General features: G+C 42.4%; 4 protein-coding genes across 7 annotated transcripts in view; 3 read left to right on the forward strand and 1 right to left on the reverse strand.

Moving 5' to 3' along the window:
* The first annotated feature begins 1964 nt into the window (after positions 1–1964).
* On the forward strand, positions 1965–11395 carry LOC108940931 (alpha-2-macroglobulin-like protein 1). The gene is made up of 35 exons (XM_018763333.2): positions 1965–2050; positions 2574–2748; positions 2884–3040; positions 3288–3340; positions 3424–3444; positions 3526–3691; positions 3786–3870; positions 4016–4130; positions 4210–4318; positions 4476–4585; positions 4668–4838; positions 4923–5153; positions 5267–5324; positions 5403–5548; positions 5637–5786; positions 6227–6394; positions 6476–6575; positions 6805–6919; positions 7072–7297; positions 7420–7546; positions 7631–7752; positions 7851–7902; positions 8210–8293; positions 8514–8687; positions 8871–8946; positions 9025–9181; positions 9281–9349; positions 9437–9599; positions 9687–9877; positions 10015–10230; positions 10350–10459; positions 10580–10670; positions 10755–10823; positions 11071–11176; positions 11283–11395. Exons 1-35 carry the CDS (start codon positions 1992–1994, stop codon positions 11321–11323), a joined length of 4263 nt encoding a protein of 1420 aa, XP_018618849.1. The 5' UTR covers positions 1965–1991; the 3' UTR covers positions 11324–11395.
* Positions 11396–12856: 1461 nt separating this feature from the next.
* arhgef11 (Rho guanine nucleotide exchange factor (GEF) 11) lies at positions 12857–31739 on the reverse strand. Of its 4 annotated transcripts, XM_018763765.1 has the most exons (41): positions 31160–31737; positions 28482–28573; positions 28185–28289; positions 27773–27822; positions 27628–27685; positions 26449–26648; positions 26269–26340; positions 25962–26069; positions 25755–25803; positions 25142–25179; positions 24942–25034; positions 24764–24829; positions 24561–24665; positions 24096–24194; positions 23482–23524; positions 22926–23022; positions 22721–22843; positions 22454–22477; positions 21864–21993; positions 21689–21782; positions 21304–21333; positions 21003–21132; positions 20352–20558; positions 19886–19933; positions 19649–19797; positions 19307–19447; positions 18990–19066; positions 18788–18913; positions 18266–18383; positions 17854–18032; positions 17679–17754; positions 17390–17572; positions 17209–17290; positions 16896–16976; positions 16684–16742; positions 16423–16593; positions 16106–16330; positions 15435–15533; positions 14634–14944; positions 14168–14300; positions 12857–14074 (listed from the first exon to the last, which is right to left on the reverse strand). In XM_018763765.1, exons 1-41 carry the CDS (start codon positions 31192–31194, stop codon positions 14031–14033), a joined length of 4350 nt encoding a protein of 1449 aa, XP_018619281.1. In that variant the 5' UTR covers positions 31195–31737; the 3' UTR covers positions 12857–14030. The 4 variants fall into 4 exon arrangements, with proteins under 4 accessions (XP_018619281.1, XP_018619282.1, XP_018619283.1 ...); XM_018763766.1 differs by lacking the exon at positions 21304–21333 and having other exon boundaries at positions 31160–31738; XM_018763767.1 differs by lacking the exon at positions 15435–15533.
* Positions 31740–43397: 11658 nt separating this feature from the next.
* LOC108941023 (uncharacterized) lies at positions 43398–63788 on the forward strand. The gene is made up of 6 exons (XM_018763455.2): positions 43398–43421; positions 44791–44854; positions 48083–49087; positions 53655–54581; positions 60981–61774; positions 63780–63788. Exons 2-6 carry the CDS (start codon positions 44848–44850, stop codon positions 63786–63788), a joined length of 2742 nt encoding a protein of 913 aa, XP_018618971.2. The 5' UTR covers positions 43398–43421; positions 44791–44847.
* Positions 63789–70885: 7097 nt separating this feature from the next.
* Positions 70886–71110, forward strand: part of LOC108941282 (leukotriene B4 receptor 1-like) — a 4785-nt gene continuing 4560 nt past the window's right edge. Inside the window, exon 1 of the mRNA XM_018764003.2 lies at positions 70886–71110. This exon is cut by the window's right edge and continues 210 nt beyond it. The gene's annotated coding sequence lies outside the window, so the exon portion shown is untranslated.

Genomic DNA, 71110 nt, shown 5'->3' on the forward strand with positions numbered 1-71110 from the left:
GTAAACATCTAGGAAACTCATATTTTGTTTTGAATATGATTAGTGCAAACAGCTAATGTTACTTGCACTGCGGATTTATTGAAAAACATTAAGTTGTTCACAAGCTTTAAAAAAAAAAAGTACATTTAGCTGACACATTTCTCCAAGGCAACTTGTAAATATTTACCCATTTATGCAGCAAGGTAATTTTACTGGAGTAATGTAGAGTATCTTCCTCAAGGGTACTACAGCAGAACATGAGATTTGAAACTATGACCTTTTGGGGCCAACGCATGCACACTATCTGAACCACTTGTCCCATACGGGGTCGCGGAGCCTACCCAGCAACTCAGGGCATAAGGCTGGAGGGGGAGGGGACACACCCAGGATGGGACACCAGTCCATCGCAAGGCACCCCAAGGGGGACTTGAACCCCAGACCCACCAGAGAGCAAGACTCGGTCCAACCCACTGCGCCACCGCACCCCCTGGTATCAAAATTAATTAATTAATTTTTGCCGTTATTATTCCATTCTTACATGGCTTTGACTGCCTTTCTTCAGACACATCATGCGGAGAGGACAGTCAATGGGAAAGAATGTCATGCCGGACAAAGTGGAAGGTCAGTGTAGAAGAGGAAGGCCAGCAGCTACACGGTGGATCAGCACAATCACCACAGCCATGGATGCCCCACTTTCAAGTCTTAGCTAGTTGGTGGAAGACCGGATGCTTTTCAGGACAACTATCCAAAGAGTTGCCGTGGACCAACATCAACTCGATGGCACCTAACAACAACATTCCGTTCTTACCCCACTGCTACCCTCACTGTATAACATACCCCCCAACAGGCAACACGTCCTCTAAATGAGCACTTCTGGTGTTGTACCATCACCGCATGATCATTAAAAGACCAATCAGGGCCGAATTTCAACTCTAACAATTTGACAGAGCCGGTTCCTCATCCCCCTAACCATCCCACCGGGAACAATCTGTCCTGACGGCACTCGAGCTCTGAGTTCACAAGGTACACGATGAAAAGTTGCAGAGTACAGATTGACGCCAAAGAGTAAAACATTCTGAAGTGTGCATTTATTTACCAGACACTTTCCTCCGAAGCAACTTCCAATAAACTCCATGCAGTGTTATCAGCCCACACTCCTTATTCACCAAGGTGACTTACACTGCTAGATACACTACTTACACTGGGTCACTCATCCATACATCAGTGGAACACACACACACACACTCTCTGTCACTCACACAATATGGGGGAACCTGAACAGCACCTCTTTAGACTGTGGGAGGAAACCAGAGCACCCGGAAGAAACCCACACAGACACAGGGAGAACATGCAAACTCCACACAGACTGAGTGGAGATCAAATCCATGCCCTCTCACACCACCGAGGCACTGTGAAACAGCAGTGTTACTCACTGTGCCACCATCCTACCCCTAATTCAAGGAGAATAAACAGAATGTCTCATCAATTAATTTCTACCCTCAACTTCTTCAATGGTTTCATATCAAAGAGAAGGAATCATCAAACTGCACTACAAATGCACAAAGAGAGAGATGTGTGTTGCAAGTCTAAAAGGGTGTATACAAAGAGTGTAAACATGGGGTAAAACAATTCCTGCTTTTGTCCTTCAAGTAGCTCAATAGCAGACACCTGAACGTTGGTTAATGAGCTCATGGTTAACAACATGGTTTTAGTGTGCCATGCAGAGCTCATTTTGTTCATTTAAAGTCTTTCTAAAGGGTTTATGGAATACTTTCTATTTGCTGTTAACGAAGGAAGTTCCGCATTTTGCATTGTGTAATTTTAAGTTTATCGTGGGAGGTGTTTTATTTGTTTCTTTAATTAATTTGGCCAGTCAAACAAGAAAGGCTGATGACACAGGTTTCTGTCCCACCCCCCTAGTGGGTAAACCATGTATAAATAGTTGAGAGGGGAAGTTGGAAGGTTAACTTGCTGCAGTCATGGCTTTGGTGAAGTGGTGGTATTTGCCTCTAATGTGGCAGTTTGTGATCCCTGTCCTCTTGTTTGCTGTGTGCCATGCTGCTGGAAAACCGTAAGCAGAAACGTTTCAGGGCATCTTTTGTGTTAATTCAGCTGTAAACCAGCTTGTTTAGTTCTGTGCCTTTTATTTTTAAAAAGGTCAAATATAAGGTTGAAACCTTATTCTGAGTCTTGTCTCACCTATAGCTGCTGTATTTCTTTAATACATGACCTAGTGACCTATATTAGGTCACACTAACCCTTTTTTGCAAGTAATTGTTGTGCAAAACTCACTTGTCATTTTAAATGACTACTAAATCCATTTTTAGGTTAGTGGCTATTGTGACCTGTATACTGTAGTAGTAATGATGCAAGTTGCATATGTTGTCCTTGGTCACACCATGGACCAGGAGGAATGCTATCACACTTTGGATGTGACAAAGTTGGCTTTGCTTTATTTATTTTATTTATTTATTTATTTGAATATTGACTTTAATAATGGTCTAGATTTGAGACATCTATAATGCTGTAATTACACAACACACCTGGCTTTCCTCATATGACTAAGCCTAGAGGGCTATAACTACTTTCTCCAGGGCCTTCCTAGTGATGTTCCCAGCAGTGATACCATCTGGGTCTCAAGCAAGATTATGTGCCCACATCCTTTACCCAAATGAAACTCTGCGCCTGCGTGTCTTCTTGGACAGCGAGTCCAAGACCTTGCTGACAAAAACAACAAAGAAGGCTTTGTTCAACTGCTTTGTGTTTCAGGTCTGTTCTGTATCAAATGATGTTCTCATGGCTTTTCCTCTATGCCCTTCTGCTTGGTTAGTGTGCTGAGGGCTTGGAGCATCATGCACAAACCACCTATAGATGTTTTGTGTGATGCAAACGTTTGCTTTCCAGGCCCCCAATGTCAAACAGGCATCGGTACAGACCATTAAAGTGAGAGTACAAGGGGCAGCATTGCTCCTGGAGGAGCAGCGTAAGGTCATGTTTGAACCTGTTCTTCCTCTGACGTTCATCCAGACCGACAAACCAGTCTACAAGCCTGGACAAACAGGTGTCATTCTTCTCTTCATATTTCCTAATGGAGTGTGTGTCTGGTTTTAGACAATGGCCTCAACTTCATGTCAGTAGTTGAAGGACCCTTGATTCATGAACATTGACCAAGCATTGCTACATCCAGTTGCTCTGATGTAGCTCAGTTATGCCAATTCCTTAAATTGGCTACATCTTTTGCTGGCTCTTTAAGGAGAGAAGAGTAACATGTTGAAGCTGTGCAGTAGCATGATTTCTTTATCTTGCAGTGAACTTCAGAATTGTCACCATGAATACAAACTTGGTCCCTGTCAATCAGCTGGTAAGGTCTTGTTTAGAGTTCATGTGCACTAGTTTCATGCTTGAAGTTGTTTTGGCACTGACTTCAGTCTTTGTCTCTTCCAGTATGAAATTGTGTATCTGGAGGTAAGGCTAAAACTAGCGCATCACTGAATTTTAGTCGGTCTCCACTGAAATGATGCCAAAGGTATGGTCTCTCTCAAACAGGATGTTAATAATAACCGGCTTAACCAATGGACAAACATCACCTCCACGAACATGCTCTTGCAACTCTCCTATCCACTGACTACCGAATCTCCGGTGGGAGCTTATCGCATCGTTCTACCTGTAGGCATGCGCAACACTGAACAGACCTTTGCGGTCAAGGAATATGGTGCGTCATCAAACCCTTCAAAATCTTCCCTAGTCAATTCCTTGTGACTGTTGGAACCCTTTTTCAACTTAATCTGTCAACTTCGACCCTTCAGTCTTGCCCAGGTTTGACGTAAAGGTGAACGTACCATCAGAAGTAAATGCTGTGGAGCCTGAAGTTAAACTGGAAGCCTGTGCAAAGTTAGTTCCTAATGGTGCTTTTGGTACCATGAATTGTAACGGCTTACTGTTTTCATATCTATATTGAATGGAAATGAAAGCCATTACAGAACTAAGATTCTAGTTCTCACTATAGACTAGTGAGTTAAGGCTTGTGGTCTTCCAGGTACACGTATGGTCAGCCTGTGCCAGGCAAGGCTGAGCTGGAACTGTGTCGGAATCCATACCCATGGATGAAACGCATCAATTACCATACACGGTGCCTTACGGAATCTGTGCAGGTGAGGAACGGGCATACCCGAGACAGACTAACTGAAATGTTCTGCTGAGAACTAATTTTATATTTTCTCCTTCCTACAGCTGAACAAAAGCGGCTGTTGCTCTTATGCCTTTAATGTGACATACTTCCTTGGTGAGGGACTTGAGGATATCCTCAATTTCAATGCTAAAATAGAAGAGCAGGGAACAGGTAAGCTAGCTGTAGTGTCCCAGCTTTATTTTTAAGCTCTCAACTTGGTCTCAGTCCAGCAACTTCTGTAACTGTAGAAGCTGCTGTTAAGAGCACAACTGTCACATATGCAACTAGGGTAACTTTACCAAGAGCATTTACACAACCTCTCTTCCAGGCATTACACTGTCAGAATCTGCCAATATGAACATCAATTACTCTGCTGGAAGTGTGTGGTTTGTTGATACCCCAGATTCCTATCAGCCTGGCTCCATTATTAAGGGGAAAGTAAGTTTGAGTGCATGGGTTTGTTATACTATGTGAAGACTTTGGAAAACTGTATAGCCTAAAGACAGGGTTTTCCTTTCAGATCAAATTTGTGGATTACAAGAGCTCTCCTGTAGCTGCTCAGAAAATCTACCTATATGAAGGGTTTTGGGAGCCTCTTAAGCTCCTTAAAAATCTTACCACTGACCAGTATGGTATAGCTAACTTTTCAGTCAACTTCACTGGTCAATCAAGCTCTAAAATCCAACTAAGGGTGAGTGGTGGGGACTGGAGTGGTTGGGGCAGGGGAGGCTCCCCCCCGTCAATGTTCTAATATTGAAACATCCATTGTCTTTAGGCAAGCTACTATCCTCCATATGAGATCTTCCACAACCAGCCTCAGGCTGCCATCTACCAAGATGGGATGCACACACTCTCACCATTCCAGCCTCAGACAGCCCCCTTCAGCTATCTGACCATACAGAGCAAAGAACTACCTCTTCCATGTTCTAAAGTGGTACAAATTGGTGTCTGGTACATGCTGGTTGAAGAGAAGTCTCCAAGTAACCGTCCAAAGCTTTTCTATGTGGTCAGTTCCTCTGCCCCACATTATTGGTGGGGGTGGTCCTAACACTTGTCATTGCTGTGCCTTTCTCTTGGTGTTTGACAGTGAATGTTTTTACATAAAACTTTCTCTTGCAGATCCTATCAAGAGGAGCCATAGTGTCTCATGGATCCATGCAAATGGCTCAGCCGAACAGTGAGTATGAAATGCTCAGCATTTGCATGGTGCTGTGGGAGATGGTACTGAAATCTAACCTTCCGCTAACTATTCCAGTGACTCGAGGAAATCTCACCATATCACTAAAAGTGACTCCAAATATGGCTCCAGTAGTTCAAGTCTTGGTGTATATTGTACTGCCTAGTAGGAATGTGATCAGTGCAAGCATGGCCTTTCCTACTGAGAAATGTTTCCAACACAAGGTAAATGGACTTCTCAACCTCTGATGCTAAATCAAGCTTAACTAGCTGTGGAAAATGAGGAACTAGTGCATAAAACTTCTTTGCACAGGTTGCACTGAACTTCTTGCCACACACTGCTGTTCCTGGAGAAAAGGGCAAAATGAATCTCCAGGCTAAACCTGGGGCATTGTGTGCCCTGACTGTTGTGGACAGGAGTGTACTGCTGCTTGATCCAGGGAAGCGTCTCAATGCGGACAAGGTTGGAGGGTTTTTGTTTAGGCCAGCGGGCTACCATTCGCTAGTCTTTCCCTGCTTGCCCCCCCCATACACCATAGGGCACCATTCTGTCAACCATTGTCTGAAGACATCCCAGGTTTAAAGCCTACTCCTTTAGAATTGTTATGCCCTAAACTCATTTCTCAAGTACTTCAGTTAGCCATACAGGTTTTTTTTTAATGGAGATGGCTGGAAACATAGTAACTCCAACCTTTGAATGGAAAGGTCGCAGATTCAATCCCCCTCTAGCTGAAGTACCCTCGAGCAAGGTACTTGCCATAAATTGCTCCAGTAAACCTCCCAGTTGCATCAATGAGAACATTTAACATTAAGCTGCTTTGGGGGGGGAGGAACTGGTTAACTTCTAATGCAGAAGTATTTGAAAGGTGTATTTCTGTCCTAACAACTTGTATTTCTTATCAGCTCTTCAGTTTGTTACCCATTCAAAAAAGTACATCCATACCATACATGGTGCAGGACCCTGAAGTCTGCCTGAAAGTAAGAGTAAAGCGCTTCATAAAACCACCAGTGGAAAATGATGCTCTTTCTGCATTTCAGGCAAGTTGCATTGAGGAGGACTTCAGCAAGCCAGTATAGTTCTGACTGAATGTTACTTGTTTCTAAACAACTTAAATTGAAGTTAATATGTAGATGGCAACTTTCTCCCCTTAGCATGTAGGCCTGAAAGTTGCTACCAATTTAATGGTAGCGGCACCATCCTGCCTCCTCTTCATGGGGAAGAACTACCGTTCATCATATAACGTGCCACTGGGTAAGAAACCTGACACTGGCATTAAATTGATGAATGGCTGAAGATCTCAGGGTTAAATAGAACTATCAGGTAGCAAGTCTGTACCTCAATCCCTATGTAGGGCTTGTACCTATACAAGGTACTCAATTCCACTAAACAGTCAAACTTAGCAGGAAACTGGCAAACTTCTGTAAAATGCTTCCACTGCTTGGTTTGTTGGTATTAAATCTAGGATTTGGAATGTTTCCAGACTTTGTTCGATATAGTGCCAGAGCTCCATCTCCTGCTGAGGCTGAAGATCTGCCTATGCCGACAGTGCGCACATACTTCCCTGAGACATGGATCTGGGACCTTGTGCAAGTGGGGTATGTAGCTAAAGGGCTTAACTAGCCTGTCATGATCAGAACATAACTGCATGGAGTGGGGTGGCAAAAAATGCTCAGTGGTCATTCTTGCACTTGACTGCCTTTGCAATATGTGACTTCTGGAGAAGTTCTCAAAGCAGACTATCTTGCAGGCAATTTGGATCTGTGCAGCTTCCTGTCACTGTGCCGGATACAATCACCACCTGGGAAGCAGATGCCTTCTGCTTGGCTAGTACTGGTCTAAGCCTGGCTCCTCCAACAGAGCTCAGGGTCTTCAAGCCATTCTTCTTGGACATCATCTTGCCATACTCAATCATCCGTGGGGAACAGTTTAAACTAACTGCAACGGTATTCAACTATCTTGCAGAGTGCATCATGGTATGGAAATTCTGCTAATGCAATTCTTTAGTTGAGGAGCTACAACACAGGATATGGGGTGCATGCATTTTGAAGGGTGGGTCATCCAGGTTTGCCATGTTGACCTTATCCTGTTTAATTAGGTCAAGATGACTGCAGCACCATCGTCAGCCTATAAACTGATACCCTGCACTGACTGCCAGTACTCCTCTTGCCTTTGTGCCAGTGAGACCAAGACCTTTCAGTGGAGTTTAGTGGCTTCTGCCCTTGGTAAGGCTTTCTAGTTGCATGCCAAAGCTGAGTCTCCTAAAATGTGGACAAATGGCTGCTCACTAGCCTCCCTGGTGTCTTCAGGGGCTGTGAATGTATCGGTAAGTGCTGAGGCTGTGCGGTCCCAGCAGCTCTGTGACAAGAAGTCGGTGACTGTGCCAGAAAGGGGCCGCATTGATTCGGTGTCTCGTGTCCTGTTGGTGAAGGTGAGGAAGTTCTGACCAAAAAGAAAAATGCAGATACCATATTTGTATAGTACTTACCAATGTTCATCCCTTATCCATGAACCCTTTCATGACTGTAGGCTGAAGGAGTAGAGAAGACTGACAGCTACAGTTGGCTGCTGTGTCCTAATGGTAAGCTGAAAGGACTTCCTAACCCCTACACTTTTCTTTTTCTGAACTTATAGCCTGGGGGGGGGGGGGGGGGGGGGGGGGGGGAGCCTTCAAAACTTCTGATCTTGGTTCTTAGTCCTAATCAAGGTTGCACTATTGATGCATCAACTTAATTCAGGTGTAAAGAGCAGCACTAGGGTCAATTCCAACTGTTGGCAAAAGCTTAGTGGTGCTGGCTTTCTAAATTTTGTAAGCTTTTAGACAGCAAGAGCCAGCCATGTCTGCCCTGATGTGATGGCATGATTATATCAACACTTTCCTTTTGTAGGGGGAAAAGCTGAAGAGCAAGTGGACTTGCAGCTCCCTGCAACTGTGGTGAAGGGTTCAACACGTGCTTCTGTTGTCGTCCTAGGTAACGCTTCAAATCTTTCCTACTAGAACACTGTCCTATCTAGTTTAGTTATCAAAGTCCTATGGGCCTTCATGTAAGTGACAGGAGGCCAAGTTGCTGTAATACTACCTGCCCTTGTATATTGTGGTTCTGAACACCTACAAATGGGGAAATGCACTACTTCCTTATGACCCTCTTGTAAGGGTAAGTACTAATCCAACCTATACCCTAATCAACACAGGGGATATAATGGGCCAGGCCATCAGGAACTTGGATAACTTTTTAGCCATGCCATATGGCTGTGGGGAACAGAACTTGGCTGTCCTGGCCTCTGATGTGTACATCATGCAGTACCTACAGTCTATTCAACAGCTAGACCCTGTCTTGGAAAAAGCAACATTCTACCTCCAGAGTGGTGAGTAGTTTCCCTAACTTGGAATGGGTTCCGTGACATGAAAATCCCTTTAAGGCAAGGTTTTGATACTGCTAGCCTAGCTTCCCCACAACAAATATAGGAGGAAAAGCTGACATTCAAACCAAAGTGCAAATGAAGGTACCTCTGTGGCTCATATTTGTTGCCCTACAATGACATGGCTAGGCTACCAGAGGCAGCTGAACTACAGGAACAGCAATGGCTCTTTCTCTACCTTCCCTGGTGAAGAAGGCAATAACTGGTGAGTCACTTTCTTAGACAAAGTGAAACTGTGTGGAAACTACATCCAGTAGTGTAACTGGACTGACTCTCTCTCCAGGTTGACTGCCTTTGTCATAAAGACCTTCACAAAGGCCCAAACATTCATCTACATTGACCCCAAGATAATCAAAGAAGCACAGTCTTGGCTATTGACAACTCAAAAGGAAGATGGTTGCTTCAGAACTTCAGGCAAGCTCTATCACAGTAGCATGAAGGCAAGTATGGTCAAGTGCTCCAGAATAAGCAATGCCTTTTGCTGTGGCTCTCATGGTACTTCCTAGGCTGTACCTTACAATAACTCTTCCACCTTCCAGGGTGGAGTAGAAGGTGATGTAACTCTTACAGCCTACATTGCTGCAGCTCTAATGGAAAGCAACATTTCGGTGAGTACTCCTTGCTATAGTATTATGTCTCATGATGTGAGACAAGTGAACATGTTCTTCCATATTAACAATGATCTGTTCTCCAAGAACCCTGCATTGAATCTCAGCTTGGCCTGCCTGAGGTCAGATATCAGTTATCTGACAAGCACCTACACATCAGCCCTGCTGGCGTACACATTCACCCTAGCTGGAGATGAGCAAAAACGGACCCAGCTGATGGCACATCTGTACAGCCTTGCATCAACTGAAGGTAAAGCATTCTTCTCCCTCCCCCCCCCCCCCCCCCCCCCCCCCCCTTCCAGGAATGTTCTCACTTTCCTGCCTCTATATGCTCCAGGTGATTTGCTATACTGGTCTCAGTCAGCCTCTGAAGCCAAAGGATCCATAACAGTGGAAACTACCTCCTATGTGCTGCTGGCTGTGCTCTCCACCTCTCTGCTGTCATCTGCTAATTTGGGCCATGCGGCAAAGATTGTCCACTGGCTGGTGAAGCAGCAGAATGCCTATGGAGGATTTGCTTCCACACAGGTAGACTATTACAGCTTTCTTCCAGTGTAGAAGATCATTTAAAAATGAGTACTATACACATTGAACAATAGCTATGTACAGTTTGATTTCAAAATGCATCAGTTTCCAACTTTACCACTAATGCTGTGCTTGTGCAGGATACGGTTGTGGCACTGCAGGCACTTGCTCTCTATTCCACCATGGTGAAAAATCCAGAAGGCTCCAGTACTGTAACTGTACAGTCAGCCAGTGGTCAACTGCAAGTCTTCACTGTGAATCTGGGGAACCAACTCCTCTACCAGGAGAGGCTGCTGCAAGATGTCAAAGGGCACTACAGCATTGTGGTCCAGGGCACTAGATGTGTCTCTGTACAGGTATGTTCAAGAACATGTCCCTGTTTCCTCATGTTAGGATCTGGGTTAACCAGTAGACCAGACCAGAAATACTACTTGGTGACCACAAAAAGCCATTTTTCTGTTCTGCTTCTGACCAGATAACAGTCCATTACAACATCCCCACTCCCACAATGGAGTCCTCACTTCATATAATTACAAATGTGAGCAGTGACTGCAGAGGTGCTCTGACTCTGAACATCAAGGTCCAGTAAGTCTAATTCCCTATTAGAAATGGGGATGAAGTTGCTTGGTTCACATGTTGCAAAGCATGGGTCATGAGAAGGCTGACCTTGGTCCAAACGAGTCACTTGACCCCCTTCCCTTCTAGATATAATGGCTCACAGGAAATGACCAATATGGTGCTTCTAGACATCAAGCTTCTGTCAGGGTTTGGCCTTGATCCATCATCTCTGAAACAGGTTGGTAATGGCATAGTCATTAGTACTTGACTGGTCTTTTCCACATGAAATGTTCCTAACTTGCCACATGATTTAACCCAACAGTTGAAAGGTTCTGCTATGGTAGAACAAGTTGTTGAACAAGATGACCACATTTTGGTGTATCTGAGAGAGGTGAGTTGGTACCATATGATACCTGTTAACTAATCCTGTACAGGAGAGATCAGACTGACTCAGTTTAGTGTACTGCAAGCCTTGGATTCAGCATAGTCATGCACTGAGCTTAGGGTTTTGGGGTAATGTAAGTGGTCTGGACCCTCTGATCAGATGGTTTTTGAGCTTTAAATTGACAACTTCTCTTGTGGATAGATGAGTTCTAAATACTGTTTACCATAATGTCTTAAACTACTTTCCCTTCTAGCTGCAAAGAAACCTTCCTCTGTTCTACATGCTGAACCTTGTCCAGCAGCTCAAGCTAAGTGGCCTTAAACCAGCTGTGATCAAGATGTATGACTACTACCAGCCTGGTAAGGGCTCTTCACCTGCCTGAGCCATATGGCTGTCTACCTAGCTTAAGAAGATAGGAATGCAAGTACTTAATGTTTCATGTAACAGTGTCTCCCTCCCTTTCAGCATATGAAGCCTTGGCTGAGTATACATCTCCATGTAAATGAACAAATGTGGCCCTGTGCAACATCCTGTACAGTAAATGATGCTGAACTTTAGCAATAAACTTGCTAAATTCACTGGACTCTTGTGTCACACTGATCAATTGTGTTTTCCTTGATCATGGCTTTTAGTTTTTGTGAATTTCAGTGTTGTAGGTTATTCTCTTCAGGTGTTTAGAATAGCAGCCTCCTGTGCTAAAGGATCTGAGTGGTTTCACAATCTTAACCACTGCTGGCTCAGGGGAGAGCCAACAACAATGCTTCAGATATTCTCTGAAGCAATGTACATGGCAGAAAATGCAACTGGTGCATTACCTCAGACATAGCTGCAGATGTGATTCTTAAGCAGTTTGTCACCACCTGCACAGACTTATTTACCAGAGTATTGCTGATTCCTAATTCTCATCCTTATAGGGTTTTTATATAAATGTCCCATTGTGGGAGTGGCTCTCTAAAGATTGCTTAGAGCATGAACACTTGCCTTCCATGTCCTTGGATCATGGACAATCTTAAGCAGAAATTAAGACAAATTTCAATTGGGGAGCAAGACTCTGCAGTTGAGGTTTTTTGTGTGGGGACCACCCTGGGGCTGACTGACCAAGTCTGCTAGCTAATTAGGAGCAATTTTATTGAGAAACTTGTAGATGACATCAATTCAGGTTAAAGTGATGTAATGGATTCTTCAGGCTCATTTTAGTCAACTTTAAACAAATCTAGCTAGTATATAAACTAGAAGATCAAAATAACATTCACAACTTCATTTCTGTTCTGTATTGGTGCAGAAGCCATACTAGAGGATATGGATGTGAGTATACTACTGCATACAACCTTCCAAACTCCTACCAGTGACCCTTTCAGAGCTGCATTGTACCTAATATCGTGTATGATGCAGTGTAATGCTGCATGCAGACCCTACCTGCACTGGTTTAACAGCACTGAGGTAAGTCCCACTAGAGTGGAAGTAGCCACACCAACTCTACCAATATGCTGTTCCCTGTTAACACTGTCTGCAGCACAAAGTAGGAGAACTGAACCAGGTAAAATGTGTTGGTTGTCCTGAGGTAAGCTTGGATGGAAGATTTTTAACATCAATGCAATAGACTCTACCTGTAAAGTACAACTCTCATTTAACAGGTTGCCCCCACCTGCATGATACAAGGTTCTTCAGGTTTACTGAAATCAAGCAGGAAGGTGATCAGGAATTGCCTATTGAGTTTTATGCAGCTATGCATGTGATGAACACTTAGTGCAAACTAGGATCACATCTGCAACTGTTTCTCCAAATGTGGAATAGCCACCCTCCAGAGTCTTTGGCTGTGATCAGACTTGTTAAAGCTTTCAGAGAAGAAACTAGGACTCATATACTGGGCACATAATAGAAAAGCAGTTAGTGTTGACCATTGCTTGGTAAAATTATACTCAATTGCTATATAAGTACAAGACATCTCTAGTGTCTGCCATGTTTTCTATAATTTGTTGCTGTGAAGACAGGTACTTGTCCAATGTCCAGAAAAAGAGCTGCAGCAAAGTCGAGCCAGTTTCAACCTTTTAATGTCACGAAACACAAACCGGAAACATTAGTCCAACTTTCTTCCGTGCAGCTAGTACTGTTTTAAAACTGGTGAGAAATATAGTTTACAAATCTTTATCTACAAAAATAAAAGAAACTAATGTTTTACATAAGAATGTATAAAACAAGGAAGGCTCTATAATACACAACTCAAGTAGTTTTACAGAAACCAGTTGAGACATAAGTACAGCAGTCTGTGTTGGGGGGGTCCAAGGGACAACCTAATCAAGACAAGGGGACAGGAAATTACTTTCCCCAGTTCCTAACAGAAGCAATTAAAAGAACATGAGATGTTTTACATATATACCACACTTGTGTGGAACTGCTAGCAGGGAGAGACATTTAGTGCCCTAGTTTCACCACAGTGCCAAACAGATGGTATAGAACCTGGAGATGCAGCTATTTAAAGAACCTTTCTATCTCACCGTTTGTTGTATTTACAGCACAAGTACTCTGCTAGCTTTACGTAGAGACCAGAAGTCATCATCTGGTACTTTAGGGGAAATTGTGGTGAAACACAAATACTACACTAGGGCATGCTGACAGTATGGTACTGCTGGACCCTGTGCCCCAAAAGACCCCAGGAAGTCCCTCAGCAGCAGTGGAGCGGATGGGAGTAGGACTACCAAGGGCATTCGCATAACTGCCTGTCACTGTTCCATCATTATGTTGATATTAATATAATCATCCTCCATTCCTTTTTGGCCTCAAGCTTGCAGACAAATCTCCACACTTGGTTATCTGGAGGCGCGTCTTTGCTCAAGTTCCCGGGAAGCAATGGCTTGCGACAGGACTGGATCCAGAGTGGAGCCTGCAGCGTTTCCACATTTAAGCTTCACACGTATGAGGTACGTTTAAGGATGAGTAAAAGCACTGCGGCTCCTCTTCTAATGCATCCCTTTTTCACTCCCGCTCACTTTTCTCCTTTGCATCACCTTCCTCGTGTCCGTCATGATCCCTTTTTAATTCAAATTTCTTATCCAAGACTGTTCTCTTTACAGTTTGCCATCTTACATGAAGGAAGAGGATGCAACCTCCAGCGATCCAGTTTACAGATGGTGCCTAACTGTCCTTACTGGAGGAAAAAAAAGGGTTTTCGGAGATCCACCTCCACTGAGTGCATCAAGTCTCTTCCGGCGAGTCTCAAAACCCAGTGGAGTGGATCACGGTGTGAGTCGGTTCCCCTCCTGAAGGAGACACACACACACACAAAGGTAAATTGTGCAAGTTGGGAGTTCCCTCTCGCACCGTTATGACCCCTACACTTTGAGCTTGCTCACCATCTTCTGCTACTTGTTCGAGTGAGGGATTCCTGGCAACAGTGGGCGGAGTCTGCAAGTTGTCACCCAAAATCTCATTGCCAGGTAGCTCGGTCAGTGTTTTCAGGAGCTCAGTGTGAGCCGTTTCTATTTTCTTTAGGGAACAGAAAAGTAGTTAATTTAATGTGAGCCTCCTACCATCCCATATCAGCTGGGAAGCAATTATTTTAAAGGGATGCTAGGTATAACTGCATTTTCTGTGTGCCGGACCAGTACGTTCTACACAACACCCAAAGTGTTGATGTAAGCCATTCCCTGCATTATTCATCTTTATTGCTAATATACACAACCCGCTCAAGACTTATCTAGGAGAACATGTAATATAATTGAATACTTCCATCTAAATAACTGAGCGTGAAAATACCTCTCTCAAAAAGGTTTTTTTTTTTTGAATCTGTGGCTGAAAACATAGAAAAGAGGGGTTTACCCGCAGCTTCTGCAGTTTGGCCATCAACTCCTCAATGACATGAAGAATCTCCTCCATATTCATAACAACATGGTTCTGAATATCTGCTTGTGAATGATGCAAAGTGCCCTCATGGCTCAAGTCCTCAGGCTGCTGTTGACCAATCAGCCTCAGACAGGGTGTGTCACGACCCACTTCCTGCTGTATGCTGGACAATGGCATCATTTCTGGTGGCTGTTGGCCAAGGCCAGACGTCCCATTTATTGTCTCGATCAGGCCTTCAGTGCTTGTTTCACCCGAGTCCTGGGGCAACACCAGGTAGAATGTGTTTCCTGAAATACACATTAACAAAACACAGCCATAACTCAAATGTTTTGACGTTTGTTTGAGCTGAAAGTCAAAGGCATGAAGTGGAAACATGGTGGAGAATGGCTCTGGTTGGCTAGTTATTTCTGCCTCCTCAAGTTAACACAATATTCATTATTTTAACTAAAAGTCGTTGCATCTTTACTCTCGCTTCATGTGTTAACTAAAAACTGATTAATTAAGGACATGGTGAAATTAAAATCATGCCATGAGAACCAAGCATGAAAACTACTGCCATGTGTTTGATGGCAGCTTCCACCAATCATACCTTCTCTATTAAGGGTTTAATCCTGTAATGTCATAGAAACTAAAGTTGACTGATTCTGAAAGTGAAATAATGAAAGATACACAACCAAAGTGCAGTAAAGGACAAGAAGTTGTAAAAATTCAGATGTTTTTTGAAAAATCTGTCAATATTTAGTAATCAGCTTTGGTTTACCAACAGAAGCCTGTTACCATGAACACTGGCTCCGCCTCTCGGCTTGGCTGATTGGCTGAAGAGAAGGGAGACATCAGAGATGTCATCAGGGAAAGAAGCAGAGCCCGCCCCCTCAGCTGTGCACAGAATAGAGAAAGGAAGTGTGACAGATGTATAAAGTGTGCATATTACAACAGGCATGCCAGCAGACAGAGAGCATGCAACCGAAAGCAAGAGACAGACAAGGGAAGGGTGACAACAGCAGATACAGCTGGGATCCCCTTCAACAATGCTGTGAAGACCAGTCAGAGATGATGCAGGAATAATCCATTACCCTCCTTCCATCAGCAAGACACAATGGACCCTGGCAGCTGGGGGCTTAGGGTATGTAGGATTCTAAGCCACCTTGGATAAAGGTGTCAGCTAAATACTTCATAATCATCATTTTACACTGCTTTGGAGAAAAGCATATGCTAAATGAATAAATGTAAATGTATGTGCTTATGAAAGTTTCATGTACAGATTCCACACTAACAGAACAAATCATGCCAGAAAAAAAACACAAAGCCAAACGCTGTTGATGCTTCTGCCTTAAGGACATTTCAAACTGTGCTGTTTAACCAGAAGCAGCAGATATCTGAGATGTTCCTATACTTCTGGGCCATGCAGACTCAGGACCTTCACATGCAACTAGCATTGAAACACTCACCTCTCCGCACCACCTGGACACCACGCTCCATCTCTAAACATGGCATCTCTCCTTCCTCATGTTCCCACTGCTTGAGACCTGCATCCTGCTCCAGAGCCTCTGAGTTAATGCCATCTATAAAAGGGCTCCTTTCATTGGCCGTTTCATTGGTGGGTGTGTCATCAGAGTCCTGGCTCCAGCAGTCTTCCTCCAAGCTCCGGAAGATAAGCTGCTTGAGCCTCTCCACTGGGAGGAAACGGACAGTTAAGCTCTCCTGTCAATGACACAGCAATGATTAGCATGACTGATTAGAGTGTGTTTTTTTTTATGGGTCATACCATCCTGCAAGGCAGCCTCTGCCACTCCAAGCTCTTGTTGCTGGCAATCCTGTCCATGAGTATCCAGGAAGATATTGGACTGCTCATGGCCACCTCCCAGACCAACCAGCCCGTCATCAATGCTAGAGCTCTCTCTCTCCATGACCATAGATTCCTCTGTCATTGAGTTTTCTGAAGGGCACAAAGTTACAGAAATGTGAAGATCAGTATCAGTTTTCTACAAGATGTATTATTACACATGTGCTCAGTTACTCCCATCACCTGACTGGTAGACATGACTGTCACTTGAGATGGTAGATTCCATGTCCAGACTGGTAGACCTCAAAGAGGAAGAACACATGTAGCATTTCAATGATCTACATGGAATTAATTTAAAGCAGTTTATTGCCCTTTAACCTTTAAAACATCCCATACCAACTGAAGACTTAATTCCATTCACAAGTTGAATTATATAAAAAAACAGTAAGACTCACGAGACCGGTGTCATGCTATTATTTGCTGGAACTGCTGACCCTGTGGCCAATGAGATGGTCTTCTCCAGTAGGTCCTTCCACCTGTGAACCAGAAGAACTCAGTGCAGTTTCCATCTGCAAAGCTACTTTGCAAAAGCACTTCAATTTGAGTGAATCAGAAATTCATCCATTCATCCATGCAACTTTTACAGAAGGCATTCAAGACAGCTTATCTGTGCAAGAACAACACTGTACTTTGCAAACCAAAAAGGGATTTTCACATGGTAACCAGAGGGCTTGAAGGGCACAAACACAGAAAGAAAGAGGTACTGACGTGTTCTTCTCTGAGGATGTCCCTGCCACCAGCTCATAGATCTCTCTCTCAGAAGTACTAATAACATACAGGGCCTTGTTGTCTGCAAAGACAGAGGTGAACCTGTCAGTTACTCACTAACCAGTCCCAAGTTTTGTGTCTTGCAATTCCCTCTTGCAAAGAATTTCCCCATCTACCTCACCTGTGGCTACCGGGCGAACGAGAAGAGAGTCTAGTCGAATCACTGGGCAGAGAGAAGGCTTGGTGTCACCAATGCCACTAACAGCTCCCCCTAGTGAACGTGAGGGGCAGCGCAGCACCAGTCGCTCATCGGGCCCCTTCTGAAGAAGAACCAGCAGATCAGACAGCAATAGTGCCTGAACCTCTGAGAGAAGATGACAAAGAGCCAGTTGAAATCAACAGAAACAATTAAAAAAAAAAAAAAAAGCCAATACTCAGTTCCAGTACAATAATGTCCAACTGGGTATTACCTATGGCCTTGTCCTTGCTTATTCTCCAAGTGAGGACTCCTTCATGGATCATTTTCTTTGTGCTTAGGTCCAAATTCTAGACATCAGAGAGGTATATTAAGTGACAAGTTCCAGGCAGGAGCTGGTGAAACAAATCACCTACAGAGTGCAATGAGGGAGACAGACTGGTGGCTACCTTGAATTGTGCTGCCACAGTACTGCTCTGCCTCTCAAGAGGTGTGGCATCAAGCCTTCGCTGATACTGACTGAGACGATGTTGGTGCTCCGTCTCCCTGACAATCTCATTCACTGCCTGAAGGATCCCACGGCAACACACCAGTGCTTGTTGAAGAGAAGGTAACTCAGGGGAGAGGGCTGTGGGTGCAAGAAGGAGAGAGAGAGAGAGAAAAAAATATTGTCTAGTATCAAACTACTTCATTAATATTGCTTTACCTAATCAAACAAGTTAATCTAACTCTAGATGATGGAAAGCATGGCATACAACTCCACAATTCATTTAACATCAATCCATCAATTCTACTACTTGAATTTTATTTTGTATAAATCTATGTTTGCATGCACCGCTGTGTGTGTTGTGTAATACTCACGATCTGTGTGTTTTATGATCTTCTCTAGCAACAGAGGGTACTTGGTGAGCCTCTGCATTTCAGACACCAAAAGGTCCTTTAGCTGCAACCTCCGGCAATAGGGGCTCGCCTCACACTCCTACACAGAAATAAGAGTCTGAACTTCTGCACTGCAAACACATTTACAATTAGACATTCAGAGGCTTTCTCCAAAAAAATTTAAGAGTAACAGTTTTAGATGCAGACAAGCAATTCTTAAAGCACAGTCAATTTGTCCAGTACCAGTTTTGCTGGAGCACATTAGGTGCCCAAAGGAATTCAGCAGTTCTGAGAGCCAGAAAGAGCTAATTTCACCACATCAGAGCCTGAACAGAGAACCTATAGATTGTCAGTTTTGAACCAGGTGAATACAGGACCCACCAACCAGCCAGAGTGCAATATACAATTACAAACAAGCAAAAACATGCATCCGGAAGGTAAATTGGTACCTCTTACACTGTATAAGAGCTTACACACCCATGTCAAGGTCAAAAGTCCACATACCTGTATTATGTGTGAAAATCGTTGGTCTCTACGCTGTTTACTCTTGATAAGATCAAGGGCTTGAGATTGCTTGCAGCAAAGCTGAGACACCTGCTCCTGAAACTCAGCGCCAGCAGCACCCTCAAACTAAAAAGACAAAAAGGGACTTAGAAGAGCCTTGGAGATAAGCCACTTAAGTTGATGAAATGGACAGAAAACTCACCCTGGCCAGCATGACATCACCAATCCCCTGAACGATGGGTGACTCACGAAGTTTCTTCATAGACTCATAAAGACCAGCTGCATTGAAAGAGTAATACACTGTTAACGCATCACTGGCAACAACACATTCTTTAATGAACATTAACGAAAGGCAGGTCCTGGCTAGGAAGTACAGCAAAGAGCCTAATGGTCCGTATACAACAGTCCAACTGGTTACAAGGCACAAAGACAACAAGTGAAAACACTACACAGATATATAAGTTCCCACACACACAAAACCTGTTATACCTGAGGGATGCTGAGATCAAAGGTACTGACCATGCAGCCTGTAGACCTGGAGCAGGTTGGGGAAGATGCAGTCCAACTCATCTGAACTCAGCACCGACCTCATCTTCTGAAAGAACACTTGGTCTAGAACCCTGAGTGTGCGAAGGTGGGATATTTCTGTGGTGAAGAGCTCTGGAGGAAACAAAACACAAAAGACAGGAGGTGAAAGACCAGCCACTGTTGAAACCATGCAAACCCACCTGTTCTGTCATGTACTGCATGACTATTCCTAATAAAGCACAAAGATTTTATGAAGAACGTTTTGACAACAGACTATGATGGGTCGACCGATGGATTTAAGTGGCTAAGGCACATATTTAATTTGCTGGTTACCATAGATGACAGCTTGCCGGTCCACCTCCCGGGGTCCTATTGCTGCCAGTATCTCCGGCCCTACCATCTCCTGCCAGTTGTGGACTTCGCTGATATCCTCCTCCAGGGCAGGAGCATCTGGCAGCAGTGCTACTGGTGACTCTATACTCCTGAGGATGAAAATTGTGCCATGTTCACAACCACATGCTTCATAACATCATTACAATTCCATGGCGAGATTCAGAGAAAGAAACTCACTTTCGCCTGCTTCGTGGGGTGTAGGGTGGTGTTGGGTTCTCCAGTGACCTGAGGACATAAAAAGAAAGGCTCTGTTGCTTTTCTCTCTTTAGGCGTGTGAGCTACCAAGAAAGTGTTCTACCTCTGAGAATTGCTGCAGAAGAGCTCGGAAGACAGAAAATTGGCTCAATTCCCTGATCAAACTTTTTCATCGAATGCCTTGCAACAGATAGCTGCCAGCATGTGTACTCAAACTTTTGACTAGTGGGCATTTTTCCTTAAAAAATACAAGGAAAGCATCTCAGGACAAGTACATAGTCATTGAAGTCATTGTTTTCAGAGGACATCAAACCTCCGACCAATTTACTGATCAACCATTTTCCAGTCAGCAGTTTTTTTTTTTTTTTTTTTCTTTTGCAACCTTTAAAAAGGCCAGGGGAAATTAATGTTTACTCCACTGGTAAAGTTAATGGTTGGGGGGGCATACCTTGCAGAGCTGCTGGAAGCTGAGGAGGAGGTGCTGTGGTGCAGGAGATGCAGCCCTGTCCCTTCACGCTCCTCTCCGCAGTCGTCCATGTCCACGTCACTACGGGAACGAGGCACGGACTCTCCGGCAGCACCTGCTCCCCTTCTGCGGCCCTCACCTTGTGCCTTCAGAGACTCGCTGCGAGCCAAGCGCACAGACACCGTGGGGCTGCCAAAAGTGTTATGACAAAGAATGATTTTTTTGAAAACACTTTGTAGATTTCTTGTTCTTTTCATTTTTTGATATAGCTTTTTCACCAACATTAATTTTATGCTCTCTGTTTTCACAGTACAAGGCAACTTACATTCATATTAATTTATTTTTCTCAACTTATTTTCCCCAAAACAACTTGCTGTCAAGCAACTTACAACTAACCCACTTATACAGCTTGGTAATTTTTACTTTTTTTGATCTCAGAGCAAGTACCTTGACAAAGGTTCCTACAGCAGAAGGTGGCATTCAAACCTGGGTCATTCAAGTTAAAGATAACATCTATAACCAATTTGCTGACTGGCAAGCTAATAAAAGCATTGAGTTTGAAATTCATGTACAGCACCACATGAGCTCAGCATAGCACTCCCACATACCAAAAGACGAGACTATAATTTTTACCTGTCCTGGTCCAGGATGTCATCTCCAAGGCTACTGGTGGAAAGCCGCTGAAGATCACCATCGGCCCCTGATGAGTCAGGCTGGTGATTCTCAAACTGCTGGATGATGTTCCTCACATTTCCGGACCGCACTACAGCATGGGGTGAGAATACAGGCAGGCAGGGAAAGTCAAGAAAATAGACACACATTTTGCTTGGCTAAGAGTAAAACAATCCCTACTGCAAACCAAAGAAAGCAAAACAAGAGACAAAATGTAAATAAAATGAGGGCTAACAGGGGTTAACTGAAGAAATGAAAATACCTTCGGTGGGAGACAACGGGACATGGAACGCTGAAATAAGGGGGGAAAAAAATTATGACTGGTAAAAATTGCCATAGTGACACAAAGTGAAAACACACAGATGACTAAATATTGAGAACAAAATTCAAACAGGACACACCAAAAAGGAAACAGTTACAACAAAAACAGCCATTCAAAAGCACCTTTGTGACATCAAGCTCTTTAAATGTGCAATAAACAGGAAGTGTGTGTTTATACATGCTGTAAACTGGCAGGTGAAGGGAGACAGTACTTTTCATAGGTCACATAGCTACACAGGCCACATACACAGAGGTAAGTGTATTTGCATGTGTTTATGCTGTTATACTCTGGGGAGATATACACAGATGTGTGTGCGCACACATACTAGACTGGGAGGTGCTCCTGGGTTTGCCAATATATTTCAGGATAGGGTTCCTCTTCTTGTCCTCTATGTCCTTCTCTTTCTTATTACTACTGAGCTGAGGAGGGAAAGGAAACTAAACATCACTGTTTACTTTGCAAAACCTTTCAATCTTAGTGAGAAAGAAGATACTTCCTACCTTCTTGGTCTTTGGGAAGAATGGGAGCCACTTGTCCTTTTCTGAGGACAGTCCAGGGGGGAGGCGTGAGTCACGCAATTTGACGCCTGTGTGTCTCAGGTACAGCAACACAGCAGAGGCCAGAGCAGAGCTGGGGAAAATATAGGACACACACTCACACCCCTACCCATCACCCTTTTAATACATCACCACCTAGCAATACTATACACCTCCAGCTGTCTCTAACATTCCTCATTGCTGTCACTATGAAAGGTCAAACTGCTATTTGTACTTTTTCAGTTTGCATATTTTTTCCTTCTTTTTTAAAAAAACCTAAACGGGAAACATACCAATCAAAAACCTAAGTCATACACTCAATAGCATAAATCCATTCTATGTGATTTACTTTCATACATTTCACAGATGCTTTTCTAAATCTGGGAGATAGAGATTAAATATTTATTCCAAAGGTTGTTTTATTAGGGCAACCACATTTCACGTGATACAGAAATGTTTAGTCTGTATTAATTCTTCATAATCTGGTTCCATACAAGAATAACTAACATGCATACATGAAGTACAAAAAAAAAAAAAATATATATTTTCCTTACCTCCGTTCTTCCTCATGTTTTGAGCTGAAGAGACATGGGAAAAATAACTTCAGAAACATAAACACACGGCAGGTCCCATTCTTGTCATGTGACTTAGGCAAGAACTGCATCCTTCTCAGTACTGGGGCTATTGTGTATGTATGACCTTTGAGCCACAAATTACAACAGTCCACCAAATATGGCTGTTTTATACTGCAAACGCAAACCCACGTCAACCTGAACATCTGACTAAACAGTGAAACAATTTCTGTGCCCCTCAAAACTTACAGTATTTCCCATAGTGCAGACACCTGTCTGTCCACCACCTGTCTCTCTTTTGCTGGGTCTCCATCCAGCTGTTGCAGATCTCCCTCCCCAAAAAGAGAGCCCAGCCCCATTGTCTGCTTGCTCCTGGGGAAAAAAACATGTCGTTAGTGAACATGTGTGAGCAAACACAGCTCCCACTGTCACACGCACACACAAAGGCCAGTACCTGTAGTCCTGTATTTGGTCTTGGATGTCTGGCAGTACCAGCTGCTGTAGCTCCGACAGTGGCCCCCTGATGTCCTCTTGGGCCTGTATACGGCTGTCTATACAGAAAATAGTAACACAGGCGAGATCAGCAATGAGGGGATAGGGAGAAACAACACAGGACAACAGCAAAAGTATCATACAACTACAAAAGACTGACAAAAACAACTATGAAAACCCCAGACACAGTCTTCACCGAATATGACAAAGTTATCTATTAAGAGTACAAAGACATCTTACCATAGAGACAAACTTTAAAAAGAAAAACAACCTCCTGTGCACATGCACACACATTTACTCATGACTGTGAGATTTCTGGAAAACCAGAAACATGACACTTGATTTAAAAAAAAAAAAAAGAAAAAAGGGGGGGGGGGGGGAATCATTCTGGCACAGCTACCCTTGAATCAATAAAAAGTTGTCTATCCATCTATCTGTCAGAGGATTCTGTAGAATTGTAACTGAAGATCTAACAAGACCCTAGAACACCAAACTGAAAAAAGAAAATAAGAACTTACCAATATCAGACAAGAACTCCTCTCGTACCCGAATTTTAAGAGGCTAAATAAAGATACAGTAAAGGTATCAATAGAAGCAAACCACATTAGTAATTTTTCTACTGTATTTTATTCACTTTATTTTCAAAAATTTTAGTGACTGTGACCTGCATTTCAACACCCATCCATCAGCTGAAAGTAAATTGAACACGAGACTGGATGAATTCAGCTTGCTTCCACAGTGTTTACTGCTTATTGCTTGTCTTCTTGAGCGCTGGTCAAAAAGATGACCAACTGTGCACCTTTATGGGACAAATCCACCTGATGACTAGCACTGAATGAAAGTTTGTGGACAAGCTTTTTTACATTTTAAATTAGGTTTACTTTTGACATAGCACGAAACAAAGTCTTACAGTGTATGTATTATAGATGTACCTGAGACTTACAGAAACTACCTAGGAAATCAAGATGTATCTTTATTACTACGCTGATATTAACTGTAGAAAATTTAAAAGTGGATATATTCTGAGAAATGTTGCACATGGAATGTGTTAATCCCATGTGATGGTAGTTCAATGAAAATGCACCAGTGGGAGCATGTGTGTGCGGATGAGATGCAAGTCGGCGGAACACACAGCGTCAGGGTCGAGAAAGTGGCTGCAGATCTGATGGACAAGAGCACGGGCATCCTTGGGACTTGAGCCCAGGTAGGCTTCTACTGACAGGTAGAAGAGCTACAGGGTAGACAAACATTTTATTGCTATAGTAACAACTATTAATTCCACTGGTTAAGCAAAGATGCAGAGTTGGAAGCTATCTGTACAAACTAATATTTTTTTTACCAATCATTTCTAATTACTAATAAAAGTAGTGTTTATACTCAGGGTACTGCAATATAGGAATGTATAACAAATTGAGCAAAAACTTCATTCAGGTATTTCAGAATATCAGTGAAATTTACCATTTGCCCCTTTTTAGCGTTTATGGTTAAAAAAGACTAACTAGTGGTGTTCACACAGAGTGAACATTTGGGAAATACAACAGGACTAATCATTTAGGTGACCTTGGAGCTTGAGGACAAAGAAAATCTACTCAATCACCAATGGACTGGGGTCCAGCAGCTGGCTGAACACGTATCTCATGAAGACAGTCATGTGAGCAGGTCGGGTCTTCAGCAGCTCGATGTCCTGGAACGGTCCGTTGCTCTGGAGCAGTATGAGTGTGTCAACTACCAAAATACTTTTACACAAACACCGGGAGAAAATGTCCACTCGGGCTGAGATTAATAAAGGATGCCACTCACCTCATTTATAGAGTACACTTCCTCTTCATCTTCTTCCTCTGGGCCAATAATCTGTGCATTGACACCCTGGTGAAAGGGGGGAGGGGCATAAATCTTAAAATGACACTGCACAAACTCCAGAATACAGTGCCCAAACATTGTCTGTCTCAAACTCCATGACACTTCCTAAAACCCTCACCATTTCAGAGGACGACTGTATATCAGAGCTACTTCTCCAGTAAGAAGGGGCCCGTAAGGAGATGGAAGGGGAGGAGTGGGGGCTTTCATAGGCCTAAGGGAGGACAAATTTAAGGTTATGTCAACTATTGAGATAAGACACATGCAAGAAACATGTAAAACAAAGGCTCATACAGACTGAAAAAAAGGAAAGGTCCCCACCTCATAATCCCCTTCAGTGGAGTCCATGGAGAGGCTGCCTGTGGGGACAGACGCACACAGTCAAAAGCGGCCATTCACCCTTACTTCGGTAGTATGAATATTTAACTAATATTGATGTTTGAGGGGACCTTGTTTGGCCTGTAGCAGTAAAGCAGTATATCCAAAGAACCAGTAACATGCCAACCCTGTCAACATCTAACCAGCAACTGGACAATTCCTTACCTGTACCCAATATGTAACTGCTCACTTCTGCTGGGTCTCAAAATGGTTAAATCCTTGTCTTTTCCACACTTCATGTACATTTGCAATTAATTTAAGTGAAGCTTCTTCTCCAAAGTAACTTAGCATGACTTACCTGTTTATACTGCTGACTAATTTTTACTGCAGAAACTCAGAATAAGTACCTTACTCTAGGACAATACAACAGCAGGTGGGATTCAGACTCTGTCTTCTGAATAAAAGGAGACGGCTTGAACTATTAAGATACCTGCTGTTCATGTGCACTTACAAACAGTTGGTAGAATAATCTAGTACTGATTTCCATAAAGACACCAGACATCAAAAATAACTTTCATATTAAGGTTGGAGTAGAAGGACGTGATATTGTATTCACCTTCTCCAGCTCTTAGGTAGTTGGCCCCAGACTCAGCTCGACTTCCATCCTAAAACAGTGGGAAAGGGGGAAAGAAACGCACTTAAACGCTGATGTAATATATAAATAAATAAAAAAAACAAAAAAAAAAAAGGCGAAATTTCTACAGACCACTACAAAGTTTTTTCCACTTTGTTTTGCTGCCTGCTGGCTCCCAGTGCAACTCACCAGGTCTTGCTGAACTTTCACCCTGACTTGGTGAGCACGTCTCTTTGCACTTTCAATCCGCTCCTCCAACGAAGGTGATGGATTTCTTGACATCTCCTCCAGCAGGTCCTGTTCATCAGAGACAGCAAAGGACTGGTTAACAAGCTGTCAATATGCCCCAGTAGCTCTATGCTTTCTGCTGCCTGAGGTTCTGAAGGCCTAGGTCCAGCTCTACATTAATAAGCCACGTTAGTGGCAGTTGTTATATTACCCTGTCCAGGTGTAATAAATGGTTTTTTTTTTTTTTTTTTAAAAATGTTGAGATTACCTGAAGATCAGCCTCTTCCTGTTGCAGCATCTTCCTGAGAATCTGAGAGGCATGTTTCTGCACCTGTGCATGCTAGCAAGGAAGACAGATGGAGAGTTCTGGGTCAGCAGTGACACTGTGTTTTTGTGCATGTTGGGGGGGCCACATGTGCAACTGTCTGCAGTTGTGTGTGTACTTTACCTGTAGAGGTTTGGGTCCAGTGATTCTTTGGGAAGGAGAGTTGGCAGAAGTTGGGGGGAGTGGTGGTGGTGGAGGAGGTGGTGCCTCACCTCCAGGGGCTGCCCTGTGATTGGGGGAAATGTCTGTGGGAAGAGGTTGCAAGGGGACAGCTGCTGCAGAAGGAGGTGGGCCTTGTAATGTCAAGGCAACATATGTTCCAGCTGTTTTGGGAAAAGAACAGGAGAGGCCACAATATTTTTTTTTGCCTACATTGACTGTGCTGCTGTTTATACATCTTTCTTACTGGATTCCAATAGCACTGAGCCCTTAATGCTTGTCTCACTGTTGAGTAATTCACTTGCTAGATAGCTGCTCCAGCCCACACAACTTAAAGTTAAGTCCAAATCTGAGTAGTGACATTTAAGAAATCTTAGTTTTCTGACAAACATTTCCAGAAAATTCCCAAACTCACATTCTTGTGATGTAATTACTATAATCACTTGTAACCCCTCTGCTGATAAAGTACATTTGCAAAAAATGAACAGTGGATCAAATCACATCAAAGGAATTTGTAATATTGCCTTTCAAGACTCAGTGTTTCATCACTTTCATTAAACTGAGCGGCCTTCATGTTAAATGCATCTTAAAGTTCTGAGCTTGTTTTAGCACCCTTTTCCCCCACTTTAGGACTCATTATTTCAGATGACAAGAAGTCATGAGTTTCTTGAAACATGCTTGCAAGCTGGCACATCAACAGCCAAGATGTGGAGGAGATGCCATGGCACATATGGATATGTTATCAAATGTTCTATGTTTGAGTGAATTTTGTTTTTGTAAGGCATTTAGGTGTGAATTGACAGCCGATAGGAATTTTAGAGCTGAAATTCTATTCACTCAAATCCAGATTCTGAGAAAAGAAGCCTTTGTTATGTGAGGGAATGGCTAATAAAATTTTCAAGTGTACCTTCCTCAATATCAGACTTAAGTACCACGAACCAATGATACGTGAAACGTGGCTACTCTTAAAATCTGTATGTAATCACTTTACGCAGAAAGGCAAACAGGAACTGAACCAGTTCCCACTGTAACGGAAACCCCCACCACGAAATGCAATATTGGTACAGACTGATTTTTGTACCTAGGAAAAAACAGACAAAATTCAGAGGCAGCAGCTCATCTTCACTATGAAGTACTACTCACATTTGATGAGCTTCACCACTTCCTGGTGGGACATGGAGGACACCAGCGACCCATTGACCTGGCAGAAAGAGACAAAAAACACAGAATTAGACCTTGAATAGAATGAAACAAAGTTCCATATTACAGAGTGTACATCTCAGCTAACCTTAATGATCCTGTCTCCTTCTTGCACTCCTGCCTTCACAGCTGCACCACCTGCAGAAGGAGAGGTATTGTTTAAAAAATAAAAAAAAAAAAAAAGGAAGATGACAATCACATCGTGTGTACTAGTTCGATCCTTTCTCTGTACGCTGTAAAGCCAAACCTCAGCTAGTCGCTCCGGCAGAATATTCCCTCTTCGGAAATATTACAAAGCTATCCTAATCCTTATTTGGGTTAATACATATAACCTCATCTTTCACATACACCTTGGTTTAGAGGACTAACTTTGTCTAAGTTAGACACTATTAAACGAAAAACCTTACATGAACCAAAGGCCTTTAGCATACAAGTGTCCGAATGCATTAAACATAAGGATGAGTGAACTGGAATCACAAAGGCAGGAATACGTTTCTGACCTGGCCGTACATTCTGTACCAGTTTGATCCTCTCTCCGCATACAGTGAAGCCAAACCCCAGCTGGTCCCTCTGTACAACTACACAGCGCTGGACCAAACCCTGGCCTACAGACAAAGGAGATGCAGAGAGATGTCTCAGTCATCATAGCAGCACCACCTTACAGCTGTAGCAGGAAGACAAGTGGTTCAGACAAAAATCAACCTTACTACTCAACACAGCAGTGAGAGGAGCTGCCTTACACACTGCCATGAGCGAGGCACATTTTAACCTACTGATGGTTTTTAAACCCACAGTACCTGTGTTTTCAGTGTGAGAGTCAGACAGTGAATCCTTCTGTTGGCTCCCAAAAGCCTTGCGTTCAGAGTCCCCCATTGTTAAGCTGTTCAACCTGGAGAGTCGAGAGACAGGAACAAACGCAAAGGAAATTATACGTGAGCTTTGGAAAGAGAAAATGGCACAAGAGAAGTTTGCACTAGAGGACAAAGGTGTGCAGTCAGCCTGTCTTTCTCACTAGCCACGATGGTCCTTTCTTTCTTTTCAAACACAGTACACATGTACCTTAAAAGAAAAAAATGTTCACATGACAAGATCTGTTAAAAAATAAAAAATAAAAAAAAACTCACCATGCAGCAAAGGGACTATGGTGAAGCAACAAGACGAGAAAAAAAGGAGAAGACACCAAGAAATACAGGTAAACCTTCAGAAATAAAGATGGGGGAAATTAACTGAACATGAAGAATTTCTTTGTGGGTTTCAAAAAAGACAAATACAGACATATCCTGTAACACATCCTGGACTGGCCCTGGTACACTGTTAGGTATGTCACCACACACAATCTCTGAAGTTCACAGTTTTGAGGAGCTACAGGCCCACATTCACTTCACCGCGTGATGGTTTCTACTTGATAATAGCTCAAATTCAAGCGAAAAAGAGCCAATATCCCACTAGGTGCAGGTTTTCTGTATGCAGTGGATTTATATCCTACAAAATGCACGATGAGCAGGTTTAATGGGTTTGTATCATGGTCATAGGATGCAAATGTGTCAAAGTTTCGTTTTGAGGCACATTCAAAATTAACAATCTGAACAGCGAGCTATACAGAAAAAACTGTTGTGACAGCGATGAAGCAACTATTTGCCCCTCTCAAACTTTACTTATAAGTAAATAAATTCACAACAGGTCCTTGATCTGGGCAACCTCCTGGGCTCTTTTTTTTCCCCCTTTCAGGTCACCAGGTCATACTTTGAATGAATCCACTCAAAGCTAAATCCATACTAAGTTACTACTGCATAAAATCTATAGATTTCCTTTCAAAAGACAATCGGAGCACTTTCCGGTGTCCCCCCCCTACCTGGGAAGATGGGTCTGTTTCTTAACTGCTGGCCTGCTTTCACGACAAACAAAGGAAATGGACGCAGACAGAGGAGAAACAAGATAGGAAGGAAAAGAGACATATCAACACAGACAACCATTGACAAAACGCATGTACAACACTGCATTTACACAGGTTGCCCACCATGCACAAGCCTCAATAACACTATTTATAAGTGCCCTTCAACTGTGTATCCAAAAGAAACCTGCTGGGGGATCAAGTGCATTCACAGCTCTCTGCAGAACCACCATGAAACTAAATACAACTGGACCAATCGCAACAGATGACAGCTGCTGTTTCAGAAGACTACAAGCTGTACAGTAAGCCATTTCCCATCTATTAAATGGAAAAATGAACTTGGACATGCTTGTTCACCAGGAACAATCAAATTTATACACAACACACAGTAACAGTTAACGTTAGATAAAAAGAAAATTTTACTGTAAAATTTGATTTTGGGATACAAATCCAAAAAAAATACTGAACAGGTACAAGAATAGATGGGACGATAAGATTCAATGACCTTTTACTGATGTAAAAAACCTATGGTCATCCAAGGCAGATGAATGCATGTGTGTGTGATGTCCATACAGATCTTAAAACAGCACCATTCAGCAATGGTCAACATTCCATCTTCCCCATCACATACACCACTGACAACCTGAAAGTGAAACTTAAAGATCATAAGGGAACTCCAGAAGTGGAAGAAACAGCATTTGAGCCATGTTAACAAGCCATTCTACTTGAGCTTCTAGTCACTGGTTCCCTAAAGATGAGGCTGTAACAAATCTGAACACCAACAGACCTGTGTATATGTGGGTTCTTGGTGTACCTCAGCAATTAAGGGCTTGATCAAATTGTTCCTCTTTTTTTTAACTAATTCAGAATCAATTTCCGGTTATCGTTTTGCTAGCTGGTAATGGAGACCTGGGAAAAATGTACATGCATTGGCTCAGCAGGATAAGATTTGAGGAACTCTGCTACAGCCAGTCATGTGAATAGGGAAGCAAAGGCTGACAGGCAGACAGGCACTGAGCAGAACATAAATATTTTAGGAATTTCTGAAAATCTTTGACGGTTTGTTCGCTCGTTCTTCAACTTACGCCAGCAGACAGTGCAAGAACATGTCAACAAAGCTTTCTCCAGATTCATCTTCAATCACAATTTTGCCATGTCTGACCAACAGTGTAAATGTTCAAGACCTCCCCATGCCTGCCTCCACTGATCAACAAATGACAGAAAAACAACCGAGTTCTGGTTTGGTCTTGTGGAAGTTTTCATACACTCTGCAAAGTTGCAGAAAATGACTCATAGAAACAGTTGGGTTCATTTAACCTGTGACAGCAATGGCAGGCAGTCCATTGTTTACAGATGTTGCTTTCTCAGCAGTACATATGTACACATGCAGCATGCTTGAAGTTTATATCATTGAGTACACTTCACCCTCACGGACTAACTGCACACTCAGTTTACAGACAACAGGTGAACCTTGCCTGTGGTGTTTTGAGGTGAAGCCACTTGCATAAGACGCAATAAAAGAATCAAGTGTCAAGAGCAAAGATTTGAGGTGCCATTGTACCACCCTGGGTTGTCAGAACTTACCTTTCCAAGGGAGAGGTCTGGGGACGGATACTCATGGTCCACTGCAGCACCTCTTAGGGATTCTAATCCACCGGCTGAGCGAAGTCATCAAAACTCCACACATGCGAACAGCAAGGTCATTTTCCTCTCCTTTAGTTTGCCAGATTCCCCTTCAGGCGCTTCTTCTCTTGGGATGCTTCTCGCGAGATGATTCCACGTTTATACAATGGGCAGCAATTGCGTGTGCTCGAACAAAACAGGCGGCAGAACGGTTCAGGCAGAAAATAAATGAAAATTTTAACGCCTCGATTAAAACCAGTACCGTTTCGCTCTAATCGATCATTCACAGAATGACAACTTAACTGAAACGAAGAGTAAACTTCCAGTTAAAGCCCAGGTCTCAAGGCCAGAGATAACTTCTCAGTTTGTGGAAATTTCACTTGCAAACAAGTTCCCACAGTGTTGTCTTGCATATTCGACCTCTGATTTTGGACATTTAGCAGTTCCTGTTCGACATGCTCTTTCTGAAAGCAAAGACACCAAACACAACCAACCAAAAAAAAAAAAAAAAAATTCAACTATATATTTTACTTAAATTCGCTTCGCTGGGGTGGAGGAACAAAAAAAAAAAAATAAATAAATAAAAAAATATTTTGCTGCAAATAATGTCTCAGTGGAAGCAAATACAGAAGTGGTTTCCAGCTGCAGAAACAGAAAAGGCGCTGAACTGGTTTTAAAAGACAAAATGTTCACTTTGTGTGTCTGTCCTCCACCTGTGTTTCCAGTAGTACAGAGGAGTACGGGGGTCACTTTTTTTCCCTCTTCACCTTTTTATTCTGAGATTAACACAGAAATTCACATTTTATTGCCCGCACACGCCCGCGTTGTACGAGTTTGTGACAGTGTGTGAAGGGGTGCTACAGATACGAATTACAGGTGAAATTATAATTATTGTTGTCACCGAGCTACGAGGACAAGGCAATATCCCTCGACAAGAAGAAAGACGGACTTCTACTAGGCTGATTTCTCCCTGGAATCCCTTTTATCGGTTCTTTTTCATTATATATAATTAAAGCTGCTGCATATATTTTGACTCCCGCTTCAGCAAAGCGGTCTTGTAGTGCAAATCTATGCGCAAACCGCCCCGAGTGAGACTCTCAGTCAGTGTGAAGCGTTCAAACGAGCAGGTGTAAAAGGATTTCAACGCGAAAGAACCTCCTCGTCAGCATGGCTAATAACGCCGACATTATAAAATGACGTACACATTATATATAATGCACGTCCACCAGGCTCCAGTTTTAATTTAAGAAAAAGCCACCGTTTAGCCGCACAAACCCTGACAGCGACCTGAGGCGAAACCGCGACGCGACCGCACAAAAAACGAGCGGCACCGACCGAGTAGCAGGTCAGGAACACGCCTTTGCCTTTTCCGTGCGGATTTACCGCACAAAATCTCGCAGTAAAACACCGTGACGCGGTTTAAGGGCGGCGACGAGGACAACGCCGCTGGCTACATGGTGGTGCAACCGCTCCGTTTTCCCAGGCCGAAGCCAGCAGCGGCCTTCCCGGCCCCCGGCACGCCGCGCCAGGCCCCCTCCTCCTCCTCGCGGGCTCCAAGCGCCACCGCGGCCCGGGGCTGGAAAGCGCGAGCGGCGCGGAGCTCCTCGCGCGGCGCCACACACACACACCTCGCTCCTCTTCGACTATTCCCACCGTCCGCGGATGCGTGCACACTCGGGGACAGCCGTGTCCTGCATGCTACGCACACGCGTGGCCCTTCGCGGCTCGCCGTGGATGAGCCGAAGCGCCGACACACTCAGACGTGATCCATTCCGACGGGACGTGCGCGTCGCTCCGGTTAATCATTAAAGTGCACGCGCGCATTCCGCGTCCGCGGCGCTCAGACGCGCTTTCCTCTTTTTTTTTCGTTTGTTTTTTTTTTTTTTTTTTTTGTCCTTTGCGCGTAGCCGTGTAATCGCGGTTTCCTGCCGCACAGCTCCCTCTTGTTTGTCTGCCTGTAAATAAATAAATAAAATGCTGCTATCACTGCGGGATTTCCTGCTCCTGGTCTGGCGAGTGTGTGCGCGTGCACACTCACAAACACAAAAGAGGATCGCTGCGAACCAGTCGGACCGGCCCTGCTGTGTGTGTCTGTATCTGTGCGTCTCTCACACGCCTTCACCAGGCCGGATTCCAGTACTGCCGCACAGCCTTCGAGGAAACACACTCAGCACACGTGAACATGTATACCATACTAGCCACATGATACCATAACCACATGTAAAAGTGGTTAGCAGGTAGTGCGCCGGTTAGACCTGTCTCCTGAGTGTGAACATCTGTACGTTTGTAAATCGCTACAAATGCTATTCTGTATAAATGGCTAGATAAGTGTTAAGTTCATCATCACGGCTGTAAATCACCTTGGGTGAAGGTGTCGAGATCCTTCAGCTTCCAGCGGCTCTGTCCACCTGTTGGGAGCTTTCCATCAAACCGGACAGCTCTCTTGGTCCAAAAGCTGACACATCTGTTTGAAGTTTTACATTACATTTATTTATTTCGCAGATGCTTTTCTCCAAAGCCACTTCCAATGAACTCTGTAGTGTTATCAGCCCACACACCTTATTCACCAGGGTAACTTACACTGCTAGATACACTACTTACAATGGGTCACTCATCCATTCATCATTGGAACACACACACTCCCTCTCTCTGTCACTCACACACTATGGGTGAACTGCAACAGGGTGTCTTTGGAGTGTGGGAGGAAACCAGAGCACCCAGAGGAAACCCACACAGACACGGGGAGAACATGCTAACTCCACACAGACTGAGTTGGGATCAAACCCACGTCCTCTCGCACCACCCAGGTGCTATGAGACAGCAGCACTACTTGCTGTGCCACCATGCTGCTCCAGTGAGCTCCCACTCTCCCTCAGAGCTGCTGAATCCCTTTCAACATTTATTAATTTTGCTGACTCTTTTTCCCCAAAGCAACTGTATGTTGATTTCAGGTAAATAAACAATAAGTAAAATCTGTTCTGTGTTATGAAGGGGGTGTGGTGGTGCAGTGGGTTAGACCGGGTCCTGCTCTCCAGTGGGTCTGGGGTTCGAGTCCCGCTTGGGGTGCCTTGCGACGGACTGGTGTCCCGTCCTGGGTGTGTCCCCTCCCCCTCCGGCCTTACGCCCTGAGTTGCCGGGTAGGCTCCGGTTCCCTGCGACCCCGTATGGGACAAGCGGTTCTGAGAATGTGTGTGTGTTCTGTGTTATTTGTCACATGCAGTTAGATGTATCTGTTATGACTTGGTGAGAATTAGATGAGGTTTAATTAAATTATAATATATAAAAATACAACAAAAGCATCTGCTTTCTTATATCCATCACTATTAACAAAACGTATTAATAATGCTAATGATAACATAGGCAGGCAACTTCTGCAGGGCCTCTGTTTTTGTCAGAATATTTCCAAATGAATTTATATTTTAACAGCAGACAACACTGTTGCCTGTGATGAACTGGACCTCAGGGTTACTACATATAATCTGCCTGCATACCTTTCTCTGAGCCTTTTAACAAATAAATTTTAAAATACAAATAAGATTCACTTTGATTCAAATGATGAAATAAGCTTTTTTAGGGCTAGATGCAGCAAATAATTTTATTAGACAACCTGTAGGGTGTATAAAGAAATTAATAAAACTATGTTATTATAGTGTCCTGCATTACTCGGAGGTGTCCGTGGGGACGGTAACTACATGGTAAATAGTTGTTCATTTGCATTTGACGGCTCGGGTCATGTAAATACAGTGGGGTGCAAACATTGCAAATAAAATCTTACTGCTCTGAAGCATTTCAGTTTACTTATAACCTTTATAAGCTTATAAGCTTTTCAATAGTTAGAACACATTTTCCTCGCTCTGAACCAAATGTAGATAGTATAGAACCTAAAAGTTAGTACGGTATAACCTAACAGTTACTTTTACTACACAGTCACCTACACTCGGGTTCTACCTGTCTTTAGGTCTGGAGCTTCTCAACTGACTGGCCTTTTTCATTTGTTATGTATTTATTCATTGTTACTTTGTGTTGTGTTTTCTTATTGTGGGACAGTCAGTGTAGCGGTTACAGATAATGTCTCGTAATTTAAATATCTGTTCAAATCCCAGTTCTCACTGCTGTATTTCGTTATTCTCGTCCTCTCTAGTGTAAATACCCTGCTGTACGGTAAACAGTTGTAAATCAATTCGGGTAAAGGTGTCATATAAACTTTCAGTGAAACTTTCAATGGAAAGACATGAGTTTGAATCCCTGCTCCTGCTGTCGTTCCCTTGATCGAGGTACTTTCCGTAAACGGGTACAGTAAATTTTCCCTGCTGTATACATAGGGAAATAATTGCAAATACAGTTTTCCCTAAAACTGTAAGTCACCTTGGACAAAAGGGGCAGTTAAATAATGAGTGACTATAATAACACCTAGCAGACTGATCTTTTGTATTTATCTGATTATTGTAACTATCTGATTTTATTTGTACAGTAGATTTAATTTATTCATAAAGATTAGTTAAAACTGCATATTGTAAATATTGACATTGCTGGGTCATAGCATCAAAAAGCTTCACTTGAATCACAGTAACTTCAGTATTTCAGTAGTTCTTTGATTTGATACATTTTTTACTTTCACCTGAGGACATTTTTGGATGAATACTTTTACCTGAGTATTTTTTTTTAAATAACAATACTTTTACTTGAGTACTGCGTTTGGCTGCTGTATCCATCTCTGATACTGGTGTTTATGTCTCCAAATTATTTGCCTGAATGCATATTAAATGCATATTAAATGTGCAGCAATTGTGTTCCAATTGACAGTTTTATGCGTTGAATGAACACAATGATGTATACATGCATATGGACATTATTTTAACTGAAAATTCTTGTGAAAAACTTTTTACGAGGTCTTTTCTCACCGATACACTCAAATGTTTCGTTTTGTTTGTCGACACATCCATTTATCTTAACGCCTAAAGATTGCATCCGTTATCCCTGCATATTTTACTCCGGTTACTTTACCTGCGTTACGCAGTCTGTGGGTTTAACATTTTCGACATCGTCATGCCGTTCTTCTCTGTTCCCATGTAAATGACCTTTCCAGCCTATTTCCATGTGAGTTGCCAGGTAGCCTGTTCTGTATTCACCCAAAACTCTCCATGCAAAGTGTGCACTGCTTACTTTACCTTGTGCTTACAGGAAATGCTCTGGACTCTCAGTTACAGTAAACCAGGTGTGTTTAGTTGCACTCCGATGGTTGTAATTCCAAATACTTTAATATTACTTTCTCATGGCTCTCAACTCAACTCTTCGGAAGAGATGAAAATTTAAATGACTCTAGTAGGTATGACTGATGACTCATTTAAGCTCTTCTGAATATAGTAGAAAGTCCTGAGTTGCAGTTACTTGGGACGGGACTGCACTGGGTCATCTTTTTCCACGCCTCCGAGTGGCGTTTTCGCCGTCGGAACCCCCCGTACGGTAGTTGATGTGCAGATCCTCCCGCTTTGACCCGGGACATTTTGGACGACACGTCCAAGAGGCGCAAAGAGCCACTCTTGATCAAGCGTTCACTGGGACTGTGGAAGTAGACGTGTTATTATGAGAAATGACTGTTGATTCGCATAGACTTGGTTTCTGTTTTAACACAAAGAACCCAGATGCTTTGCCCTGTTTACACCGCCCCCCCCCCCCAACTCCCCATGCCCCCACAATGGCAGCCCTGGTGTTTGCAGACTACAAACCTGAAAAGCCTGTTCTGTCAGGGACTGTTTCCCAGTCATCCCCATCAAATATTTCCTTTAAACAGAATTTACCATTGTAGCTTTACAGTTAATCTGGAGATCATTTGTAAATGTAGCCTATTTGTGTACCACGTTAATGGTGTTATGCAGAAATGTGCAATCAGTACAATAAGGTGAAGGTAACATTTATTTACAGTGAACAAAACAACAAACGGGTAGACTATTTACATGGATTCAAATAAATCAATAATTCTCAAGAGATTTTTATTCCAATAAACAATTCTAGGCTTAACTACCTCACAAAAAAATTGTAATTTATCAACTCCCCAAAAATGAGCCAGAAGAGAGGTTTAATAGGCTATGACCCCATCAACCAATGCCACACACTGCTTAAATTATTTCAGATATTTGCTATTAAAATATTACATTATCCCTAACACCATTGCAACAATAAACAACTAAATAAATAAATTCTCAAATTAATTAAAAATTCAGATGTTCTGCCATGTGAGAGGACAGTTGCAGGTATTCCTACAAATAAATAACTTTCTGGAAAAAGGAAGGGAAGTTTTATTTTAATTTCTAGGGCTGACTTCCTGAAAACCATTTAGGACGAAAAAGGATCTGTCACACTGGGGTTATTTGGAGGTTAAAGAGAGGTGGAAAGCCGTCTTGTACCTGTATCCCCCAGGGATTTGTGGCACTGTGATCGCCCCAGGTTAAGGAACACATCATTTACAAACATACGGAAAACCCCACAAAAAACCCTATTTTTGATGTACATATATGTATATATTGCCCTGATCTGTGTATTTTAAATGTGTAGGGCCTTAAATATTTCATACAAATTATTTAATCATTAATTTCACTTTCACATAGTCTTTTAAAATATATAAAAGCTGCCTGGGTAATGATTTTAGGGTATTTGTTTAGGGCAATTTAATTATTGCATCTAAATATCTTTCTTATTGTTTGTATAATTCGTTTGCAATGGCAGTTTTCATTTTTATCATACTTCATGTGTTGTGTAAGAGTCTGTTAGGGGAAGGAGTGATACCAGGAGGCATCCAGAAAACAAAGATAAGGGGAACGCCAGCACCCCGCAAACAGGCCAAGGAACCGCCCTTGAGAAGCGGAACTACCGTGGTAAGTTTTAATCTAATTTAATTTAATTTAATTTAATTGTTTGTAGAAATTTTAGAGCCTTGGTCTGTGCTTTTCATTTTCAAACACCAGTCATGTGGTAGAGAAATGTTTTATCAAATGTGTTTTATTGTATAAAATTGAATTATGCATGGAAGTTTCAAGTATGTATCAAATGACAGGTATTAAATTTACATTTATTTAGCAGACAGTTCTCTCCAAAGCGACTTCCAACTAACTCTGTGTAGTTTTATCAGCCCACACACCTTATTCACCGTGGTGACTTATACTGCTAGATACACTACTTACACTGGGTCACTCATCCATACATCAGCAGAAGACACACACACTCTCTCTCTCACTCACATACTATGGGGAACCTGAAGAGCATGTCTTTGGAGTGTGGGAGGAAACCAGAGCACCTGGAGGAAACTCACGCAGACATGGGGAGAACATGCAAACTCCACACAGACTGAGCAGGGATCAAACCCACATTCTCTTGCAACACCCAGACGCTATGAGAAAGCAGCGCTACTGGCTGTGCCATTGTACTGCCATGATCATACCTGTGATATACTGTAACCTTTTAACCCTGATCCCTCGCTCCATTGTATGTGGACATATTTGCAATTTCTCGGTGTAACGTCTCTAAATGTATTTTGCCGTGACTCTGTGCTGTGCATAAAACCAGTAAAAAAAGAAAAGAATGACTTTCCTATAAATAATAATAATAAAAAATTACAAACAGAGGGTTCCCTACTTATGAACTTCATAGGAACAAAATTTTCAATGTCAAAATTTTTTCTGTACAGGCGTCACTCACGGCATTCGGTTCACCAGAGGGAGGAGCTGTTTACCAGGATGGGACGAATACAGAAGAGACACCATCCAGGCGGACCATCGGATCCAGACAATAGAGCAAATCGTGGAACACTGATGCTACAGTACAGGTAGAGAAAGAGCCATAGAAGCAGAAAGGAATAAAGAAAAAGGACAGATATCAGGAAAGTCCAGAAAAGAAGCAAAACTTTCAAACATGGGGGACATTTTTAAAGAGCTTGATTGTGTGTTGAAGTTATTTATTTATTTATTTTTTTAAGTTTATGAAAAATGTTTGGAAGTAGATGTCTTATTATGAGTAATAACTTCAAGTGTATGGACTTGGTGTCTGTTTTGACACAAAGAACCCAGAAGCTTTGCCCTATTTGACCCCCCCAACCCCATGTCCCCACAAAGACAGCCCTGGTGTGTTACAGTAAAGCAAAAGGGACAGATGTCAGAAGAGTCCAGAAAACAGGCTAAACATGATTGTGGTTTTGCCTTAATGCATTACCGTTATTGTTTTTTTGCAACAATGTACATTTTCAGCCAGACAGGATTATAGTTCTCACTACCTGTATGGGTTTCCCCCGGGTGCTCTGGTTTCCTCCCAAAGACTTGCAGTTCAGGTGAAGGGTGAATTTTGCGTACAATGTGAATGCGTGCGCTATTTCCACAGGGGTGTTCATTTTGATTTCTATGTTTGTTCCCCCCCTTTAACTTGGATTTAGAGAGACTCCTGTCGACCATTGTCAGTCCCAGTGCTGAACCAGAAAGGCAGGATTTCCCACAAGTTCAAAAGGAGCTTCCTGCTGGCCATTAAGTGAAATTGATGATGGAAAAATGTTCTGGTGTAATATTTTGGATAGTGCTCTTGCTTCTTTTTTATTTCTTCTTATTATACTGATTTTTTTTTTTTTTTGGTTTTGTGTTATCTGTTCTTGTATTTTGTTTCTTTCTCGCTTATTTGCACATCCATTTGGTTGGTTACCCTTCTTTCTTTAGATAATATACAAGTAGGGAGGGAGGAAGAGTCTCAAAATCAGTGCTGTTGAGTACCAAACGTTTGGGTTGCTGACGTTTACAGTTATTCATTTGGCACACGCTTTTCTCCAAAACACGGGCGATTTTTGGTAGCATGATAAATTTGACTGATACCACTGTTTTTGCAAGCATGCATTACGCCAACACCTGCATATAGAATATTTGCCCAAGAAACTTTGAGTAACAAACCAACTCTTGGACCAAATCTGGTGTGTAAGTAGGGGACCCACTATATTGTAAGACACTTATTTTACCCATGTCTGTAATACTTTTAGTAAACTCTTAATTCATTACAGACGGTCCTGAGTTAAGATGGTCCGACTTACGATTTTTTGACTTTACGATATGTGATAGCAATGCGCATTCAATAGAAATTGTACTTTGAATTTTGAGTTTTTCCTGGGCAAGCAATTTGCGGTGCGATACTCTCTTGTGATGCCGGGCAGTGGCAGCGATCCGCATCTCCCGGCCTGGCACACGGTTGCCAGTGACCCCCCGCTCCATATCCATGTTGTGTTTTGTGCATCCAGCATGTCTACAAAACACCCATCTGTGTCTCCTGCTACTGGTGGGGAGAAGAAGAGGAGGGCAATTACTCTTGAGGAGAAACTCAAAATAATTGCCCAGCATAAAGGCAATTATTGGCCATTGCACGTGAACTTAGACTTTCACAATGGATGAACTCAACCATCTTAAAGGATAAGAAGCTATAATGTTCGGTAGGTTAGGAGTGTTAAATGCATTTTTGACTTATGATGAGCTAATTGGAATGTAACCCCATCGTAAGTTGGGGACTGTCTGTATAGCTTCATTGCTAGGCTAGGAGGGGTACATCCTGGATAGGACACAACTCCATTGGGGTGTAGGCAGCCATACACATACACGCTCACTCACTACAGGCAAGGTAGCATCAGTATGGATGATGTTGAGGTTGGTGTGGAAATATTAATTCCCGATGAAAGAGCAAGGTTGAGTCTGAAGGCATGTCCGAAATGTTACGCTGCCTAGAAGAGTTGCTTCCCTTTCATAAGCCATTAATGGATTTCCCAGCATTCATTTGGTTACAGATGCATTGAAAAATGGAAATGACAAAGTGGGATTTGATCCCCAGTATCTAAACAGAATATTAATGCTAAGAGGAGGTATGAGCAGTGCTGTTAATGTTGTATGCTATGGGGGATGGTTTGTATTTATAGGCACTCATGGTTTTGAAGATAAGGAACCTTGCTCCCTTAGGCCCTACTTTGTTACAGTCCTTTGGTGAATTTCTACAATCTCAGGATCATCCAAGGGGATAACAGGGAAACTGGTGGGATTTCAAGTGTGGGTTGGGGGGGGGTGGAAGAAAACCATGAATATAGGTACAAGTGAATACGTGGAAGATGAGATTTATACAGTGCACACAAGCTCACAGGGAAAGGGAGCATGAGCAGCATCAAAGAAAAGGAAATATCAAACAAAACACAGGACAAGAATGCTTTCAGCATGACCCTCATTCTACACTAACTAGCAGTAACCAAAATACAAGGGTGACAGTCGTTCTTAGCCCAACGCATCCACACAACAGAAAGAAGGCTGTGTTAGGACAGCTAGGAGTGTAGTGGTCAGAGATGCTGGCTTTGGACCCATAGGTCACAGGTTTGAATCCCCCTCCAGCTGAAGTACCCTTATGCAAGGTACTGTTCCAAAATAATCCGGTAAAATTGCACAACGATAAATGGGTAAATAAGTGTAAAGTAACTTAACATTGTAAATCCCTCTGGTGAAAAGCAGTAGCTAAATAAATTTGTGCGCGCGTGACGTAACAGTTCAGTTGTTCGCCTTCAGACACGCAAAAGGCCTATCAGCCGTAAAATAAGTAAAGAATACTTGCAGTGAATACCCACTGATTTAGAAAAATGAGGTAACAAGGCAACAGCAATGACGAGCAAATAAACTAACACGAAACCAAGCAAAAGAAAACGGCCATCAAGTCAAGTGCGAGTTCTGACTCTCCAGCTTTTAAAACTTGCCGCGATGGATCTGATTGGCTGGAGTGAAATTGTAACGTATTCGCAAAAGAAGAATGAAAAGCCAATGGACCAATGAGAAACAGGAGAGAGAGCGCGAGTGGCGATAGAGGCAGAAGGAGAAGTACATACGCGCGCAGTGACGTCACGAAGATGGTGTTAGGGTTATGTGGGTGTCGCCGGTTTTGTTCTTCATGTTCTGTTACATTGTTCCGTGGATTTTAAATCACGCACGAGTTTTAATTTTTATGCAAAGCGCTTTCACCTTGCTGTAACCCTCATACCCTCCCTTTCCCACTCCATGAATGCCCGCTGTAGCAATAGGCATACAATATGAAAACGATGTGTGTTTTTAATTATTATAGCAAGTAGCAAGTGTGTACTAATTACTAATACTAATACAAACTAATCATAATCAACACCTAGGTGTTCATACAAATTTAAGAAAAAAAGTAGTGGTTCGTTACAGCGGTGAAATGCCATTCAGGTTTATGAATGGTAAAATGTAAAGAAATTTACATTTATTCATTTAGCAGACGCTTTTGTCCAAAGCGACGTAGATCTCCGCAAAGTACAATTTATGCGTTACATTAGAGAAGGAGACATAGCTACAGACATGAAAGTCTCAAGCAAACCTAGTTTGTTACGTACCACTTGCTGCACTGAGGTTCATTTAGCTGATGCTTTTCTTCAAAGTGACACCATGTTAAGTTACAATTATTTACCCGTTTATACAGCTACGTAATTTTACTGGAATAATTAAGTACCTGTTCAAGGGTACTACAGTCGGAGGGGGGGATCGAACTTGCGACCTTTAACCTAACCCAGTAGCACAGAGCACAAGGCTGTAGACGAAGGGGACACACCCCAGACAGGACACCAGTCCGTCGCAGGGCACCCCAAGTGGGACTCGAACCCCAGACCCATCGGAAAGCAGGACCCGGTCAAGCCTGCTGCGCTGCTGCCCCCCCAGTAATAAGTTTTATGCAATTCAACAGATAGTGCAAGTATATCTAACATTAAGTATAGCTTAAATGTTATGAACTGATCAGAATGGCTGTTTTATATTCATAAGGTTGTGAGATATTGGAAGGTTTTCATGTAAGGTCATGTAAAGTTTAGTTTTTTCTATTCTGTATATATTTCTGCATTTTGTATATTTTTGTATTTTTTTATTTTTATAAATCAAAAAGAAATAATGTCTTTGGACTGTGGGAAGAAACCAGAGCCCCTAAGCCCACGGGTATTGAGAACATGCAGATTCTACACAGACTGACAGAGGAAACTCTATCAAATCAATTCACTCGATTTAAATCGGACTGAAAAATTCAAATTGAACAGCAAAGGGCGCGGCCCAGGAAATGGGAACTCAAATTTTTTACTTTTGGTTTCATTTTTCGCCATCTTACCTTTAAATAGGAATCAAGAGAAACGCTCTTCCATTTCGAAACCTACAAACAGAGGTATTCGGTGCAAGTTAAGGTAGGGTGTGGGTCCGTGTGCGTTGCGTTCATTCGTTTTTTTAAATTCGAAACTGAAAAACAAAATGCCAATTACGATACCATTCGTTTCGCTTTTTAGAAATGAAAACCAAATATGAATTAACTGTTTAAAAATCTTTTTTTTTTTGCTCAAAATATAAAATATTTGAAATGTGCCGTATTTGACTTATTTCGTTGTGGTATTTTTGAACAACCGGCATCATGTAAACGAACTGCAGCCGCGCGTAATCCAGTGTCTTAATCGAACCTGCTGCCTTCGCTTCGAATTATTCAGAAATTAATACATAGATAGGTGCTTTTCAGCAGCAAGGAGGACGGCATCATGTCCACCGAGAAAAGCGGCAGGATTTTTTCTTAAGGTGGCACAGAGAGTAGCGCTGCTGTCTCACAGCGTCTGGCTTGCATGAGAGGACATGGGTTCGATCCCCGCTTACTCTGTGTGGAGTTTGCATGTTCTCCCCATGCCTGTGTGGGTTTCCTCTGACTGAGTGCTCCGGTTTCCTCACACAGTCCAAAGAGACACCGTTCAGGTGGATTAGTGTGCGAGTGAGTGTGTGTTTCTCTGACGTATGCAAAAGTAACCCATTGTAAGTAGTGTATCTGGCAGCATAAGTCCTTGGGTGAATAAGGTGTGGGGTGATACAGTGTGTAGTGTTCACTGGAATAAAGTAAATGGTGGCACAGCTAGTAGTGCTGCTCTCTCACAGCACCTGGGTGGTGCAGGAAGATGTGGGTTCATCCTTGCTCAGTCTGTGTCTGTGTGGGCCCCCTCTGGGTGCTCTGGTTTCCTCCCACACTCCAAAGACATGCTGTTCAGGTTCCCCCATAGTGTGTGAGTGACAGAGAGAGAGTGTGTGTGTTCCACTGATGTATGGATGAGTGACCCATTGTAAGTAGGGTGTCTAGAAGTTCAAGTCACCTTGGTGAATAAGGTGTGTGGGCTGATAACCCTACACAGAGTTCATTGGAAGTCATTTTGGAGAAAAATGTCTGCTAAATAAATGTAAATGTAATGTAATTAACCACAGGTGTTAAAGGCACCCTGAAGTTCTAACTGGCTAGTGCTGGTAGAGCATCATTTGCTATTGTGAGACTTTGATTGCCACACTTTGTTTGATTAAACAAAAAGAGAAAATTAATAAACAAGTCCTTATCTTTTTGTGTGTGCTCAGAAAATATAAAAAGCCGCTTTTCTCATTTTTCGACTTTCAGTGTTAAATCATGAAAGGAATGAACGCAACGTACATGGATGGGGATTCCAGATCTTAGTATCACTGGTGATTCACAGATTTTTATTGTGTTTTAACTCATGTGCTTTTTACATCTGTAACTGTTTTTCATACATACAGGAAACAGTCTTGACTTCCTGAACAACTCCAAAAAAGAACAAGCTTCTTCTTTCAATCATGGAAAGTGAGTAGTTAAATTTGTCTTGATAAATTGTTCAATTTAATGCTGAAATTGTTAATTTGTTTAATTTGCCAATGAAGACTGGCAGGGTTTGTATCACAATAATGAAAACTTTAGGAAAGGAATTTATTTTGTTATATTTTTCAGTCCTATCATGTCTACTATGGTAATTAGTTAATCACAATAGTCATTAGTAATAATTTCCTTGTTTTAATTGATCTTAGCCTGTTAGAAAATGGTTAGAAAACTAATTTATTCAGTTCACACACACACACATCGTCAGAGCCGCTTGTCCCATATGGGGTCACGGGGAACCGGAGCCTACCCGGCAACACAGGGCGTAAGGCCGGAGGGGGAGGGGACACACCCAGGACGGGACGCCAGTCCGCTGCAAGGCACCCCAAGCGGGACTCAAACCCCAGACCCACCAGAGAGCAGGACCCGGTCCAACCCACTGTGCCACTGCACCCCCTTTTATTCAGTTCAGAAATACCTAAATAAGTTAAATTTGTTTTCAGGGGCAAATGCACCCATCAGACAAGCTGAGTTTGCCTTCATATGAAAAGTAAAATATTCTAAGGGTTCTACAGCAGGAGTGCAGGTTGGGTTTAATATGTTCAATTTTGTTGAGACCAGTCACAGCCACACAGTAACAATTGAGTAACAATATGCACATTGTCACGGTCAGGGACGGGAGACAAGAGGTAGGTGGTTCGGACCCAAGTGCGGGTGAGGTCATCCCGGATTCCATCCAACACGAAGAGGCAGGCGAAATCGGTGGTCAGGGACAGGCATAGGTTGATCAAGGTGCAAACGTCATTAGGAGGGCAAGATAGTAGTCAGAACTAGGAAAAGTGAGCAGAAGTCGAAAGCTAGGTAGGCATAAGAACAAGGAACAGGGTACGAGGGATGAAATGCTGAATTTGCTAGCCAGGGAATTGCAAAATTCTGGAACCTTGTGCCAGGACAGCACTGCCTTTATCCCTGGCCTTGATTACCATCAGGTGCAGCTGCTTGGCTTGTGGGTGTGACACACATTCATGGAGTTGTATATCTTAATATCACCGAACAATATCACCGAACTCCTCCCAGGCCCGAGTTTTTGCCACGGCAATTGCCAGAGCCGCGTTCCGTCGGGCCCGCCGGTACCCGTCAGCTGCTTCAGGAGTCCCATGAGCCAGCCAGGCCCGATAGAACTCCTTCTTCAGCTTGACGGCATCCCTTGCCTCCGGTGTCCACCACCGTGTTCGGGGATTGCCGCCGTGACAGGCGCCGGAGACTTTATGGCCGCATCTCTGAACCGCCGCCCCAACAATGCAGGTGCGGAACATAGTCTATTCGGACTCAATGTCCCCAGTCTCCCTTGGGACTTGGTTGAAGCTCTGTCGGAGGTGGGAGTTGAAGACCTCTCTGACAGGGGCCTCCGCCAAACGTTCCCAACAGACCCTCACTATGCATTTGGGCCTGCCAGATCTGTCCAGCTTTTTCCCCCGCCATCGAATCCAACTCACCACCAGGTGGTGATCAGTTGACAGCTCAGCCCCTCTCTTCACCCGAGTGTCCAAGACATATGGCCGAAGGTCAGAAGAAACGAGCACAAAGTCGATCATCGACCTCCGACCTAGGGTGTCCTGGTGCCAAGTGCACTGATGGACATCCTTATGCATGAACATGGTGTTCGTTATGGATAAACCGTGGCTAGCACAGAAATCCAATAACAACTCACTGCTCGGGTTCAGATCAGGGAGGCCGTTCCTCCCAATCACGCCCCTCCAGGTGTCACTGTCGCTGCCCACGTGGGCGTTAAAGTCCCCCAGTAGAACGACAGAGTCCCCAGTGGGAGCGCTTTCCAGCACGCCCTCCAGGGACTCTAAAAAAGGCCGGGTACTCTACACTGCCGCTAGGCGCATAAGCACAAACGGCAGTGAGAGACCATTCCCTGGCCCGAAGGCGCAGGGAGACGACCCTCTCGTTCACCGGAGTAGACTCCAACACATGGTGGCTGAACTGGGGGGCTATTAATAAGCCCACACTGGCCTGCCGCCTCTCACCCTGGGCAATGCCAGAATAGTGGAGAGTCCACCCTTGGTCAAGAAGAGTGGTTCCAGAACCTCCTGCACTACCTCAGGCTCCTTCCCCGCCAGTGAGGTGACATTCCAAGTCCCAAAAGCCAGAGTTGGCGCCCGAGGTTTGGGTCGGCCGGGCACTCGGCCCCGACCACCGCCCAAATCACAACGCACTGGCCCCTTACGGGCTCTCCGCCAGGTGGTGAGCCCACTGAAGAGCGGCTCCGTCTTGGTTTCGGGCTGAGCCCAGCCAGGTCCCGTGGGCATAGACCTGCCCCCCCCCCCCAGGCTCCAGGGTGGGGCCCCGGTGACCCCATACCGGGCGGGGTAAACGAAAGCCTTGATTTTTCCTTCATAAGGGGTTTTTGAACCGCGCTTTGTCTCGTCTGTCACCCAGGACCTGTTTGCCTTGGGAGACCCTACTAGGGGCATATAGCCCCAGGCAACATAGCTCCTGAGATCATTCAGGCACTCAAACCCCTCCGCCATGTTAAGGTGGCGGTTCGTGGAGGGGGCTCTTAGTCACATTCAGAATGAAATTCATTTGTTGTGATAATCCAGGAAATCACTAATTCATGACATTCCATTTAAGTATTCAAAGAATTTGTTCCAGTTGTTGCACCAAGTCTACACTCGGCATAAGGCTGGTTGAACTACATTACATTTATTCATTTAGCTGACACTTTTCTCCAAAGCGACTTACATTGTTAGTCTGCCTACAATTATTTACCCATTTTTACATCTGGGTAATTTTACTGGAGCAATTTTAGGGTAAGTACCTTGCTCAAGGCTACAGCCAGAGGTGGGGATCAAACCTGTGGGTCCAAAGGCAACAGCGCTAACCAAAACGCTACCAGCTGTCCTATGTAGGAATTATTTTGCTTTATGTACACCTTCCCTGGTGGGGGTGCAGTGGTGTGTTGGTGCAGCAGGTTTGACCAGGGCCTGCTCTCTGGTGGGTCTGGGGTTTGAGTCCTGCTTGGGGTGCCTTGTGACGGACTGGCATCCCATCCTGGGTGTGTCCCCTCCCCCCTCCAGCCTTGCGCCCTGTGTTGCTGGATTAGGCTCCAGCTCGCTGCAACCCCGCTTGGGACAAGCGGTTTCAGACAATGCGTGTGTGTGTCAGACACCTTCTCTGGAAGTAATGTACTGCTTCTTTTTCTAGGGTGCCAGGAACTGAGACTTGTGCTTCTGGGTAAGACTGGAAGTGGAAAGAGCAGTTCTGGAAACCTCATCCTGGGTGAACCAAAGTTCAAGGCTGCAAGTTCTCCCAACTCAACTACTCATAAGTGTGAAACTAGAAATGTTAACAGAAATGGAAGAAGAATCACTGTTGTTGACACTCCAGGGTTCTATGATACCAAGGTCTCTGATGAAAATCTGAAAGCTGAAGTAGTTAGATGCATCACTGAGTGTGCACCAGGTCCTCATGCTTTTGTCGTTGTGATGAGGGTTGAAACATTCACGGAACAAGAGCTGGCCATAGTGAAGAAGATCGAAGACTCATTTGGGGAAGGGGCCTTCAAACATGCAGTTGTTCTTTTCACCCATGGTGACCAGCTTGATGAAGTAAAGATTGAAAAGTTTGTAAGAAAGAGTAGAGAACTGAGAAGATTTGTGGAGAGGTGTGGAAACCGATGTCATGTCGTTGATAACAGGTACTGGAACAGCAATGAACATGAATACAAAAACAACACGGTCCAAGTGGAAGAGCTGATGAAGACAATTGAGAAGATGGTGGAACAGAACGGTGGAGGCTGCTACACTAATGAGCTGCTAAAAATGGTGGAAAAAGCCAAACAAGCAGAAATGGCCATCATAAGAGCAATGAACAGAGGGCTATCGGAGGAAGAGGTGAAAAGAGAAGCTAAACAACAAACATGGAAAAAACTTCTGAAATACTTTGCAGGGGTTTCCACTGGACTAATAATTGGAGCTCTTCTTGGAACAGTTGTTGGATTAGTCCAAGATTTCAGTACTCTAGAAATTAAAAGTAAAGTTACAATGGGGGCTGTTGGGGGTGGTGCTATCGGAGCAGCTATAGGATATGTAGTATCAGATCAGGCAGAAACAGCAGGAGAAGCAGCAAAGCAAACAGCTGCAAAAATATGGGAAAATATCAAAGATCTCATTACCAAGATGAGAAAAAGTGATCACAGGATGAACTATTGAACAACTAAGTTTCATGTGCTTAAGGTTGTAACCTTAACACTGTAAATCGCTTTGGAGAAAAGCGCCAGCTAAATGAATAAATGTAAATGTTATTTTTAATGTCTTTTAGTGACTTCAGACTTTACATCACACCAGTATGGTAAAAATGTCATCTAGCTTTTTGTGGCAGACAGTAGGTACATGTCCATCATTGTAACCAAGCAACGTGACAGCAAACGCTGTAGGTTGTGGAATTGATTGATACATTTATTCATCTAGCAGATTTTTTTTGTCCAAAGCGACTTCCAGTGAACACCAGTGTTATCAACCCACACCTTATTCATCAAAGTGATTTACACTGCTTGGATCCTGGCTCCGATGTGGTGGAATGGCCATCCCCTCTCACTCAGAACTGCTGAATCTCAGTCTACATTTAAGAAGGGTCTTAAAACTCTTCCATACTCACTCTCCCATGATCTCTTCAGTAAAGTAAGTTCATGTAATGTGTAAATGTTTATGCTCTGTGACTTTGAGATCATAACTGTTGAATAACAGATAACCTTTCATGCAGCTACTCGTGATGTAAATGTTTAATTTAAAAAAATGCAAAAAAATTAGGAATTTGATTAGGATTGAGTATTTAGATAAACATTTATGCAGCTACTTGTGTGATGAACATTGTTTTAAATGGTGGAAAGAAACTAACTGTACTTTAGGATCACGCATCTGCATCTGTCTCTCTCTTTCTGCTAATGTAATGAACACATTGTATTTTGTATGAGATGTACGTTTTTCGAGAAAAGTGTCTGTTAAATGAATAAATGTAACTGTAACTAACAATGAGTCTGTCATTCCTACACCAGTGAAACACACTTTCTCTATCACTGTCTCACACAGTATGGGTGATTTTAGAGTCACCACTTTACCTGAACAGCATGTGTTTAAACTTTGATAATGTTTCACAGGGGGCATTATTACTAATTATGCATCACAAGAATATGAAAAACATTGATTTAGACTGTTTTTGGGAGCCAGTAGCCAAAGGCCCTCAAAGTCTGCAGACTATACCAGGTGAAGATTTGTTTAGCAGAAAAAGTCATCAAGAGGAGGAAACTAAATAACTGACAAACAGCTGCAAACGTGAGTCATATTCAGTTAATTTCCAATTAGCAGTATGTGTCAGGTATAAAAGAGGTCTGACAATCAGTATTTAGACAGGTGTTTTTTTGTTTTTTGAAGTGACATGATACAAATAACAGATTTCCCCAATTCTAAAGAGTTAGTGACTGAACTGCAGGTGCATTGGTCACAAAAACTGCAAAATTATTAAATGTGTCAAGAGGAAGGTGGCATTGTGGGTCAACAGTGTGTTTTGCTCATTTGAGAGTAGGTCTGAATCCAACTTGGTCTGTGTGGAGTTTATGTGTTCTCACTGTTATCTGTATGGGTTTCCTCCCAAACGTCTGGAGTTCACGTGAATGGAGGCTCTTTATTTTTCCATACAATGTGAATGCTTGTGTCCACCCTGAGATGGACTGATGTCCTTGTTACGTCCACAGAGATGTCCAGTCTGTTTTGTTCTTGGTTTTTCCCTCCCCTAACTTGGATTTAGAGTGACACCTGTTGATCATCCTCAGTCCAGGAGGGATGGGTGTCTTCTGCTGAATCAGGAAGGCAGGATAGCCCACAAATTTAAAAGAAACTCTCATGAGGCCATTTAGTGAGTTTGCTCACAGTATTACAGTCTGGTGTAATTTTGAGGGCTCTCTCTGCTCTTTTGTGTTCTTGCAGTCAGACTGATATATTTGTTTCTTTGTCACTTGTATACTCGTGCAACAGGTTTTGTTATTTTTATTCCTGTAGACAATGTGCAAGAGCTGTATTTAGGAAGGTGGCAGAAGATTTTTTGTTTTTAGCCCTTTCTCTTTCTGGGCTTTGAGTTAGAAAGTTGCTTAATGTAACTGGTTAGGATTAGTTCGATTTTTTTTTTTCTTTGTTTTCAAATACCCTTTGCATTATTTTTGGTTTTCTAAGGTTTTATTGTTACTTTTTATTTTGTGCACATTTATTATTTATTTGGGGAACTGTCCCAAAACATAATGACAGCACACGGAAAATAGGGACAAATTTCACTGGCAAAGTAGAACAGCAATCTCAAGTCGAAGCTTGCTGACAAGGATAGGACAGGATAGTCGTGATAATTTCCACAGAAGCGTAGCCTTAAACAACCACATAATTCAAGCATGTTCATAAACTATTTACAATTATTTGCCAAAATGACCTCCCCACTGTTAAAATATTCTATGCATGCTAACGCAGAACCCCAAACTGAAGGTAATTCAGCAGTAATACCCCAAATGTACATGTGTAGATCTACAGCAAAAGTAATGGTCAAACAGTTGTAGGTCTGCATAAACACACAGGAAGTCTGTGCATAAAAACAGCAGCCAGAACAACAAGCAGTATCAATCAGTCAATCAATCAATACAAGAAAAAGAACCAGTATTTTAAAAGGTCCTTGGTCATTTCTTTAATCACACATATATATTAGATAAGATATTTAGTAAATAAGGGTGAAAGAAAAGGCATTATTGTAGCCCCGCCCTGAATAAATCTTAAACTGAACATTTACTTTCGGTTTCATTTTCCAGCTTTAACACATTTTATGAAACCGCAGCTTTTGCTGTAACAGCTACAGGTATTTTAGCTCCCAACTTTTGAGGTAGGTTATACAGTATACAATTATACACAATTTGTTGGTTTAAGCAATTGGATTTTTAGTCACTGACTAGTAAGTGAATGATTGTACCTCATGTTGTTGACAGTGCTGCATTTTTCTCTAAATAAATATCCATGTTTTACATCTCACACCTGGCAGGACTTACTGAGCACCACGGACGGAGGGAAAGACAAGTTTCTACTGTAAATCATGGCAGCAGGTGAGTCGTAATGTAATGCGTGAAAACATAAAGGTATACAGTTTTACAAAGGTTCATTTTAGTTTGCCAGTTAAAGGTCGCAAATGGGAGAAAAACGCAGCAGCATCATGTTTGTTAGCAAAATTTCTTCCCACGCCACTGTCGTCTCTGCACGTACAACCAACTACAAAAGTTATTGTAACCGAGCGTTCGTGTAGGGTTCGCCTAGACACGTAGAAGTAAATAAAATAACAAACGATAACCGTCAAGATTGATTCTAAGCGTTTTTCCAGTTTTATTGACTCCAACACGCGTGAAACTCATAAATCTTACAAGCAGACTACCCGATGCACTCCACTGCGCATGTGCAAAATCCCGCCTACGGCAAGCCCAGAGGGGAGAAAATGCTCAGCGCGCACACACACATACAGCGAACAGTCGGTTAGGGTTATCAAATTCAAACAATATTCAAACTGAAATCTTTTGCATTATTTACAACGATTTGTTTGCATTCTTAATTGTTCTCAGCATATCGGTTCACACACACTCACACATTGGCTGAAACTGCTTGTCCCGAGCGAGGTTGCGGCGAACCGAGCCTAACCCGGCTGATGGGGGAGGGAGGAAGGGACACACCCCGAATGGGGCGCCAGTCCATCGCAAGGCACCCCAAGCGGGACTCGAACCCCAGACCCTCTATCGGTTTAGTGCCCATTTATTCAGGTCAGAGAGACTTAAGGAAGTTAAACTTGTTTTTGAGGGTAAAACGCACTGAATAGTTTTATTAGACAAGTCGAATTTTAATATGAAAACTCATATTTGTATCCGTTTATTTACTTAGCAGATACTTTTCTGCACAGCAACTTCCAATGAACTCTATGTAGTGTTATGAGCCCGCACACCTTATTCACCAAGGTGACTTACACTGCTAGATGCACTACTTACACTCGGTCACTCATCCATACAGCAGTGGAACACGCTCTCTCCGTCACTCACACACCATGGGGGAAGCTGAACAGCATGTCTTTGGAGTGTGGGAGGAAACCAGAGACCCAAAGACTTACACTGCTAGACACACTACTTACACTGGGTCATTCATCCATACAGCAGTGGAACATGCTCCCTCTGTCACTCACACATTATGGGGGAACCTGATCACCCTATCTCTGAGAGGAAACCAGAGCACCTGGAGGAAACCCACACAGACACGGGGAGAACATGCAAACTCCACACAGACTGAGCAGGGATCAAATCCATGTCCTCTCACACCACCCAGATGCTGGGAGACAGCAGTGCTACTCGCTGCGTCACTGTGCCACCGTACTGCCATAGCTATGTGCATATTTATGAAATGTTTTACCTTTAAGTTTTTGCTGGATTCCACTAGACATCTTGTAATGGGACAATTTTTTGAATCTGTCATCATCCTTTGTTCTTCTTGCATTACTCCATGTGATATGCAACACCAGTTTCAATCACTTGGTCATATTCAGGCTGAAATTCATTCATTGTAAGAATCCAGGAGATCACATTCATGAATCCTTTTTAGTATTAATAGAATTTGTTAGCAACTGTTGGACCAAGTCTGGTTGAACTTCAAAAGGCTAGTTGAATTATTTTGCTTTCTTTACACCTGCCCTGGAAATAATGATCAGCTTCTTTTTCCAGGTTGCCAGGAAATGAGACTTGTGCTTCTGGGTAAGACTGGAAGTGGGAAGAGCAGTTCTGGAAACCTCATCCTGGGTGAACCAATGTTTTCTACAGTTGCAAGTTCTCCCCACTCACCTAATGTTAAGTGTGAGACTGGAAGAGGTGAAAGAAATGGAAGAAGAATCACTGTTGTTGACACTCCAGGGTTCCATCATACTCAAGTCTTGAAAGAAAAAGTAAAAGCTGAAGTAGTCAGATGCATCACTGAGTGTGCACCAGGTCCTCATGCTTTTATCGTTGTGATGAAGGTTGAAATATTCACGGAACAAGAACTGGCCATAGTGAAGAACATTGAAGACTCATTTGGGGAAGAGGCCTTCAAACATGCAGTTGTTCTCTTCACCCATGGTGACCAGCTTGATGAGAAAGTGAAGATTGAAGAGTTTGTAGAAAAGAGTGAAGAACTGAGAAGTTTTGTGGAGAGGTGTGGAAACCGCTGTCATGTCGTTGATAACAGGTACTGGAAGAGCAATGAACATGAATACAAAAACAACACGGTCCAAGTGGAAGAGCTGATGAAGACAATTGAGCAGATGGTGGAACAGAATGGTGGAGGCTGCTACACTAATGAGCTGCTAAAAATGGTGGAATTGGCAACAGCAGTACGCAAGACTGAAATAATGCAGGAGAAGAAACAGGCAGCAGATGAGCTTGGAACAGAGGCTAAAAATCAAACACGGAGCAAACTTCTAAATAGATGTGCTGGAGTTGCTTCTGGGGCAATAGTTGCAGCTCTGTGTGGAGTAGGTGTGGTGGTAGGAGTTGGTAAATCAAATGTAGCGGTTATGGTGCCATTGGTCTTAGTTGCAGCTATGTATGGAGGTACTGTGGGATGGGATGTGGCAAAACACACAGAAACACCAAGAGAAGCTATAGAGAAGACAAATAAGGAAATATGGAGAAAAATCCGAGATATCTTAAGGAATTTTGGAATATGATCTTAGGCCTTCATGCTCTTTTTGGACAAATGGCGCAAACGCTGCCTTAACTAGCATTAGTGCAATGTGCTGTTATGAAGAGCATTAAAAATATGTATCACTGTGTCCTTCTCCAAACCAGACATCCTTCACATCCCAGCTGGCCTACTGATTTTGACTGCCTCCTCGGCTAAGAGTCTAGGATTAATGAAAGACTTGAGTCAATCTTTCTCTCGGCACATTAAAGCCACAACCTGAACCTGCAGATACATCATGCATAGCATCTGCAGGATCCATCCTTATCTCACAACAGATTCTGCCAACTACTTGTCCAGGCCATGGTGACATCCCGCCTGGACTGCTGCAACTCTCTCCTGTGTGGCCTTTCAGCTACTGCCATCAAACCTCTACAGCTGATACAGAACGCTGCTGCACTTGTGTTTGACTTTCTGAAGTGTTCCCATGTATCTCCTCTACTCGTCTCTCTGTATTGGCTTCCTATAGCTGCCCGGATTAAATTCAAGACTCTGGTTGTGGCTACAAAAGCATCAGTAGAACTGTTCCCAGATATCTACAAGACATGTGATCATCTAGTATACCCCACCCAGACTGCTACCTGCTTCTGCTACCTGTTGCTGCTTCTACCTCTTCCTGTTTGGTGGTCCCGCGCTTGAAAGGCTCATATGTGGTGGAACGACCTCCCTCTCTCACTCAGAACTGCTGAATCTCTACATTTAAAAAGGATCTTAAAACTCACTTCTCCCATGATTTAAGTTCATTTAATGTGCCAATGTTCATGCTCTATAACTTTGAGATTATACCTGTTAAACAGATAAACTGTCACACAGCTACTTCTGTAATGTAAATGCTATTAGAAAAAGGTGATCAGGAATTGTCGATATTCGCATAAAGTTTTATGTAGCTACTCGAGTGATGTACATCAGTTCATATGGTGGAAAGTAAATTGTACTTTAGAATCACATGTCTGCATTTAGGTCTTTCTACGAATGCAATACACACATTGCATTTACTGTGAGATGTACGTTGCACTGGAGAAAAGCATCTGTTAAAATGAATAAATGGAAATCACTACTTATTTTAACCTTCCATTTTTTTTTACTTGGTTTTGAATAGAGTTGGAGGTAGTTTTGGGAACAGATTCAGAAGATACTGTCTGAATTTGTCTATACGAGCCAACATGAAAGTCACATCTTTTTAAGGAGTCTGCACTTGGTCTTTCTTGGTTCTCTTGCGCTCCAGTCTCTCACCCTGCCTGATGGTATACTGCCCAGCTCTACTCTATGAAGCCTGTCTCACATAAATATCAATGGTCTGTTTTTTTTTCCCCAATAAAGTACATTTTCAGTGCTGTAAGTTATACCTGACAGGATTTCAGAATTCTACCAAGTCCACTCATTCAGCTTTTTTCTCTAAGTGGTAACACATGGACAGAGCTATTACAGTGAGATGTGGTAAAGACAGGGGAGATACACAGGACCTGAACAGGATCAGAGAACTGGAACAGAAACACACTAGACCGATAACATAAGACCCAGGTCAACAAACAAGACACACTCAGTAATCACAAGCTAGTGATGTGACTTGAACCCCTTTACAGGGTTGGGAACTGATCAGGTTAATTGACAGTAGGTGTTTTGGCTTAATTACATGGATCTCAGGTGATGCCTCTGGTGGACCTTGGGATTTCAGGGCCTTGGATTGTGACAACCACGCTACAGATGTCACACAGTCGCTATACAGATACTCCCTTGTATCTACATTGTGTTTTGTGCATCTATAATGTCACAGAAATGCCCATCTGTGTCTCTTGCTACTGCTGGGAAGTAGAGGAGAGCAATTACTTTTGAGGAGAAACTCAAGATAACTGCCCAGCATGAAGGCAGCAAGCCCGTAATGGCCATCGCACGTGAACTTGGACTTTCACAATCGACGATCTCGACCATTTGAAAGGATAAGAAGCGATGATGTTCGGTAGGTTAGGTGTATTAAATGCATTTTCGACATATGATGGGTTTTGTGGAATGCAACCCCATCGTAAATCGGGGGCCACCTGTACTTATGTCACCTTGTCCAAGCTTGTGACATGTCCTGTCTATCATGTTATACTGCTGAACCTGTATTAGACCTTTTGTTTAAAACTTTGAGATGTTTCTGCAATGCAGTAGCATGATGTGACACAAAGACAATTGAAACATACAGTGGGGGACAAAATAACAGAAACACCACATGAAAAAGGAGCTCAGCTGTGAAATAATTAAATAAAAGCAAAAAAAAGCTGCAAATGTGATTCACACACACACATTTTCAGAACCGCTTGTCCTATACAGGGTTGCGGGGAACCGGAGCCTACCCGGCAACTCAGGGCTTAAGGCCAGAGGGGGAGGGGATACACCCAGGACGGGATGCCGGTCCGCTACAAAGCGCCCCAAGCGGGACTTGAACCCCAGACCCACCAGAGAGCAGGACCCGGTCCAACCCACTGCGCCACCACACCCCCTCACAAATGTGATTCATTTGAGGTTATTTTCTAATTAGCAATGTGTCAGGTTTAAAAGGAGTCTAACAGTATTTAGACAGGTTTCCAGCATTCCAAAGAGTTGGTGACTGAACTGCAGGTGCATCGGTCACAAAAACTACTACATCATGGTATCAAGAGGAGAGCAGTAGGGTGTGTTAGCACTGTATTTCTGCCAGTTGGGGGTATGCTCGAATCCTGCATAGTCTGTATGGAGTTTGCATGCTCTTACAGGGTTCACATGGGTTTCCTCCCAAGCACATGCCCATTGTGGCCACTTTTTTTTTGTTTTTGTTTTTTAAAAGGACCCTTACCTCAAGCCAGTGTCTACACAGTCCCGAGCAGGAACTCACTCCTTATACTCCTTGACAGCCACCTCTGTGGTTGCACAACTATTTTACATTTCCCACAATTCCTATTATTCACAACCATTTACAAGAAACACCTGTTGACGCACTTCGGTAGAACTGGTCGTTATTATATTTATGAAGACAATGTCATCAAGACCGATTAAACAAGTCTCGTTGTAGTGCAACCTGTGAAAGTTTTAACTTTCAGTTTCATTTTCCATCATCTTTGATGAACATTTAAAAGGGAACCACTGCTGTGCTGTGTCACACATCGGTCTTAGCTGTCAGGCTTTTGAGGTTGTTCACACAGTTTCTAATAATATACACAATTTTTTGGATTAAGTAACTGGATTCTGCTGAACGCTGCCTTGTAAAGTCAGCGATTTTTATTCGAGGTGTGGCAGGACTTCCTGAGTAGCACTGAAGAAAGAATAGGTTTCTACTGTAAATCATGGCAGGTGAGTCATCATAAATGTCTTAATTAATGTGCTACTTGTGTGAAAATAAATTTAATAAGGTATAAAGTTTTTAAAAGGGTAATTTGTTTAATTAAAAGCAAGGGTTTGTACTTTATTTGTGGAATAAACGCAATAGTGAAAATACATATTTTTACATTTTAAAAGTTAAAGTTGAACTTGTATTTAAGGAAAATGCACCTTGTGGTTTTATTAGACAAATTGAATTTTAATATGAAAATTCAAATTTGTATATAGACTCAGTAAGAGTCTTTACCATAAACTCAGTGTTTTAGGTTAAAATACACTAGTACAATACATATGAGTACCATATTCTTTTTTTATAAAGCTGTAATGAAGTCATGTTATAAATCTGGTTTCACAAGAATTTGAACACAGCATTTCAAATTCTACTTTCTGAGAATAATCACTTTATCTTCAAATTTATAAATAAAGTTGTCAGTTAAAACAAGAAGGATAGAGCTGGGGAAAAGATAAGTTAATGTACTGATACTTAATAGAGCTAGTAATTTCCATCCACCCATCGTCAACAACCACTTGTCCCAAGCGTGGTTGCGGCGAGCCAGAGCCTACCCGGCAACACAGGGCTGAAGGGGGAGGGGACGCACCCAGGACTGGATGTCAGTCCGTCGCAAGGCACTGCACGGAAGGCTCGAACCCCAAACCCGCCACGCAGCGGGCACAGGCCAAACCTGCCACAGCCCCCAAGTTATTCCAGAAAAACAATTTAAAAATAGAAACTGAAAAATACAAACATGGAAATGCATAAACGGGTAATTTTACAAAATAATATGGCAGTTATGAACCTTAGATTGCTATCCTTGAGCACAAAGTCTAAAGAGACTTTTATAGTGTAAGACAAGACTCTGGGAACATAGATTTTGCCAGTTTCAACAGAAAAAAATCTGTTCATGGTGAAGTGTCTCAACAGCAACATTCAACAATCTTGTTTTCAAAAAGAGGCAACAACTGATATTGATTTTAGAGAAATGGAAAATAAGAATATTTTGTAACCAACTTATTGTATTACCATGTTATTACACAGTCGGTCAGGAACCAGACCAGCCTTTGAAAAATTCAAATTAAATGTAAATGTTTATTTGCAAGTAATTTCAAACTGTACTACATTACATTTATTCGACATTTTTGTCCAAAACAGCTTTCAGTGTTATCAACAATCACTGTCAGATGAATACAGCAGGATAATGGAACTGGAGAAACATAGGACCAGTACCTTTCTCAAAGGCACTACAGCCAAGATTCAAATCTCCAGCCTTGGAGCCGAAAGGGATCGGCTCTAACCACCACAATATAAGATTTCCCTGTATATGAAAGTGATCCGTACTTTACTTTTGTTTGCTCTCACTTAGTTTGTATAATAATAATAATAATAATATTATTATTATTATATGGTTGTGATACATGAACTCTCATTTGGATTGTTTTCTGTGTTACTGTTTTTGCTACTTAAAATGACAAAAGGCTGAACTCACAAGTTCAGAACAAGAGCGACAAACTTCAGAACCCACCCTACAATACGGACAATGAACTGTTAACAGCACAGCGCTCTAGTTGCCCAGTGACCTTTGTAGAAACCCTTGAATGGCAATGCATCATGGGAGAGCCACAACTTCTGTGGTACCATAAAATAACACACAGTGTATTAGTCTACTGACAAGAATTTACCCATTTTCCTGTTTCACTACTGAGAGAATACCAAGGGTACTACAGCAGGAGTAGAGACTCAAACCCAGGTCCTTTGATTGCTAGATGACAGGTTTAACCACTACATCACCTGTGGCCCATACTCCTACAACTTCCTCATGGTGTGAGTTGTTAAAAGAAGATACAGCATCATTTTACCATTTTTTTTTTTAATCCCACACACACTTTCAGAACCGCTTGTCCCATACAGGGTCACGGAGCCTACCCAGTAACACAGGGCGTAAGGCTGGAGGGAGAGGGGACACACACAGGATGGAACGCCAGTCCATCAAGGCACCCCAAGCGGGACTCGAACCCCAGACCTACTGGAGAGCAGGACTGTGGTCCAACCCACTGCACCACCGCACCCCCTCTTTTTCTCCAATAGTAAATAGTAATACATTTCCTTTTCTTCTTCTGGTAATGATTATGTCACCTTCACTGTTCACCTCCAGTCTGTTTGTAAAGTCTTTAACAGTAGCTGGAACAAAACCATAACATGATTATGTGTGATTCCCACAAATGGATTTTGTTCATTTATAACTATGCTTTACTGTCCACAATAAAGCAGAGCCAAGAAACTTAAACATGCAGACAGGTAACTACGTGAAAGGACTGTTTTGTATTCCCAAATATACATTGACTTTTAATGGTTAGGAAACAGTCTATGAAAAACTAATATGCATTCAGTTTTCTCAAGCAACACCAGTCAGAAGCACAAATGAGCAAGTATATAAAATATTTTATCTTCATTTTTTCTTTTTTTTTGTTGTTCTTTTGTTGGGGTGCGGTGGCGCAGTGGGTTGGACTGGGGTCTTGCTTTCTGGTGGGTCTGGGGTTCAAGTCCTGCTTGGGGTGCCTTATGACGTCCTGGGTGTGTCCCTTCCGCCCTGTGTTACCGGGTAGGCTCTGGTTCCCTGCGACCCCGTATGGGACAAGTGGTTTTGAAAATGTGTGTGTGTTTTTCTTTCTGTGAGACCTGATCTTATACTGGGACAATGTGAGAACTAAGGATTTTTATTTTTTATAATTTGTCCTCTTCCTTTGTTCTTCTTACATTCCTCCATTTGACAGGCAACACCAGTTACAACCAACTGGTCACATTTGGGCTGAAATTCATTTCTTGTGATAATCTAGGAAATCACCAGTTCATGACAATCCATTTAGTATTAATAGAATTTTTCCCAATTGTTGGACCAAGTCTACACTCCTTATAAAGCTGGTTGACCTAAAAAGGTTGGCTGAATTATTTTGCTTCCTTTACGCCTTCCCTGTAAGTAATTTACTGCTTCTTTTTCCAGGGTGCCGGGAACTGAGACTTGTGATTTTGGGTAAGACTGGAAGTGGGAAGAGCAGTTCTGGAAACCTCATCCTGGGTGAACCAAAGTTCAAGGCTGCAAGTTCTCCCAACTCAACTACTCATAAGTGTGAGACTAGAAGTGTTGAGAAGAGAAATGGAAGAAAAATCACTGTTGTTGACACTCCAGGGTTCTATGATACTCAGGTCTCTGATGAAAATCTGAAAGCTGAAGTAGTCAGATGCATCACTGAGTGTGCACCAGATCCTCATGCTTTTATCGTTGTGATGAAGGTTGAAACATTCACGGAACAAGAACTGGCCATAGTGAAGAAGATCGAAGACTCATTTGGGGAAGAGGCCTTCAAACATGCAGTTGTTCTCTTCACCCATGGTGACCAGCTTGATGAGAAAGTGAAGATTGAAGAGTTTGTAGAAAAGAATGAAAAACTGAGAAGATTTGTGGAGAGGTGTGGAAACCGATGTCATGTCGTTGATAACAGATACTGGAAGAGCAATGAACATGAATACAAAAACAACACGGTCCAAGTGGAAGAGCTGATGAAGACAATTGAGCAGATGGTGGAACAGAACGGTGGAGGCTGCTACACTAATGAGCTGCTAAAAATGGTGGAAGAGGCCAAACAAGCAGAAATGGCCATCATAAGAGCAACAAACGAAGGACTATCGGAGGAAGAGGTGACAAGAGAAGCTAAACAACAAACGTGGAAAAAACTTTTGAAATGCTTTGCAGGGGTTTCCACTGGACTAATAATTGGAGCTCTTCTTGGAGCAGTTGTTGGATTAGTCCAAGAATTAATTACTCTAGGAATTAAAAGTAAAGTTATAAAAGGGGTTGTTGAGGGTGGTGCTATCGGAGCAACTATAGGATATGTAGTATCAGATCAGGCAGAAACAGCAGGAGAAGCAGCAAAGCAAACAGCTGCAAAAATATGGGAAAATATCAAAGATTTCATTAGCAAGATAAGAAAAAGTGATCACAGGTATGAACTATTGAACAACTAAGTTTCATGTGCTTAAGGCTGTAACCTTAACCCTAACACTGTAAGTCACTTTGGAGAAAAGCGCCAGCTAAATGAATAAATGTAAATGTAAATGGTATTTTTAATGTCTTAGTGACTTCAGACTTTACATCACACCAGTATGGTAAAAATGTCATCTAGCTTTTTGTGGCAGACAGTAGGTACATGTCCATCATTGTAACCAAGCAACGTGACAGCAAACGCTGTAGGTTGTGGAATTGATTGATACATTCATTCACCTAGCAGACTTTGTTGTCCAAGTGACTTCCAGTGAACACTAGTGTTATCAACCCACACCTTATTCATCAAAGTGATTTACACTGCTTGGATCCTGGCTCCGATGTGGTGGAATGGTCTCCCCCTCTCACTCAGAACTGCTGAATCTCAGTCTACATTTAAGAAGGGTCTTAAAACTCTTCCATACTCACTCTCCCATGATCTCTTAAGTAAAGTAAGTTCATGTAATGTGTAAATGTTTATGCTCTGTGACTTTGAGATCATAACTGTTGAATAACAGATAACCTTTCATGCATCTACCCATGTAATTTAAATGTTTAATTAAAAAAATAGAAAAAAAAATTAGGAATGGGATGAGGAATTGTTGAGTATTTAGATAAACATTTATGCAGCTACTTGTGTGATGAACATTGTTTTAAATGGTGGAAAGAAACAAACTAACTGTACTTTAGAGTCACGCATCTGCATCTATGTTTCTCTTTCTGCTAAGGTTATTAACACATTTTATTTTCTATGAGATGTGCGTTACTTTGGAGGAAAGCATCTGTTAAATCAAAAAATGTAACTGTAACTGACAATGAGTCTGTCATTCCTACACCAGTGAAACACACTTTCTCTATCACTCTCTCACACAGTATGGGTGATTTTAGAGTCACCACTTTACCTGAACAGCATGTCTTTAAACTTTGCTAATGTTTCACAAGGGGTATTTTCACTAACTATGCATCATGAGAATATGAAAATATTGGTTGAGACTGTTTTTGGGAGCCAGTAAACAAAGGCCCTTAAAGTCTACAGACTATACCAGGTGAAGATTTCTTTAGCAGAAAAAAGTCACCAAGATGAGCAAACGAGGAAAATCAATAACTGACAAACAGCTGCAAATGTGAGTCATATTCGGTTAATTTCCAATTAGCAGTATGTGTCAGGTATAAAAGAGGTCTGACAATTAGTATTTAGATAGGAGTCTTTGAAGGGACATGATGCAAATAACAGATTTCCAGAATTCTAAAGAGTCAGTGACTGAACTCCAGGTGCATCAGTCACAAAAACTGTAAAATTATTAAATGTGTCAAGAGGAAGGTGGCATTGTGGGTCAACAGTGCGTTTTGCTCATTTGAGAGTAGGTCTGAATCCAACTCAGTCTGTGTGGAGTTGGCATGTTCTCACTGTTATCAGCACGGGTTTCCTCCCAAAGGTTTGCGTTCAGGTGAATGGAGGCTCTTTATTTTTCCATACAAGATGAATGGGTGTGTCCACCCTGAGATGGACTGATGTCCTTGTTCCATCCACAGGGATGTCCAGTCTGTTTTCTCTTTTTGGGTTTTCCCTCCCCTAACTTGGATTTAGAGTGACACCTGTTGATCAGCCTCAGTCCAGGAGGGATGGGTGTCTTCTGCTGAATCAGGAAGGCAGGATAGCCCACAAATTCAAAAAGAACTTTCTAGGGGCCATTTAGTGATTTTGCTCATGTTGAAACATTCTGGAGTAATATTTTTGAGTGCTCTTTTGTGTTCTTGTAGTCAGATTGATATTTTTCTGTTTTATTTGTCACTTGTACACTTCTTGTGCAATGGGTTGGATGTTTTTTCTTTCTGTAGACAGTCTGGAAGACGTCTATTTAGGAAGGTGGCAGAAGACTTTGTTTTGGGTTTTCACCCTTTTTTGTTTCTGGGCTTTGAGTTATAAAGTTGCTTAGCATAACTGGTTAAGTTTTTTTTTCTTTGTTTTCCAATACCTTTTGCATTATTTTTGCTTTTCTAAGGTTTTGTTGTGCTTTTTTATTTTGTGCACATTTATTGTCTCTTTCACAAGAACATTAAACACACTTCTGTTTGTGCACACTACTTGTTGTCCTGTCAATTCATAAACCATACTTTATATGCAATCCCAATTCCAAAAAAGTTGGGATAGTATGGAAAATGGTAAAAAGTAAAAAGCCAGAACAAGTGGTTAAGGAAAGTAGGTGAAAGTAGGAACTGTCCCAAAAATAATGACAGGACATAGAAAATATGGACAAATTGCACTGGCAAAGAGGAACAGTGATCTCAAGTCAAAGCTTGCTGACAACGATAGGATAGGATAGTTGTGAAAATGCCACAGAATTCAAGCATTCAAATAAACTATTTACAATTATTTTAGTAAATAAAGGTGAAAGAAAAGGTATTATTGTAGCCCCGCCCCTGAATAAATCTTAAACTGAACATTTTAGCTTTCGGTTTCATTTTCCTTTACACAACTTATGAAGAGAACCACTGCTTTTGCTTTAACACTTAAAGATGTTTTAGCTCCCAAGCTTTTGAGGTAGATATACAGTTTATACAAATATACACAATTTGTTGGTTTAAGCAATTGGATTTTAGTCACTGATTAGTAAAAGTCAATGATTTTATTCTACCTCATGTTGTACTGCACTTCATTATTTCACCATGTGTTTAACACCTGTGGCAGGACTTACTGAGCAGCACGGAAGAAAGAAGTTTCTACTGATCATGGCAGGTGAGTCGTCAGGACGTGTTACTTGTGTGAAAAACATACGTTTAAAAAGGAACCGTACAGTTTTACAAAGGTTCATTTTAGTTTGCCAGTTAGGGTTTGCACTGAATCCGGAGTAAACGAACTTCAATGGTGTCATGTCAATAGTGTGTTTTTTTCCCCAGTAAAGTACTTATTCAGTGCTGTAAGTTATACCCAACAGGATTTCAGAATTCTACCAATTCCACTCATTCAGCTTTTTTCTCTCAGATCTAAAGGAAACCAACATTACCCTGGACCCCTGGTCTCCAGGTTACTTCAGCTTCTGAAGGCCTAATAATACCACCACCGTAACATCCAGACATAAGACACAAACATGTTTTACTTCACCATCCAGAGAAAGACAAAATACAATGATCTCAACAGTAGAGTAAAGAAAAGTGGATAGATATAAGAGACAGAGCAAAAAGACACACTGGGTATTATTGGTGAACTGGGAACCCATGAACAGAGCTAATACAGTGAGATGTGGCAAAGACAGGGAGATACAGAGGATCTGGACTGGATCACAGAGAACTGGAACAGAAGCATGCAGAAACACTAAGAGAAGCAATAGAGAAAACAATTAAGAAAATATGGGAAATAATCTGCACTATTATTGGAAAGATAACAGAGTTTTGTAACAAGATCTCACGCCAACCTGCTCAGTGTGGACAAATGGCAAAAAGTCTGGTTGCAAACTGAACCCTCAATAACCTCACTCAGTGACATGTGTGGGCCCTCCAGTTGACTTTAAGGCCATATGGAAGGTACATGACACATCCACTCAAATCCACAACCAGTCTAATTCCTCTAACTCCTGAAACATGAGTTGACCCAACCATTCTCCATCACCAGGATCCCAGCACGCTTTGGACAGCTTTACACATGGCATTTTCCTTTTTTATTATGAAACTTTGGAATCCCAGATATTGTGCATACAAATTACTGTACCTATCTTAACCTCACCTCACCTTGATCTCATACCTATCTTATTATACCTTACTTAATCTTTCTCTTAAATAATTCTGAAGTTCACTTCTGAATTTCACTAGGTGGCACAATGAGTCACACTGCTCTCTCACAGTAGCTGGGTGGTGCAAGAGGACATGGGTTCAGTCCCTGCTCATGCTGGGTGGAGTTTGCATGTTTCCCCTGTGTCTGTGTGGGTTGTCTCTAGGAGACAGCTGGTAGCATAGTGGTTAGAGCTGCTTCCTTTGGGTTCAAAAGTTGCAGGTTTGATCCCTGTCTCTAGCTGTAGTTCCCTTGAGTGAGGTGCATACCCTGAAATGCTTCAGTAAATTTACCTAGCTGTTTAAATGGGTAAGTAGTTGGAATGTTGACACTGTACATTGCTTTGGTGAAATGTGTCAGCTAGATAAATAAATTTCCTCCCACAGTCCAAAGCCATGCTGTTCAGGTTCACCCATAGTGTATAAGTAACAGAGAGAGTGTGTTCCCCTGATGTATGGATGAGTGACATAATGTATCTAGTAGTGTAGGTCACCTTGGTGAATAAGGTGCATGGGCTGATAACACTACATAGAGCTCATTAGAAGTTGCTTTGGACAAAAGTGTCTGCTAAATTAATGTAATTTCCCATAAGAACCCATGTTACAGTGAGTTTAAGCAGGGAAATATTTATTGTAAATAGTTGCATTATGGGAAAAATGAGTAAACTAAGTGTGCAACCACTAGGGTGACTCACGGGCAACATAAAGGAGTATTTGCCAGCAGGGAGAAAGACTTCTCAGTCTGCTTAGGGACCCTGGGCTGAATGGAAATACAGATTTTTGAGGAAACTTGGTGTTTGAACACTGCATGTGCATCCTTCTTTGCCCCATCTGACCCCAGAGTGCCATGCACCACAGTATACATGTTGGGCTCTACTCACTTTTGCATTATTTTACTTAGTCTTCATTATGTCTTTTCTGTTTACCTATTACTGCAAACTGCATGCTGTAGAGAGTTCTAGAACAGAGTCCATGTAATTCAGTAATTTTCTAGATGGGTAACACCTGTAGACATTCTGCAGGGCAGGAATAAAGTATTCTAAGCTTTACTGTGGCTCATTATTGAGATGCCAATGAACCTTGAATTGTTTGAAAAAACATCAGTTTCATCATTCCTGCTTGGTCTTGTAAAGTCAGCTGGCAATGCCTGTAGTGTAGTGGCTGGATTTGCTACGTTTGGATCCAGAGGTTGCAGTTTCAATTCCCCCCTCTGGCTGAAGGACCCTTGAGCAAGGTACTTACCCTAAATTACTCCAGTAAAAATCACCCAAATGGATAAATCATTACAAGCTTTAGAAAAAAGTGTCAGCTAAATTAATAAATGTTAGTACCTTGAGGTATCATTTTTACGTACATGATAATTACATCATTATATATATATAAGATTTTCATATACTCCATATATACCTAATATCTATTTCACATATTTCATAGCTACATGAGCAGAAAGATTTTCAGTTCTGACTCTAATGTGGTGTTATGTCCTCCTCCTCTCACTCAAAAGTGCTGAATCCTTCTCAACATTCAATAATAGTCTCAAAACTCACCTCGTTTGGCCTTGCTTCTCCCCTGATATCCCATGCTCTCGATAAACATGTACTACGTTATCTGTTTAACACACAGCACGTAATTATTAGGAACCTCTGGCAAATTTAGTTATATGTACCTCATTCCTGCACAATTATTAATTACACTATTCTGCAATTTTTTGAAATCACTACAACCGCTTGTCCCGAGTGGAGCCGGAGCCTAACCCGGCAACACAGGGCGAAGGCCGAAGGGGGAGGGGATGCGCCCAGGGCGGGGCGCCAGTCCATCACAAGGCACCCCAAGCAGGACTCGAACTGGAGGACTACCACAAAGCAGGCACAGCTAATAGTCTGTTAAAATGCAATTTGTTATAATAGTGTACTATCATTGCTATGTACTCATGACTTCTGTCACTTTTTTGGTTTTCCATCCCAAGCCAAGCTCTCACAGTTGTCTAACCTGAAGTAAAAATTTAAATTCTGGAAGAAAACAGAATTTTTCTAAGAAATTCCATTCCATAGCATCCAATCTATAGAATCTCTATGAAAATAATTATGAAATATAAACCCTAATAATAGTTTTTTCTTCCTTTATACATGGTTAAAATAATACACATTTTTAAAATTAGACCCATTTTATTAGAAATTCCAAAAATTTATATGTATTACATGTGGGGACCTTTCATGATAGTTTTATTTGACCTGTATTAAATTTCTTTAGCACTCAGCGCATTCTAAGGGCTATGATGAGGAAACTGTTAGCAGTATAAGATGGGTAACACCTGGTAGTGTAAGGCAGGGACAGCTGGTAGTGCAGTGGTTAGAGCTGCTGCCTTTAAATCCAACTATTGCAGGTTTAAGTATCACATGTAGCTGAAGTACCCTCTACCAAGGTAATTACTCTAGTAAAATTACCCAGCTGTACAACAAATGGTGAATAAGTTTAAGCAGCTTAACATTGTTAGTTGCTTTGCAGAAAAGTGACAGATAAATATAAATGTAACACTGCTGCCCTGACGTACCTGGGCTGTTCAGGCATCAGTTTGAATTTGGCTCGGTCTGTCTGTTCACATTGCTGTCTTCTTGTTGCTCTGGTTTCCACCCACAAGAACAAAAATGTGTGTTTCAGGTGAATTGGTGGCTCCAAATTGTCTGTAGCAGATGGGGGCTACTGTGGAATGGACCGACATCCTGTTCAGAAGGTACCCTGATTAGCTCCTTACCCTCTGCTTCTACGATAGGCTCCAGACCACCATGACTCTGGATCTCACAAGCGCTTATGAATGAATAAAATAGGTTTGGCCTATGGGTTATACTTATAAGACTTTTCTTACAAAAAAACCATTTCATATGTACAGCTATTATGTGTTGTTTGGGGTGTTCAAAACTGCAGATAACTTGGAGACCTTAAAGCTAAAGAAATGAAGTTCTTACACGTTTTACATCTGTAGTCATACTAGCGCCATGGTTGGAAACACCACCCATTTTTTCACAATCCTTTTCTGCCAACAGAAGTTGAGTGAAAGTCTGTACAAACAGCCTCTGCCCCAATAGAAAAGAAACATAAAACCATTTTACCCTGGACAACAATGCCAGGGGGCAATCGGGAGATTGTACTTTTCCTGGTGGGCTGGGAATGAAAAGTGCTCGATGGTGTATGGACTTGCTGGTGTTTGCTCTGCGTAGCTGAGACACACACACACACACACACACACACACACACACACACACACACACACACACACACACACACACACACACACAGGTGCCTGCAGATGAGTCACGTTCTGAAGCTCTACTGTTGTGGTAATTTTGGGAGTGGACACCAATTGGCAAAATTTTACCTGAAATCACAACTGCTCAGTTAATGATCCAGTTCAGCAGGTAAAGGGAATATTGAGAACAACAGCGGCATGAAGAGAAAAGATAAACATCGGGCGGAAAAGGTCAAGCTTGTCAAGCTTAAAAAGACAAAAGCACTGCAGACAGTTACAGCTAAGAGCTCATAAATAATGGATATATTCCACGTTAAAGACAGGTGAGACGCAGCAGATGTGCACCGTAAAATACTGAGCGTAACCTGATACGTCATGGAAAATGATTTCACAGATGCTGGGCGCTGGAGATCATCTATAGAATATATTATGCTATTCCGTGAGTAAGTTTTATTTCAATAATGCATAAAATTGCCTTCAATCTTTCTTGTAGCCCAAGAACAACAGAGAGATGACAGACACACGTATGTACCCTGCACAGTAAATTATTACAACAAAGGCACAATTACCATTTAAAATATACAACAACAGTATCATTTTGACTATCATAGTTCAATAACCATAGTCCTGAGATGGACTAGCCCCCGCTCTGGGTTTTTCCGCTTCTGCTTTTGGGATAGGCTCCAGATCGCCCTGACCCTGCAACAGGTTAAGTGATTATCAGTAGGAAGTGTGAGTTAATAGCCTTACTGCTTCTATTGAAAAGATACCATATCTTCCTTGTCAGCAATCAATGCAATGTCAGTAATATATATATAAGGTGTCATTATGTGGGCGACATGGTGAGTAGTGCTGCTATCTCACAGTGCCTGGGTGGTGTGAGAGGGCTTGGGTTCAATTCCCGCTCAGTCTGTGTGGAGTTTGCATGTTCTCCCTGCGTGGGTTTCCTCTGGGTGCTCTGGTTTCCTCCCACAGTTCAAAGACATGCTCCCAAAGACAAAGTGTCAGTGACGGAGAGAGTGTGTATGTTCCACTGATGTATGGATGAGTGACCCATTGTAAGTAACGTATCTAGCAGTGTAAGTCACCGTAGTGAATAAGGTGTGTGGGCTGATATCACTGCATGGAGTTCATTGGAAGTCGCTTTGGAGAAAAGCATTGGCTAAATAAGTAAATGTGACATTAATTTTGTCATTTTAACCTTTAAAAACTCATCCTTTGAAATTAAACTAAAAATCGGGGACGTTTCTCTGCATTTCCCTCTCTGATTTGCGACAGAGATCGCGCCTGGGATTCATGCACCGGTTATCTGACCTCCCAGATTCTATCACCTGTCTGATGTTGCTGTGTAAACTCGCAAATGCGGATTAAAATGTGTGTATATTTCAACGCATAGGAAAAAGCAAAAACAAAAAAAAAAACCTCCAAATGCACAGACAGAAATATAAGCAAATATCTACTTTTGCCTTCGTCCATCTATAAACGCACTCGGTCTTAAATGAGAGATTGATGGGCCCACACCAGATACACATACCAGTACAGCTTCTGTCATGCCCAGGGTACGAATGTGTGATGGTTGCTCCGCAGTACACGATGTTCAGGATCCTGTTTCCTTTAGATATTCTCAGTTCACCTGCGGGCACTATTTTCTCCTACTTTTACTACCAGAGGAGTGTAAGTGTGAGTAATGTTTACTGGTTAATGAAAAGACAATCAATCAATGCCAGTCCTCCCCCTCTACCTTTCTGTGTCACACACAGCGCGATCTGGGTTACTTATCGAAGCAGGATGCAGCTGAGCGCGATTGAGAAACCTGGTGAGCGGAGCGCTGAGGTCACCGTGTGACTCACCTACATCCTGGGGTATTTTATCCAAGTGCGTTTGTCTGCAGGTGTTGGGGAATTATAGTCTGGCATGGTGACTGTTTGCGTATGGAAATGTGTGTAAGTGTTCCTGGGAAGGAGCGCGGGAGCAGTCTGAGCAACTCGCTGAGCCCGAAATCCCAGGGGAGGTTTGGAAAGGACACGTGGGATATAGGAGGAACGCGCTGCGATAGGAAGACATGGTCCACGTTCTCTTCCTG

The sequence above is a fragment of the Scleropages formosus genome, chromosome 11 (assembly GCF_900964775.1).
Source record: "Scleropages formosus chromosome 11, fSclFor1.1, whole genome shotgun sequence".
Taxonomy (NCBI): Eukaryota; Metazoa; Chordata; class Actinopteri; order Osteoglossiformes; family Osteoglossidae; genus Scleropages; species Scleropages formosus.

Coding starts and splice junctions, on each gene's coding strand:
- LOC108940931 (XM_018763333.2), top strand. CDS start 1,992: ATGTGGCAGTTTGTGATCCCTGTCCTCTTGTTTGCTGTGTGCCATGCT. Junction 5,154..5,266: donor GTCCAAAGCTTTTCTATGTG/GTCAGTTCCTCT, acceptor TTTCTCTTGCAG/ATCCTATCAAGAGGAGCCAT. Junction 11,177..11,282: donor GTATGACTACTACCAGCCTG/GTAAGGGCTCTT, acceptor CCTCCCTTTCAG/CATATGAAGCCTTGGCTGAG.
- LOC108941023 (XM_018763455.2), top strand. Junction 49,088..53,654: donor TGATCACAGGATGAACTATT/GAACAACTAAGT, acceptor TTCTTTTTCCAG/GTTGCCAGGAAATGAGACTT. Junction 54,582..60,980: donor AGAAGCTATAGAGAAGACAA/ATAAGGAAATAT, acceptor TTCTTTTTCCAG/GGTGCCGGGAACTGAGACTT.
- arhgef11 (XM_018763765.1), bottom strand. CDS start 31,194: ATGAGTATCCGTCCCCAGACCTCTCCCTTGGAAAG. Junction 28,290..28,481: donor CTCTCACACTGAAAACACAG/GTACTGTGGGTT, acceptor CTTTGTCTGTAG/GCCAGGGTTTGGTCCAGCGC. Junction 23,023..23,481: donor GGAGTTCTTGTCTGATATTG/GTAAGTTCTTAT, acceptor TTTTCTGTATAG/ACAGCCGTATACAGGCCCAA.